The 72,089-nt window shown below is 41.6% G+C and overlaps 2 protein-coding genes across 5 annotated transcripts in view; both read right to left on the reverse strand.

Annotated features, from left to right (window-relative positions):
• Positions 1 to 4,871: 4,871 nt before the first annotated feature.
• On the reverse strand, positions 4,872 to 58,269 carry pdlim5a (PDZ and LIM domain 5a). 4 transcript variants are annotated; one of them, XM_068566671.1, is made up of 15 exons: positions 58,175 to 58,269; positions 57,562 to 57,787; positions 46,168 to 46,319; positions 28,443 to 28,482; positions 25,172 to 25,197; positions 24,061 to 24,081; positions 23,926 to 23,943; positions 22,461 to 22,633; positions 22,210 to 22,246; positions 11,755 to 11,837; positions 9,324 to 9,525; positions 7,790 to 7,970; positions 6,241 to 6,361; positions 5,934 to 6,049; positions 4,872 to 5,734 (listed from the first exon to the last, which is right to left on the reverse strand). In XM_068566671.1, exons 2-15 carry the CDS (start codon positions 57,658 to 57,660, stop codon positions 5,645 to 5,647), a joined length of 1,359 nt encoding a protein of 452 aa, XP_068422772.1. In that variant the 5' UTR covers positions 57,661 to 57,787; positions 58,175 to 58,269; the 3' UTR covers positions 4,872 to 5,644. The 4 variants fall into 4 exon arrangements, with proteins under 4 accessions (XP_068422772.1, XP_068422773.1, XP_068422774.1 ...); XM_068566672.1 differs by lacking the exon at positions 23,926 to 23,943; XM_068566673.1 differs by lacking the exons at positions 23,926 to 23,943; positions 24,061 to 24,081.
• A 9,647-nt stretch (positions 58,270 to 67,916) lies between these two features.
• opn4xb (opsin 4xb) overlaps positions 67,917 to 72,089 on the reverse strand; it is a 5,749-nt gene continuing 1,576 nt past the window's right edge. The window contains exons 2-9 of the mRNA XM_068605026.1: positions 71,737 to 71,870; positions 71,406 to 71,609; positions 70,961 to 71,132; positions 70,672 to 70,833; positions 69,302 to 69,409; positions 68,997 to 69,159; positions 68,444 to 68,578; positions 67,917 to 68,342 (exon numbers count right to left, since the gene is read on the reverse strand). Of these exons, the coding sequence (XP_068461127.1) occupies positions 67,917 to 68,342; positions 68,444 to 68,578; positions 68,997 to 69,159; positions 69,302 to 69,409; positions 70,672 to 70,833; positions 70,961 to 71,132; positions 71,406 to 71,609; positions 71,737 to 71,870 (1,504 nt within the window). The remainder of the gene's footprint in view (positions 68,343 to 68,443; positions 68,579 to 68,996; positions 69,160 to 69,301; positions 69,410 to 70,671; positions 70,834 to 70,960; positions 71,133 to 71,405; positions 71,610 to 71,736; positions 71,871 to 72,089) is intronic.

The raw sequence follows: 72,089 nt of genomic DNA on the forward strand, positions 1-72,089 counted from the left end.
AAACTCAATTACACAGATAATTGAGAATGTGGCTATTTCTTAGATTTGTGTGATGTCTTGCTGACCTAAACAAGATTGTTATTCTTGGTGGAGCCTCAACAACTGCCTATACTTACTAAACCCCCACAAAAAAAGTAGGTACACAAACACACACACACACACACACACACACACACACACACACACACACACATCTGGACCGGGACGTCTGCTCCTCTCGTTCATATTTGCTGAGTGTTTTCCTGCGGGGTTCCCCGGTGTTGCTGCCCCCGGACCCTCGCAGATGAAGTGAGGTAAGATTTGGAGCCACATCGTTATGCCATCTGGATATACATTCACACATGCTTGCTCATGTGCATACGTACACACACACACACACACACACACACACAGATATACTATTGTCATAACCCACACTGACAAACACCTGGACCTGGTTACTGGACGCGAAGGGAGAGTTGAATACTGTGTGTGTGTGTGTGTGTGTGTGCGTGTGTGTGTGTGTGTGTGTGTGTGTGTGTGTGTGTGTGTGTGTGTGTGTGTGTGTGTAAGTGGGGTGTATGGGGAATACTGGGTTGTAGGTTATTCAGCGCTGGAGGCTGAGTTGAGGTTCCTTTTTGTTCTGCTTTCTGAGCCCTTGAAGACGGGGGCTCACTTCACAAAGTCTCCAAAATGACTTAGCTTTGTTACTCGTACAATATGTAGAGCCATTCTCGCAAACACAAAGAACCCCGACAGAGAAGGTTTTGACTTGTTTGTGATGGCACCTGAGTAACGTGATTGTCGGACTGCTGTGATATTGTAAGTATTCTGTTTGCTGCTGTAATCTGGAAATTCCCCCATTACAACACTAAAGAAGGGCTATCTAATCTATTCTCTAATCTAAAGTATTCATATTTTGACATAACTCGTAAAAAAAACATTCAGCCAACCCTTTCCATGTGAACATTTAAAAGAAACACAATCCAGGAACGGTTAATACAAAACAATTCTGCATCTAAATGGATTCAAAGTTGTCTAAACACCAGCTATCCAGGTGTGTGATGTGCTCTCACAGCTGTAATTGAGTCATAACATCCAGCTGTTATTAAGTCCGTCTGTCTAGTGTTCAAATATTTAGTTGTATACCTGCAGTCACTGCTGTCCAAGAATCTTTCTGAATACTGATACATATGGACAAGAGATTGTACTTTTCTGCTACCATCAACACACACAGTCACATTAACACAATAAACCATATTGCCATCACACTACATTGGAAACGATTCTTTCTGGCTGTTCGGTCATGCTACAGCTTACTTGTGAGGCATGTTTCCAAATGCACACAGTGCAGTGCTAAACGAGTGAATCTATCTCATACACCGCTGCTGTCATGTGCTCATCTGCTTTGTAAACACAGGTGACGTAGCCTCAAAGGGTAAACATGATGCGCTGAGAAAAACGTAAACATATATATAGAGAGAGAGAGAGAGAGAGAGAAAGAGAGAGATAGGTATATATAGATATTAAGGCCATTGGCAGACTGTTCAAACCCAATATCCCGTTAACGTGTCTCCTCTCACGTGCTGCCACAACGTCTATAATAAGCACTGACGCTAAACGCGTGAACGGCGCGAGACTGTCAACACCGAGCGAACCACGGCGCGAGGGGGCAACGCCTGTCACTTCCGAAGGTGTTTGCAACGCAGTCGCGATTTTTAAAAAAAAAAGAAAGAAAACAAGCATGGGAGAAGCAATACACCGAAAAGAGTTTGTTCGAGTCAGCCGCCTGCAGTTAAAGTTGAACGCCAAGCTACTCACCGTTCAGGATATACTTTCTTGCTCTTATTTGGATGGAGAGCAGAAGTTTCTCGCGTTCGGCAGACAGGCTCGTGCGGACAGATGCGAGTCGGTCTCCCTGCGCGCCAGAGTTGTGGCGTTGCTCTCTCTCTCTCTCTCTCTCTCTCTCTCTCCCCCCCCCCCCCCCCCCCCCCCTTCGCCCCCTCGTCTTCCCGCCTCCCTCCGCACACACACAAGCACGCGCTCACACTTTGGCCTCACACACGACGAGAGCCCCTCTGCCCCCCGCTCCGCTGTATGAGGGGTGATTAATGCCCCTGTGAAGTGCATTAGCGAAGACAAAGGTGATTGAGTGAAGACGTGCTCCGACTGGCTTCCGCAACCACTCTCCTCTACTATGAATAATGGACATCTGAAAAGAGCCTAATTGTGCTATCTCTTCACCAGTAATGATATATTCACTAATAACCTGGAAGGAAGACAACAATGAGCAGGAAGTGGGCCCAGTCTGCTGGTTAGAATGGAAGGAATGTTTTTATGTTAAACCGCCACAATTATTAGCGATTTAGACAATTTATATTAGTTTTTTTGTTTACGGAAGACAACTTTACATGTTTTCACATGCATTTTATGGGAAAGGATGAACTTCCCAAAAAGTGTTACGTGAAAGACATTTCAAATAAGTGTTGCAAACCATGATGCATCAATTCAGTTTATTTGGTATAGCCCAAAATGACAAGAGCAGGATCGCTCTCCCCGTATGGACAGACGCTGTCATGTGTACAGCATAAACATTGTAACAGAGTTACATTCAATGACTACCATGGCAGGAGGCAGGAAGCAGGACGCAGGAGACAAGAGACAAGAGACAGGAGGCAGGAAACAGGAGACAGGAGGCAGGAGACAAGAGGCAGGAGACAGGACCGGCTCCGGACAGCCATGTTCCATGGAAACTTGAGTAATCACAGAGGCCTTCGGAAAGAAGTAGAGTTAGTAATATGCATTGAAGAGGCAATCCTTCATCCAGAAGGAGAGAGAGAGAGAAGATAGGAAAGAGGAGCTCAGTGTATCATAAGATGTCCGCCAGCAGTCTTAGCCTATAGCAGCACTTCTGAAAATTCGAGGGTGAGTTGCCCTCGTGAAGGGTTAGAATTACCCAGCATTCAGTGAGCGCAGCTCTTTAGTGGTAAAATAAATGGCAATTGATTCTTGATCTTACAGGAATCCTTTACAGACAATTAGCAGCACCAATCCCGAATCAGATATCCCATGTATACCATAACCTGTGACTCCTAGAGGAGGATTCAGCCCAACCCTCTTTGGTCAGTGATGTCAGAAACTGATTCCTTTCAAATGGTAGAAAAACAAAATGTATCGTATCGTACACACTTCAACTTAGGAAGGGAAATGTTACACATCCTAAATGTTTCGCTGCCTTCGTGAGCAAAGGCACTGAAGTACGGCGCAGGAGAAGCTCATCCAAAGTGGATCTGAGAGGACAGCACACCTGGAAATCCAAGAGCACTCTTGGCCAACTTTTGCTTGATCAACTCCAAGAATAGAAGGATAGAAACATGTCTGATGCAGAGAGAGAGAGACATATGTAGCCAACCATGTCCACACACTCATTACCTCAGGGTTTCTCTGTTTAACAAAAACACAGAAAAGTGCGATGCTCGCTCGAAAGCCGTGGAGTTGGAGAGTGTTTGGAAGGGCTCAAGCTCCAAAGCTGCAGAATAAACTAAGCAAGATGGGGGAAAGCCCCCCCCCCCCTCCAAAAAACCCAATAAGACTCAAGATCTCAAGACTTCCATCAAGCCCAACATGAGGAGCACAGAGCTGAGACCAGGAGGACCGCAGCAGCCCTGAAAGGGCAGAAGGTCTGCTGGAAGCGGTGGGATGTTTTCACTTTTTTGTTTTGTGAAGGGCGTGGGTTTATAGCTCCATAGCGACACCTGAAATGTCTCTGACATCGGGCCTCTTGGTGAAGTTTCGCCTGCATGTATTACATTTGGTAGACGGATGTATTTTTTGGCCTAATTTGAGGCCTTCAGAGGCTTCGGACTTTAATGACTTCCTACATGTTCCTACCATGTGGTTTTGTCATGCAGGAAGATGTGATGATATATTACACTGACTGAGAAGAAAGCAAACATTAGGAAACAGAGGTTTCCTCTTGGGGGTTTAAAGAGCATCATTTATTAAACAAAACATTTATTCATTTTTTTACATGAGCGAAAAGCTTCTTTTTTTTAATTTTTTACCACGTTTGATTATCAGTGAACAGTGGACTTGCCTTCTTTTTGTCACAAACTGTAAAAACCCAGCTTTCTTCTGATAACTATGTAAAATAAGTAATAAGTGAGTTTTGTTGCCATTTATTTTGGTGTTTGATAAATAAACAGTGAATACCAAGTGTACCCCTTCGCCCAAATATAAAGTAAATATCTCCAAGTCAACATGTTAATCCTAAAAACGGAGGAGAAACTAGCCCTCATCCATTCCCCGAAAAAGGAGGAGCACAGTTATGCAAACAGTTAAATACATATTGTCAGATTAGACATTTCTCACTTCTATAAACAAAATATAATATACAGTTTACAACACAAGGATTATATTTGACCTTCCTGCAGGCCAGGACAGAATGTTCTACTCACTTTTATGAAGCAGATGGAGGACCCCATAAACCACAAAAGAAAGCAATTTTGTATAAATAGCATGATCTAAAATAAGTACAAATATGAATATGATTCATTAAACTATGGCACTCAGTATGGAAGACATACGTCTGCGACTATGCAATTATCAAGATATGTCAGTCAATAATAGTAAGGACATATACATAGATATACAAAATATGGGCCTTACATTTTGTTACACATCTATTTTGTATGTATGATAATGTATACGTAGGGTCAGTTCGATCCCATGGATATGATTAAGTGTAACCTAATATTTTGAAACCGGTAAAGTTTTATGTAAATATTTTATACAACAAATAGAAAGAAAGTTCATTTGAAAAATTCTAATAATTCTAATAAATTCTAAATTCTAATAATTCAAAGGCAAAAGGTTTCCCCATTAACCCAGACACCCATCTCAACTGTATTAAAACAACCAGCACAAGCACATTTCTCTATGAAGAGTCTCATAAAACAAAGTTTGACACGGGAAATTGGATGGCTAATATTCTCTTGGACTTGTTTTAATAGCTGTGGATCTGAGTATTGCATTTGATTAAAGCTACACAAACATTATCAGTAACAAAAATAAACACCTGCTTAGAAAATAAATGCCCAATATTTGCCTCTCTTTAAAGTCTGATAGTATATGTATGAATACACATGTATATTTTGGTACACGTTTCCAACACGGTCTGGCATTGATTTAGCAGTTTAGCGTCTTTGTACACTGATTTACAATTCTTACTGTGACGACCTCACCACTGTCGTGCTTTTGAGAAACGCAAGATCAATCTCTGGATTAAGAAAGGAAGACTAGGATTAAGTAAAAGACGAGGATCACACACATTACATGTCTGACCTTGGGGATCGTCACCATTTGGCAGTAACATTACTCTTTACGGGAATAAAATCCAGATTAAAATCAATATTTTTGGTGAAATGTGGTAAAAACAGTGCTTGTAGGATAAATCACATGAGAAAAGTATTGGTTTTAAAATGTGTCTAGGTCCCTAGACAAGAACAAGTTTACTTTTGCAAACATGGCAGTGGTTCCTTTATTCTGACTTCTATGCTTCTGCGAGTATTGCTTGAATTGTATTGTTGCAAGCACTATAACGAGGCCTTCCCAAGGGGAAAAGTAAGGTTTAATAAGGTTAAAAGATGTGAAGAAAGTCCAAGATTCATATTTTCAGCGTGTGAGCATGTTTCTTGCAAAGAGGTTTGTCTTTCTTGGAGAAGAAGGTCTGGCCTTGGAGAGTTGTGCAGCACACCTGGTGAAAAATAAACACATACACAGAAAGGTACATAAGTAAAGTTGTCCAGAAAACTTTTAAACTCCTCATTGAAAACTCATCGTCTCCTTAGAAATGATACAAATGTGAGAACATGCATTCATCACATCACTGTAGGAGGGACCTTGAATGCGCTGCTCTGTCCAGTCAGATGAATATATACTATTCCTTCACTTACCGTGCAGACGAAGCAGGTGTCGTGCCAGGTGTAACCGAGGGACTCCAGGAACTTGTCTCCAGCCTCAATGGGGAACTCACAGCCATGGCAGCTGGTCCCAAACATACTGTAGAAGTCTTTTCACACACAAAGCAACATGGCTTGACATACACTGCACTGAACAAATAATCCATACTTTCATTTATAACAGTATTTCATTTTTTCTTTATTGTTGGCACCAAAATACAATTCTTTTCATCCTTCATCGGCCCCATCGACGACATCAATGGGCGCAATCAGCGTGTCGCTCAGAGTCCTCATCACTCACCTTGTTCACAGTACGGCTCTCCGTCCTCCAGATGGAAGATGTTGTTTCGGATTGGCTGCTGACAGCAAGCACACAGAAAGCAAGAGACATGCCACGCCTGTTTGAGGGCATTTATCACCTCCTGGGAACAAAAAAGCAAAGAGTGTGGTTAGTTGGAGGCATCGTGCAGTTCATTAGGAGCACTGGTCATTGTGTGGCTCGGTCACAGGAACTGGAAAATAAAATCCAGGAAACAGAGACTGTTGGTGGGACGCAGCTGTGTTGATTGCTTTTTGTGTCATTATTTCTAACACTGCTGTGTATTTAATGTCGTAACAAAAACGTGTCTTTCTGTTATCAACCCCCGCTCGTTCTCATGTCACATTTAAATAGTTTTTCTTCTTCTTCTTGTGGGCCACATGACGCACCTTAAAATAGACACAGCGCTTTCTTTCCCAGCCTTAAACTGTGAGAACAAGACAGGACAGGGAATCAATGGAAAGTTGGTGGGCCGCAGTAAAATGAAGGATTAGGGTGAGAGGGAGCGAGAGTGAGAAAACAGGTTAATAAGAAGTCATAAGCTGGTTGAAGATGTGTGAGAAATAGAGGGTTGAAAGGGATAGAGGCTAAAGAGGTTAGAACACGTGAGGGATGAATGTCAGATCTGTTATGAGAGCAGAGATCTCAGCTTCCTGACTCTGGGTTCATGCTACACCTGCAGCCTCGAGGCCAATAAGCCTAATTCTCCTAACACCAGAACATATACCACATTCCTGAGTTTCACTGGTGGTCACTATAGAAATTCCCTATAGCTTTCCGACATTGGCCTCTTAAGCATTTATCCTGCATGTCTGGAGTTGGACTGACCTTAAAGGTGACCATTTGAAGTCTAGCATTGATTAAAAAAAATAGAAAAAAAGGTCTTAATCCACAAAGTAAAAAGGCAGAAAAAAATGTATGAAGAGAACTGGATTCCATAGTAATAAAGCCTTACATGTATAAGTTTGATGCGTCCATGTTCCCACTCTGAACCCCTCAACCTGCAGCTGGCTCACAGTGGGAAGACTACAGAGACTGAGAATTCAACTGACACATGCTTCATCTCGTTGCTGTAAACCAGTCTGTTCACAGTCTTACAAACTGTTCAATCATTCTGACATACAAAAACCATAAAACAAATTAGCTCAGGCGTCGGCCTGTGTGACAGGTTTGCGCTGAATGCCAGAGGACTATCGCTTTGGTCTCTAAACAACAGGTGGTTGAGTTTGAAACAGCCACACACACAATGTAAAGGTCAGCTGTAAGTGAATGTTATAGTCAGACAACTTCTCCATGTCGTCTTTCCCTGCTTTGTGACGCTAGAGCTTAGTTGTCACCTTCACTGTCTTTTGCATTATCAATGTTCATGAATCGGAACTGTACAGTGCATTCTGTTAAATGGCCATCGCAAAACAGACAAGACACAAGAGCAACTAGATAAACACACACACACACACACACACACACACACGCACACACACACACACGCACACACGCACACACTGCTCTTTTTAGCTTCACACTAACTCACCCCCAGTATCTTGGCCTGGCAGCGGCTGCATGTCGGAGCCAAGAAATCTTCATAGCAGTGTTCACAGTAGACGGATCCCTGTTCTTCCACAAAGCCCACATCAGCCATGGACATACGGCAGTGGGCACAGTTAAATTCCTCCTTGTGCCATGATTTCCCCATCGCTACTAAAAATGGTCCTCTGGAGAAAAAACAAAAAAAGACAAGAAGGACAACAAGATAAGAGGGAATCAACTTGAAATGTTGAACTGACAACTCAAAACGATGCATCATCATGAATGCACGTGCATTATGCAAAGTAAACTACATTGCAAATATACCCACTGCAGGACTAGTAAAGTAATATTTAATCAAACTGCTCAGCAGTTATGCTGAAAGGTTGACTGCCATGCCTACAAACAGCCACTAGAGGGCAAATAGGAAAACCAGAAATTATAATAAATGAATGAATAACAGTTGAGTAACTTCTACAAACTGTCTCTCGGTAACTCAGCATATTTCCTGCTTCTTCGCTCTCTCTATAACGGAGTCATTACATTGGTCATGATGTGCATTATGATGATTCATTATGATGATTCGTATCAGAATGATTCCATCATCATCGTCTCAGTGTTTCATTCAGGTCTCTCGTAGCTTCAGAAACGAGGAACACAGTTTAGAAATATAACATGTTGACTCCTACTGTTACCATCGGCCTCTGCGTCCGCTCAGACGGCACCTTGGCACTGTTCACTTTGATGATTAGGTAAAGTGGGAAAACAACGGAGACTAATTTACTCCACACAATACCGTCGCTGTGCTTATCGGAGCTTTCTCAGATAGTGGCTCAAGCTTGGCGTCCATTAGCATGTGAGCTACCTTATATCCGGAGTGATATGTCATGTAAGGTGACACAAGTTAGATAACACTTGGGTTAGGGCGGTCATGAGAAGAGAAGGAGGCAGGAAGGAGGATGAGGACATGATGTGCACTTGGTGGATTTACACAAAAAAAGACAAACCCTGTAATTTACCTAACAGGATAACCAAGAATTGTATGATCTTATATTGTGTTTTCTTGTGTATGTGTGGGTTTTTGCATTCTGTATGTGTGCAACATCAACAGTTTGATCCACTGCAGGTGCAACTTAATTCCTCTTCCCCTTATCTACACTACAGTCAGATCTTTGGAGTTCTACAGTTTCATACACAGATTATTTACTCGAGATGGGTTCCATTTAATTATTTTAAGTGCCCAACTGGGACAATAAATAATTGAGAAGTGGACATATTTTCCTTTCCGATCTTAATTTGGTTGAGTACAAATGGATGTCTGTGCAGCCGGGTGGAAGAGATTACCTGTTTTTGTATTATCATATTCTTGTGCGAGCAGCATATGAGCATTATATGATCAAACTAATAACCATGCATGTCAACTGTTTTACTTAAGTTCCATGGTGAAAAAACAAAAAAATCCTTATAGTCCCTTCATGGATCCTCATTCTTAAATGAATAAATGATGTTACAGTATTAGCCACGGTATCTTTCCTCTTTACCTGATCACCGTGTTGCAGTGGGCACACATGGGCGTACGGGTCCCAGCTGGGATGTGTTCTGCCATCTGGACTAGGGTGTCCTCATCTTTAGGGTGGGGCTGAGGTAAAGGTCGGGCTGGGACAGCACCTCTCGGGACACTGGCACTTCCGTTACCCTTCATACCGAAAGATGGGGTGATCAAACCTGTCCGTGGACCGTGACCTGACCAAGATGGAGGAGAGATACAAGATTATGCTGGTTGCCGGAACAGGGACACAAAGATGGTAAAAGGAGGGAGGAACGAATAGGGAAACAAGTGAGCACTTAGAGCATCGCAAAGGAGGTGTGTGCAAGTGTGTGTCTGTGTTTTCTTCCCAGGTGTGTAAGTTATTTGACCTCTACCCTCTTTGTCTATACACGCAGCAGGTGTCATGGCGGTGCATGCAGCTGGCTGACTACTGTTGTCAAAACCATGAATTCTCCACATCAATCTTTCCTGAATCTTTCAGTCCACCTTTGACACATTCCTATGGCATATTATGTGCACACAGGCACACACACACACACACACACACAGACCACCAAGACATTCCCTCAGCTTAAACCCAGACCCACACCTGGCTAAACATGTAGTTGGCCTTTGATCTCCACACTGTGGATTGAGATTTGTTTTTCTATGTGTGTGTATGAGGAGGCGAGGGCTACTTTTAGAGCTTGGCTTTACCATAACATGCCATATTTTAGTGTGTCTGTCTGGGCTCAGAATGGGCCAGGGTTTACATTAAATGTTGGGGCTTGTAAGGAATTCATTTGAGGTTAAACCCATAGGCTGTACGTGATACGAGAGGGTGGCGTTAAGCAGGAAGTTGTTTTTAGGTGACCAACATGTTACAAAGCTTATCTTGGACTGAAAACACACAGTGAAAGGGTTAAAGCTGTAAAATGATTTGCCTCAACTGGCTATTAGAAATAATCACATATTTGTTAGTTGATCCTTGAAGATTTTTTTGGCCACTTAATAGAAACAAGTTGTGAACAGAACATATCCATATCTTTTAAGTTGAACCATTAAAACAGCTAGCAGAGCAACATTAAAATTGATTTGGATTTAGTGGTGTTTGTGGCCACCTGACCAAAACCAAAAGTTGTAAAGATTCAGGTCATAATTCTCTGTAGGTTCGTCACTAAAAGTATGTACGTGTGCTTTTCTCTAATTGTAACATCATGCCAATAGAAAGTATTTTACAATCGCTATTTGCACCAAAGCATTGTCCGACAGTATGGGTTCCTGAACTGTAACTAAGGATTCGAAAGGTGTCAGTGGCTGACTGCTTCTCGGGCACGACACAGTATATTTTCATGACCCTGGGTCCATGGGTAAGTGACTACGTTTATGATTTGTGTTGAGTGGCAGTTACATCAGGGAGAGAACTGAGTCGTGCTGACCGAGTGGATGAGGTAAAAGTTGACGCATATTAGGCTAGATGAATAAATAAATGTTCACAAACAAACGTAATGTATATTTTGTCGATGATAAGCAAAGTGACGTCCAGAAAAGACATTCAGTCTCTGAATCTATGGGCTGAGTGCAGATGGAGTCGGGCCATTATACTACAGCTCTGTGGCTTGTCTTTAAAACTTTATTCAGGACTCCTGACAGGTCCCTTCAGCAAATATTATCTTTCTAACGGAGTAGAACTGCTACATGTGTGACTGAGCAAGGCGCCACAGGCAGAGCGAGACCTTCTCGCCTGCTTAATGGGCTTCCAAAGAGGAAAAAAGACGAATAAAGAAAAAGAAAGTCTGCAATGACCTATTTCACAACATATGTTACGCTTCAAGCACGGAAAATAAGCCTCTTTCCTCTTGCTAACTGGCTGCAACAACATTCAATCCTACAGCAGTAAATCAGTTTTATAGATTTGCCAGGACAAAAAAAAACTGTATTATTTCTAACTGGAGGTGGGATACAAAATAATCCATCAAAATACATACTTGAAATAAAATATTGTTCAATTCCTAAATGAGAGTTTATTTTTAGGAATCTATTTTGGGAGAGTCGACATCCTTTACCGTGACTTATGCTAAGAAAGCAGTTCAGGCACCTTAGTCGGATTATTGTCCACTTGTTAATTTAGTGAAAAAATACCACAACATGCCCACAGGGAAAGCAACTCACACACAGTCGTACAGATATGCTTTTGTTGGATTTTGCAACGAAATTCAGACAATGATGTACTTGCAATTACAAACATGTACTTGAAAACTATGTATTATGAATACATTCTGTCTTCTTTAATGTGCTAGGAAGACGTTATTATGGCCAGTTAATAAGAAACATGCCAATTGTGGCTTGCTCCTCAATCCGTAAATCATATTTTAAACCGAGGGAACACACACACACACACACACACACACACACACACACACACACACACACGTCGTGTTTACCCTGGATTGCAACAGGTCCTTTGATCATGGTCTTGACAACTGCAGACTCGTGGCTGTTGAGTTCCGGCTCATCTCCTTCCTCACTGTGCGGGGAGACAAAATGGAAATGATATGTAAATCAATTGATAGGTTTCGAAATGTAATTACTTTAATGAAAACACACCAGAAACCATTGGCCCTGCCACACGAAACTCAATTTGCACTGCTTGGATTGCAAAAGGCACGGTCGCTATTTACATCCTAGTCAGTCCGTGTCTTACAAAGATGTTGTTTTCATGCCCATGAGGAAAAAAGAAATAAAAAAAAATGCCACGCAAGCAGATTCTGATTTGTCAAGTTGCTGTCAAAATGTGGGAAGACAGACTCCAGACCACCTACCTGCTGACAGAGCGGAGACAAATATGGTACCAAACAAAACACAGCATGCCGCTACAGCCAAAACAGCACAGAGCGGAACTTCATGGTGTACTTCCTACTTGTGAGCACAAATATGTTGCCGATGTGCTGCTTTCCCAGCAGAACAGAGTCCAGGCCACCGGCCTAATGATGGATTGGAGACGAGTAGGTTTGCACAGCCCTGACGGTACAGCACACCCATTCAAAAATGATGCCGGTATATCAATGCAAATGACTTAACAGAGAGTAATGGACCATGGTGGAGTGAAATAAAGGCCCCCTTCCAGATGTGCTGGTAGACAGATGCCAGACTGACAGCACTAATGGTGGAGGGGAGACAGAGTTCTTAGTGCAGTAGAGAGTTTACCTGATTCAGTGGATTACTTTGATATTTTTACAACTACTGCATATTGTATTATTGCCATCTCCCTTTTTCAAATGTCTCTATTTAAAAATATGAGTTTGGACGCTTCATTAAGGTCATGAACAGACACAGTGAATAAATCCTAACCACACTTTCATCTTTCATGGGCCCAAATAAATACAACTGTTCACATTTTCACATTTAGGTCAAAAGCGGAGCAACTGTGAGAGACTGTGAGTTCTCAGCATAAAATAGATAAATGGACCCTTATAGAGTTATATCTTGATGCAAACTTTAGGTTTAGGTTCTTTTATGAGGAAAAATATTCTGTTGGATGTCAAGCAGCTCGTCTTTTATTTTCTCTTTTTTTTTTAAAGATTGTATTGACTGATCCAGTCATTTACTGTTTAACTTCCTGTCCTCGCAGAGGTGCCAGCTCGTCCAGCTATCGTGGTGGAACGGAGCAAAATGTCTCTGCTCTTCAATCAAATGTGGCCTCACAGCCTCAAACTCTTCTTGGCTCTTTAATGTAATGCAAAATGAATCACGTCTCTATGACTAACATTAAGTATGTGCTTGTGTGTGTGTGTGTGTGTGTGTGTGTGTGTGTGTGTGTGTTCATCAGTGCCAGTTAAGGAGCTTGGGTGGGCCAGCAATCTCTACCCGAACATATTTCACACATAATGCATAATTCTGGCCGATGCCAACAGTTGGATCACTGCTGTCTTCCCCTTGTGCTTGGCTGCTCGGGGACTCATGGGAGACAAGTGTTATGGCAACCGCTGTCATAGTTACATTCAGTTTTGCCTGTTTGTTTTGTGTGACTGAGAAAGAGGGAACGGAAAATAAATGAGAGAGAGAGAGAGAGAGTGATAGAAACCGTGAGGTGAATCAACAGGAACCGAGGGAAAGATAAAGAGGAAGAAAGTCTGTGTGCTAACTCCACCTCATTATTGCTCTGTGTATTAGCTTACCTCCCTGCCTCTGCCATGATCCATAACATCAAATTGTCCCTACACAGAGTTCACTTGGTTTATCAACGAGGACTTACTCTAAAATCCTCAATTCAAGCTTTCTGAATCAGTCGTGTGGGATAGCAGTTGTGGGATATGTGTTCAAATGTACAACTCAGGATGAAAGGAGAGGAGACTTTACATTTACCTAAAGACATAGACGGCATTGACGGGAGAAGAGAGGAGAGGGTCTCCCTCTTCTGTGGCAGACTGATGCCAAGACACCCTTTGGCGTGAGAAGAAAAAATATCACAGAAAGAAGGAAAGCAGCAGACACACAGTGACGGGTATAGTTGGTTATAGCTGTCCAAAATGGCAATCCCACCTGTTGTAGTTGTTATTGTGAAATATAGAGACGATAACACAAATGCAACGTGAATTTTAACTCGTTGGACAGATGGTTAGAAAAGGCATCCGATGAATATAAACAATGTTAAGCAATCAGCACACAAGCTACAGCGCAGTGACACGGATTGTGATGAATGCACCCTGCGGACGGTTGTGCTGGCATTGATTCCAGCTAATCAGCCTTTGGCCAATGCAGTCCTGGTTTAAGTACTCTCTGTAGGAGAGACTGCCGAACAGCTCTCTTCATTCTCATTATCTGCTTATCATTTTGTATACCATGCGTCTGACAAGAGGAGCCAACACTCATTTTTTTTTACATCAATAGCCAGAGAGAGAAAGGGAGCGTAAACAGTAAGGCAGACAGCGCCATAGCCTCCAGTTCAGAATCAGAGTTATTGACTCTTTAAAAATATATATATATATATTGTGCATGTCTCTTGATGTACTGACACTGACATAAAATAACAGCTAGTAAAGAGAGTAAACAAAGCTGGACAAATAAAGGTAAAGAGACAGGCGGGTACGTGAAGAAAATAAATGTGAAAGATGCTTTCATAATCATTATATCATTATATTTTAAAAAGTATGACCAAAAGAACAAAACAAAATGCCAAGTGTTCTAGAAGTTGTAAAAAATACCAAGAGTGCAAATAATAAATACTAAAAATTAAATCCTACATTTCCATAACCATCATCAGTAGACTATTTATATTTTTTTCCCTGACCAACAGCACTTCCACACCTGCTTGTAGCTGTACTTAAGTTGTTGTACTTTTAGCTGTGAGCAATTAAACCAATGCGTGACCCCAGGTTGCTGGGGGTCACGCCCACTGCTAAAGGTAAACATAATGCTGGAAATGTAGCACATTAAGCAAACAAGTCAGTCAACTTTCTGGCTAGTTAATCAAACAAAATTTCCCGTTTTCTCGATACGGAAACAGAAGCTAGAGCTTCAGCTGGCGTCACTTTATCCAGCAGAACGACGCTGTGAAGGACACAGAAGACCTCATCCTCATAATGCCATTCATCTATAATGTTCTGTGGGATTAAAGGCCAAAGTAACATCCATTCCAATTATCGTGGCCAACAAGCTAACGACATTCATTTTCATTAGCTTCGGTAATTGGCTAACAACAGGTGACAAGTAGAGCAGGAAATAAGATGCTCCCCAGTCCTTTATTCATTAGAGCCAATTACAGCACAGCTCGTTAATATTCTCCACCAATCAGGCCAATTATATGGGAACTTAATTGTATTCTGCAAGACTGTGATTGGTTGACTAATGGAGGCCCCGCTGTTCTGATTCAATAGGAGCCAGTTAGAGAGCTGACCATCTGGAAACACTGGGCCATATATGAACCTTGTTAACTGAAGGCATAATTTAAGAGGGATGGGCGAAAGGAGGGCGAGTACATTTATTTATGTGTATCTATATCACTTGTTCTGTCTCGCTTTTCTACGCTGTTTTAATTTAATACAGTGCAACATAGACATTTTAAATTCTGTATCACTGCCCTGTTTGATCTAAATTGTGCATCTCTCCCAGGAAGATCGCGCAATCAGTTGTGTGTGTCCTTGAGTGAGTGAGTTAGTGAGTGTGCACCATTGTGTCTTTCCGCAGCTATCTTGCATTCTGATGCAACAAACTGCATTATATTGTGAGTGCCCTGTTATGGCTCCATGGACATACTGCCATTAACTTCCTGCTGACTCCACACAACTGTCAACCGGCCCCTGTTAGGAGCCACTGGTGATTACCCAGCTTAGTGCATCTTTGACTCATCCCCCACCTCCCGATTCTGCAGCCACAGCTGGGGGATAACAGGATGTTGTGTGTTTGGCTAGCAGCTAATGGAAACACCAGCAACACACTGCTGCATACCTGTCTGCCACTGCTCTACAGCTCTCTTGTATTATTTTGGACGGTGTGTTTTGCTAATCATAGATGGAACTACCAGTACACACACTACCTCAGCCGCTGCTCGAGTTTGATTTTGTTTTGAGGAAGATTGTACTACGCGTCTTATGCGACGGCTTTGAACTGATTGCCTGCATTCACTGATGCTTGTTTTTGAGTTGGAATGAAGAGAAGTTTGTTTTCCAACGCCTTACAGGCCACAGGTGGATTATCTAATTGTGGGTTGCATTAATTCAATCACACAATACAGACGTGCAGACACACCAGGCAGAGATCTGCACTCTACTGAATGCACCTGTCTAGTTGTTCCTGTATTTAAGTTATCTATAGTCTATTTTCAGCACGACCGCCTAAAATGAGATTTCTTGTTTGCTGATATTAAGCGATAATGAGGAAAAAGAGTACAGTTCAGTCCTCCAACTGTTTACATTAAGAAGTAACCCCTTGTGTGCTGCAGCTCCAATGAGAACTTGTTTTATGCATCTCATAAATGTGTGGGTTTGGTTTGAACAAATGTTCCATTAACATAGCTGACTGCTGTCCAGCAGCGCTCTCCACCACACAACAGATGGTCTATAATTCAGCACTGTGATATTCTTCGGATGGCATTCAATCCCCACACACTATATCTTCCATGTGCATTCTCACACGCACGCACAATGACAAAGACAACCACCCACTCTCTCTCTCCATCACACACACGCACACACATACTTGTCATACTTTACGGTTTAAATGTGTACAGTTGTGTCGACGAGCCACCGACTGATCTCTGTGAGACGCTGCCAAAATGTTTCACAGAGACCACGTTATGTCATGAGTTGTCTCCGGAGACATATTGACCGTGTCTTTTATTGCTGGCAGGCTCTGACCAAACACGGCCTTTTCACTGCGATGAATGGTATGTGTAGTGGACTCACGGATTATTTCAACTACATGGTAAAATTATATATGTACCGTTAAAAACTAAATAATGATATTAGTCAAATTCTACAACAAATCGAATATATAACAACACATTCTTTTTGGTGCTATTATTGTGAAACCTCATGCACATCACATATCAATGAGTGAATGAGTATCCACACGTTACATCACACTCATTGTGAAGTAGATGATTATATTATTGTCACTCTTTAATGGACTCAGACATGGACAAAACTATATTTAAAAGACTTTGAACCGCAACCAATATTAAAGAATGACGATTAAAAATGATTCTTCTCAATTTGTTTCAAAACCTAAAACAGTGCAGTTTTGTCCAGGTCTGCCCCGTCTACCTCTTGTTCTTGGACAGGTGCAGCTCACTGACGCTACGGCGCTTCTTTTTCTTCTTCCTCAAGCGTAGTGGCGGAGATTGAGAGATTGGAGTGATTAGCAGGGCGTCCAATAAGCGGTGAGACACTGCTTTTTCAGGAGACCAAGGACTGCTCTGATAAGATGTTCTGACGGGGGGGGATGACACAGTGAGGAAGAGAGGAGGCAGAGGAGGAAAGGGAAATAATGATAGAACCAAGATGTCATTTGTGTAAAAAAAGATAGAAAGAGAAAGGGGCTTTAGAAGTCGTCATTTAAAGCCTAAAGAGAGGGAACACACAGACGGATAATTTACGGGTGAAGCACACACACACACACACACACACACACACACACCATGGGCACTCTGTTTACCTCGCCTGCACTGCATTGCTGTGCTCAGGTTGTGTGTTTTTTGGGGGTTGCTTGGGGGCACTCGGTGTGAGCGGAGGGGGGCAGGGCGCTGCCCTGGGAAGGAAGTCCAGAGGGCTTAACAGGAGCTCTCCCCTGTTTAAAAATATGTAACCAACGTGAAATGAAATGTCTCAACAGAAAATACTGAAAAAATTAGAAAAAAACCTTGTTTCAGTAATTGTAGGCAGATTCCTATCGTTTCTCCAAACAGTGACCCAATGTGTAGTTCTTGCAACATCACACTGTACCTGACTGGTTTTGTCGAAAAAACACGATGACGGGTCGATATATGAGATAGATGAGTATTGACTTGAGCTGCAGAACTGAGGGGACAGACATACACACACATAGATTGTACGGATAGGTGAAGCAATTTATTGACCTGCCACTGAAAAGTTTACTTCACGTCTGTCAGGAATTTGAAGTGTTGTGCAGCACCTGCGTTGAGGAGAAAGCTCAAACTGAGTTTGCATGGCCTTCAGAGTCTCGGTAGCTTGTATATATACGTTGTGGTCATCGCCATCATCACCATCATCATCGTCAGTAAAACAACCACTGCACTCGGAGTGTTTTGAGTCTGTGCTGTCCTCTAGTGGTGTTGCACAGGAATTGCTAGACCAAGGCAGCAAAAGTTACAGTCACATCCTTTTTTTTTGTACCTATTATGCATTTTAGTGTAATAAAACATCCCAAGCTCAATGCACCTTGCATCTGTGGGCTTTTGAAAGCCCGGTGGCTCTGAAACGACACCGTCTGGAGCAGCTGGCCCGAGGACAGGACCGGGATCGGGAGACGGCTCAGGTGCTCGGTTTGGAACTAATGAGACGTTGCTGCCATGTGATAAGTTAAGTTCTTGAGCAGGTAATCCAACAGAAACTTGTAAACAGGATGCTGGAGTGTGGGTGCAAACAGGACTCGGCCAAAGAAAACGTGGGATGTGTGCTGGCGTTAGCATTGCATCAAGAGAAGGGTTATTTGGAGATTGGGATTGACATGGTTGTATTTAGGTTGAACTAGTGTGCGTTGAAGCTGCCAATAGTGGAGCAAATGGATCATAGGTCATATTAGACAAATTGGTTGAGTGTATTTGACAAAACATGTTAAAAGGACTTCAATATGTCATTGAGATGGCAACTAAGTGAAAGTGTGTTGTAGTTGAGGCATTGTTCCTATGATGTTGCGTTTTTAAGAAACTGCCCGGTTCGAAAATTAGGAAATTGTGGCGCTCTCCTCTGGCCAATGCTGATTGGCGGATGAGTCTGACATGTGTGGCTGTGGTTGGTCATTGTGATCAGATGTGGGTGTGGCTCCTGCATCATTCAGTACACCGAAGGCTGAGAGTGAAACCTTTACTTGCTCAGAGGACTGATGTGTTGGAGATCTGTCACTGGCAGATACCAGACCGTAATAGTTTTGTTATCCGTTTCAAGTACAGAATTTAGATTGAAGAAGGAGTTTGTTACAGTGGAGGTATTAAAATAATCAGTAAATGCTCTAATGTGAAATCACGTTACAGCTTGCAAAATTACAGTGTATTAAAGTTTGTAACACATCAAATTGTTGGCCACGTGTGAACACCACAGACTATACATGGTTAGTTAGTGTGATTACATTTTTAAAAAAGCCATTTTGTGACTGCTGTTTTATTTTAAAGTGACTGCTGTGCTGCAGGACAATCTAACATGACAGGTGGAGAGGTGTACAAAAGTGTAACAAGTTTAGATGACGATTTATACCATTGATATGTGACCTTGCCACTGTTTGTCTCAGATTCACCGAGACAACTAGAAGAGTAAAGACTGGAGGAACTAAGGAAGAAGGGATGAAAGGAAGAAAAAAGGAAAGGGACACAAAGAAAGGAAGACAAAAAATACACAGAATCATTTTATTAGCTACAGTATTGAATAATAGTATTATTTTTTTTAACTCAAAACACACCGGCTGGTAAACATAGGGTTGAAATAAATGTAGAGGCACTGGAGACATATTTTACATAGCAAGGGCCTCAAAAAATACCTTTGCATTGCGAGCATAAATCCCATTTATACAGCCACTTTGCACAACCTGAACAACCTGCTCACTGAAAGGAGCCGTCCTGACTTGCATATCCCTTACTTATGTCTTTTAGCAGCAATCTGGACGGTCTGTTTACATTCCAGCAGTAAATCAAATAAGCTATTGGTCTATATATAATATACACGCATGAAAAGTTGTTTTTTCTTCCCATTTTTCAGATGCCACCATATTTCACATTAACAGTTATAAACAAGCCATTGAAGCTTCAGGTTTGAAGTGTCTCTCATGACTGTGTCTTTACAACAGTCTAAATACCATGAAGGGACATTCATAATCATAACTGCAATGTCAGACAGACCAAAGACAGATTTGCTATATTCAATGATCTCAGAAATAGACTTCCATATCCACCTTTTGTCACATCTACACCACAGTGGTACAAAAGACCAGCAGTGATGAAAGTGTGACAGATTTCCATCTCTCTCATTAGCTGGATGCAGACTTCCAGAGTAGGCTGCAGCTTTTATCTATTTACACTTTTGAGTTTCTGAGATTTCTGTGTCACATCGTGTGTAACAACATTGAACATAGACTGACAGATCCATTAAAAGATTGTCTGCCTTTTCTTACAATCTTGGGAACCGGTCCTGTATGCTGTCTCCATTACAGCCAGCACTTACAACATCTATAGAGTCAGTGTATGTACTATATATCTCTAGTAAAGACAATACGTTATGTGTGTGACGTCTGAGAGAGGCAGCGATGCAGAGTCACAGCTGCATATTTGAATTTGCTCAGAATATTTCATTAGATCCCATTTAATAAAAAAAAACCTCTGGATTACTTGTCTTCCATATATGTTAGTGGGGAAAAAACACACACAAATAGCTCAATACTTCTACTACGATCCAAATACATGTTTTAGTGTTTCTTAGAATGCAGATACCTCTGGTTTCATGAAATCACTACCACGTACACAGAAAGGAGCATTAAAATGCCGTGACCAAACCCAAATTCATGTATTATGAGGTCAACACGCTAATAAAAGTCAGTATTTACGCAGCAGTATACCTTCATGGCTGGAGTCAGTGGAGTGGCCAAGCACGTAAGCAACACTTCGTTAAAGGTCTGAATGAGGCCGGCACGGTTCAGCCACACAGACACAGTGAAGGACAAGCCCACACACACACACACACACACACACGCACACATACACACACACACACACACACACACACACACACACACACACACACACACACACACACACACACAGAAACACCACTAGTTCCTTTGCAAGCGTTCACTCCAGAGTCCTTTGCTTTATTTCCTTTATTTTCTATTAGGCCATATGCTTTTTTTCCTTTCAGCATTCAAAGTCATGAACCGCCCCCTACAGAGGTCAAACTGATATGTGCACACATACACACAAACACGCACACACACAAACACAGTCTACTGGACATTGAGGGTGCGAGCAGACACTCCGTGGTGCCAGTCTCTCAGCTCGTTGTACTTAGGACCAATCACCTTCTGATTGGTGGCCTTGTCCACTCTGTCATCACCAGAAGAGAGAGGAAAGAAGAGAAAAAGACAACAAACAAGAGAGAAAATAAAGATTTAGGCAAAGTAGATGCCCTGCAGTCTGCAATGAGAGACACTGTAAGCCATGCCACAAGGAGAGCCTGCTGATACAGAAGGGGCTGTTGGCACAAACACAAAGCTGATAATAGACAGAGGAGGTTTTGATGGGGTGGAAATGTGCAGTGTGTACTGTTTAGCTGTTGAAGAACTGTAGAACGTTTCAGAAAGTTTTCAATTCAGTTGAGGCCAAACAAAGTAAGATCTCTCGTTTCACAGCGAAGCTGATCACTAAAATATGTTTCTGAAAACGTTTGAGGCGATTATCTGTCTCATGCACTAATGTCAGGATACCGTGACATCAGCAAATATGATTCAGTTTCCTTTACAAAAGGGCCCAACTGCAGCAATAACTCTTGCGTCATGAGGTCTAAATGCATTCTATTAGCATCAAGGCCGGGATGGACTGAAATGATGAATTTGTTCAACCATGAAGCAACGACACCCACGGACAGCGGCGATCACGTGTATGGCCACAAACCAGCAACAGCAAATAAACAGCCAATGGCACATCACACTGACAACACAACCAACAGTCCAGCCGCGATTGTCAACAACACAATCACAGATTATGACACGCAGCACTGCAAGGCTGTCACATCCACAAGTCAATGCACAGACAACGAGTAGTGGCACACGAGCACACATCACATGAAGCAATCTCAGAGAGGAATTCAATTAAAACTGCATTCTGAACTTATTGGTGCTTTTAAAAATGGACATACTGTACAGTGTGCAGGGATCTGACTTTTGATTTGATGGCTTAAAATGTGATCCCTTCTTTGCCCTCTATGGACAGGAAGAGGCCACACAGCCTCATTATGGGCTGTGCCACGGGGATCTGCAGTCAGATTGTCTGTAGCTCTATGTATGTGAACGTGGTCTTTAAATGTTGGAGGCACCCGAATGAGTGGGTTAATACAAATAACAAAATGAAATGTGTTGTTATTCCACACAATGCACTTATTCATAGAAATAACAATAAAACAAACTGATGCCGGGAAGTCTGGGGCTATTAAAACCCTGCTAAGCAGTTTCATTGCACTTACTTCGTCTTCTTGGCTGCCTCAGCTTCCTCACCTTGAGCTGAAAGGGAAAGAATAGAAAGTCCATAAAAGAAAATGCTTTGCTTTTGATTGAGAAACAAATGACCCGCTACACAGTAAGCATTGTAATGTTGTTTGTAAGGAGGTCGCTCCTTTGCTCAGATGTGTCGCGTCACGAGCTCAGGTGCACCAACCAAGACCGGCTGGTGACGATGCAAACGTCGTCACCGGGTGCACTTCAGTGAGTAACGTACCGCGCTCGGTACCGGTGATCTGAGCCAGAATCCTGAAAGATCTGGACTGGGTTGTCCCGCCGCGTGGGCGCCAGTCCTCCGTGTCCTCCGTTATGCGCTTCCTGCTGGCGTCAGCATGAGTGGGCACATGGTAAAAATGGATGTCTGTGTCCACAATGTGCTTCCTGGGAACTCTGGAAGGACAGGGTGGAACGGGATGGATGACATCAGCAAATGTACTTTTCATTGTACGTCCTCCGTCTCATATAATTGATCAGAGCAATAGAGAGGGAGACCGATGGAATTTCCTTGAAGGCATTATAGCATGCTAAAATGAAAGGATCCAAAAAAACATGTTATACTCCTATGTACTCGTCTGCCCATCAGACAAAGTCATGTTTAGTCTTTTTAGGTGGTTAATTTCAACCAAGAACGTAAACTGATATTCAGTGAATGAATGAGCATTATTTAAAGCAAATTTAGAGGAATTAACATTCTGTAACATTTAAAAGTTCTCAGATGACACAACCCTGGTTGTGAGGCAATGACCTGGCCTATAAAGGTGGGTGGGTGGGGGTTGAAAATTTCTTAAAACTAAATATCAGAAAGACCAAAGAGTTGGTCATTGACTTCAGAAGGAAGAAGGAGGAGGTCTCCCCAGTGATAATGGCAGGCCATCAATTAGAAATTGTCCAGTCGTATCAATATCTGGACAGTAAATTAAACTGCAAAAACAACACTGATGCTGTATTTCAAAAGGCTCAAGCAAGACTTTTCTTCTTGAGGAAGCTTAGATCCTTTGAAACAAGCAGAAAGCTTTTTCATGTCTTTTCTCAGGGGTTCTTAGCTAGTGTCCTCTTCTCTGCTGTGCTCCGCTAGGGGGGTCGGCATTACTGCGGATGATACAAAAAAAACACAGGATCAATAAGATGATCAGAAAGGCTGGCTCATTGATTGGCCTTCCCCCGGACTCACTAGAGGTCACTTTGAAAAAGAGATCAAGGGCCAAGTTAAAAACGATTGTTTCTTCTGAAAGCCTTCCACTACACTGTGTTTTTAAAGGACTCAGAAGTTCATTCAGTGAGCGATTCAGGTGCCAACGCGTTCGACTGAGCGACTCAGACGCCTTTTGTCCCAGCAGCAGTTAGGTTTTTTAATGCACACCTTTATGTGTGGTTTTTAAATTGAATTTAGCATCTTTTTATGTGGGTCATGTGTCTTGTTTCATATGGCATTTACTGGTGTTTGTTCTTTGTAATGTGTTTCTTGTCTGCTGTGCACTTGTCTGTTGTTGTCTGTTTGACAAATGAGTTTCCCCACTGGGGATGATAAAAGTTTTTTTTTAAAATTATATTAAATGTCTGCATTTTACATGAGGTGGCAATGTGGCACACGGTACAATTGATCACCCAAAATGTGTTCTTATTAGAAATCACACCGCACGTTGTTAAATGTGTTTGGTGCCATCTCTGAACACATCTAATACCTTGGTGCCTGTGGCTTTCTGGAAAAGAACATTGACAGAGAAAAGCAGAGCAGAAGAAATCAGTAATAGATTGAATATCGGCATAACACAAGAGCAACATTCATAGTTGTGAAGACACTGTTTAAAAAGACTTACTTCAAAATACTTTGAGGTCCACTAAAGAGGAATAAAGTAGAGGAAGAGGAGAGGTACAAGTATGAAGAATAATTCCAAAAAATGTAAAAGGAAATGTTAAAAGCAGGCAATAGAAGGCTAAATAATATAGCAAGAAAAGTAAAATCAAATCAAAGATATGAGCCACAACTACCAATGCATGCAAAACATAGAGTCAAAACTATCCATAGAGACATTTGATCACATCTACAATTTCTAAATATAAGTGAGTTATATTTCTGACCACACGGTGGTGCTGTAGGTCATCTGTGTTTCTGTAGAAGTTTAGTCATTCATAATGTGGACTGAATTTAATTTTTCAAATGGTAATGAAAAACATGATAAGAAATATTTTAGATTTATTATTACGTATTGATATGTATTCCATTAACATGTGGTTTGTGTTTTTTATAAACATAGGCAGAGTAAATCTATGGTTGTCCTTGCCAACAGGGTGCTGACAGGCCCATTACTAATTGGCTGTCAATAAATCAGTTCTTAGGACACACACACACACACACACACACACACACACACACACACACACACACACACAGAGAGAGAGAGAGAGAACTGCATTGAAGACTTTTCAGACCCTGCTGTCAATAAATCACCTAAAAATACACACACACACACACGCACACACACACACACACACTGATGAATGTCTCTCAACACAGTCTTGTCACAGTAGCTACGTGGGTGTGGAAGTGTTGACAGCTCTATGTGAGTCTGGTCACACACGGACAGTTATACAGGAAGTGTGTGTGTGTGTGTTTGTGTGTGTGTGAGTGCCACTGTCAAAATTTGGTTTTGTTATTGACAGTCAAATATTTTGTAGCTCAGCATGTTTCACACATGTTTCACTAACTTCATAATTATATGAACCCATGTGTATTGGAGTTCTCGCACAATATAAACATGAAAATAAAACGCATGAATGATGAGACAGTGCTATCACAAATTATTCTCCGCAGTAAACAAACGCATGCAGATGCCATAATAAAGTAGACACACAGGGAGAGAGAGAGTAAGAGTAAAACTGGAGGCAGGCTGACAAACACTAATAACCTGGCATGCTTCAAAGACTAACTTTGTGACTTGAGGACGTGCCGCAGTCTGCAAAGCAGAAAACAAGAGTTGAAAGGAAGGAAGAAAGACAGTATTGACACATCCACATTTATGCCAATTTACAGTCTGTTTTCTTTTTTTTTTTTAAATCCCCTCTGAAACGAACCATACAGCTGTTTTACAGTACAGCATGCAAACGGGCAAGCAGGACACATGCTGTCTCACATTGTCACCTCAGTGAAATATTAAAAACAGTGAAGGGATTAACGGATACTGGAATAGACCAAATGCATTAACCTGGAGCGGGATTTTGACCTCTGCTGGACATTTATTTAACTATTTTGGTTGTTGCCTATAGTCCATCAATAGGAATAAAAGAGACAAGGATTTCAAATCAAAATGAAAAGAACATTGAGCTGGAAATGGTTGAGTGATGGAAGCAATTAAAGTCATAAAAATACTAAAGATAGATCCAAATCTTGCCTTATTAAAGTATCCCATGCTATTAAATTACATCTGGGCAAAAGCGATGCACTGTGTGTGTGTGAGTGTGTGTGTGTGTGTGTGTGTGTGTGTGTGTGTGTGTGTGTGTGTGTGTGTGTGTGTGTGTGTTGTCCACTTAAACATTAAATTGAACGTAGAAAGTACGAGTCATGAAAGCAGTATATTCAGTCCATTTTCAATCTCGACTGCGATAAATCAAAAGCATTCATCCCTTGTTTTGTCTGGAGATGTCTCTCTAAAAGAACGAATGAGCTACTGGATGAACGTGTGACGTGATGAAAGTGTGTTAGTCCGTGAAGAGAAACAGTGTATGTGTAAATCTACGGGGATTCAAAGCAGAAACCTTTATTGACTGAATGCCACAGCGTTAGTTACCAACGCAGGACACACAGCGTAGTCAGAGAATCACAGCATGGTCATGCTCGCTATGGCGCTTGAGACAGAACAAGACAGAAATATATGGGGGAGGAGATGATGGTTGGAATTATGTATATTATACAATATATATATTGTATTAATAGTATTATATTGAAAGTGTGAATGAGCATTGTTGTGTTTTAAATACTGTGCTGCCTTACAACAGCTGATGTTGAAACAAAATACAGGAGAAGAGACGTACTTTCACTCAGAAAAGAAAATATAATACAATGTCTTGAGTGCTTTATGAAGAAATGTAAAGTTAAAATGCCATGTCAAACTAAATGGAAGGGAGGGTGAGCACCTTTTGATTTGTTTCTTGGCAAAAGGTTGATGTGTGTAAATATGAGTATAAATGTATACAGCCATCTTGCCAGGGATAATTAAGTCCGTCCACATTCATAGTGAATTCAATACTCTTTCTTTCTACATTTTTAAGTAAACCGAATGTTGGAATCCTAAACTTCAATCCGAGAAAAGCTATGTTGTAATGTGTGCCATTATTTTACTGGACTGCTAAGAGCTCATTCAAAGTCCATCAACTATCCAGTTTCCATTACAAAATCCCAGCTATTAAAAATCTAGAGTAGAATGTCCCTTCTTACGTTAACAAATGGTACATTAGCCCACTTTAGTTTGCTAACATCAGTGTTTCCAGACTGGTACAGAGGCAGTAGACGCTCTCTAACATGACATCGTACACAAATAACTGACAGTATTTCTGTTTGGTGACATGTGGTTGGTAAATAGCAAAGTTGTGACTGTCACTTGTCCACACTACAATAAAAACTCATGGAGGCCTCCTGTTTAGACTCGGCTCGCTCCACTGAATCCGTACATTTCACTAATGTGCAGTTTAGTATTTTATTCGCTCTTTTAATTTCTTTTCTCCCCTGAAAAAAAATACCAAACAGACATGTGAGTCTGATTTAACGATGTGAAGGAACTTTGACAACAGCACAAGATTCCAAGCGGGAGTCTGGCGGGCCTGGTCAGCAAGCTGCGTGGAATAAATAATGTTCAGCTCGGATCATAAACTTTGACATAGACCTGGAAGAACACCAACAATGACATTGTAGACATTTGACTGGCCAAGGAATATCTCATCTCCCCCCATTTGAGAACAAAACCAAGACGCAGAGAGTCGGTGGGAGATGAAATGCAGAGAAGTGATCAATTGGCCTGATTGGCTGGATGGAACGCCACTCACCCATTCGACTGCAAAGGCAAGGCTCCACCCTGACTCTCCAATAGGCCCCTCCTCTGCCCCATGGCCACCTCGCATGCGTTCTCGTTCGAGTAGAGGTTGATGGGCGTGTTATACACTGATGGCTGGGGCGCAACGAGGACAGGCGGGGAGGAGGAGGAGGAGGAAGAGGATGGGTAAGAGACAGGAGGTGGCGGAGGAGGAGGAGGAGGGGGAAGAGGAGGAAGAGGACTGGTGTTGCCGGAGGCGGGAGTGAAGGCGGAGGACGGGGATGGGATGAAGGGAGGGTATTCGCTCTCAGATGCACAGCCCCCGTAAGGTCTGGGGGCCTTGTTGTAGCCGGTGGTGGAGGGGCTGGAGTAGTGAGGGTGGGGATGTTGTGGTGGAGGGGGATGGGTGAGGGCCACTGGTTTTATGATGTCTGTTCTGTTGTCCTAGCGGCATTAGAGAAGAGCATGCAAACAAAAACAAATAACACACGATACCGATGCCTCTCAGGTGATGTTTTTGTGTTCGTCCCTTTATGCAGTATTAAGCCTGTGGTCTGGTTATATAATAAGCTTGATTCAGTTTATGGATCGCTGGTGAACAAGTCAATTAGAATAGACCGTGTAAATGTGCTGTGAGAGGTCTCTGGGGATAAAGAGGCATCAGTAAACTAAACTATCATTTACAATAAAAAATAAATGTAGCAGGATTAGACAAAAAAAACATACCGACTTAGATCAAGACAACAGTTGCATGCATCAAAAATATGTGTATGGCATCGTTTCAGAAGGGTGTAGCAAGTCAAGAAATGTATTCAGAAAGCTTAGTACCCCAGGTGAATTACTATTTTTCTTTGCATACAGTAATACTGAAATGAATGAATCAATAATTGAATAATTGTTCATCGCATGTTTGTTTTTTACTAGTAAACCCCCAAAGTTGGTCGATTACAAAACAATTACATTTTCTGAATGAACAAAAACACATACAACTAGTTTTGGACAAGTAATCCCAACATCTTATGTAACTATAGAAAGTATAGATTCCAAATATGTTATTATTTAATGTCTTTTCCTCTGGGGTACCTCAACAAACATTTCATGACTTTTTTTGTATCTGCAAATAGACATGCTGTGCCTTCTGATGTACTGTGTATCATGTTCTGTTATGTCAGTACCTTTGGAGCCACAAGAGGAGGTTTAGGAGCACTGGAGGCCCTGCAGAGAGGGAGGAATCAGAGAAAGAGAAAGTGCATGAGTTATAATTCCACAACTAATTTTCCTTTTGACATTTTCTTTGGAAAAAATGCCTGCTGTTTTCCTGTTATAGGTTAAAGTGGCATTGATCTAACACCATGTGGTTAAAATAGCACAAGCCTTTTAAAAGCGTACTTGCTGATATTTATAAAGCCATTCAAAGCTGCTAAGTATTACTGTAAAATGTTTTGAAACTGTGGTTGTGGTGAGTTATGACTAAACCTGAGCTCTTGGCACAGAAACCAACAAAAAGAGGTTTCTGTCAGCTATGACAGACGCTAAAAGAATCTCACTGTTTTTTGGGGTCTGACTATTGAACTCAAGTTGCTCGGGCTGAAAAATTGGAGCATCTTTTAACATGTGTGTGCTTTTGAAGGCAGCTGCTTTGAGTCCATAAAGGCCCGTTTCAATCTGATACTCTTGGTCTGTGATACTCTTGACGCCATGAGCGCCTTCAAAGGTCACCTGAGGAACATGCTGGTTACACGCTATTAAATTGACTCACAGTGATATCAGCTCAGCACCTGATCCTAACAAAGATCAAACATCATCTGTTTACAGTGTTTTTAGTCGACCAGTCTTGTTTAGGATGATATTAATGCAATAGGTCATTACATCACAGGGAGCTCAAACAACTATTGACAGCAGTTATGGAATAATATTCATTCTTTTGAACACCTGATGTCATATCAATTGTTCAGAAGAGTGAATTTCCGCACAAACAGCTTTCTGAAATACACACATGGGGGCAAATAAATGTAGCTGTTGCAGTGCATCTCAACTTCATTGAGCAAGAGAGTACACAAGTTATCGTAAATCAAAGGTTAAGTAAGCTGTGCAGTAACCGAAGACCTGTACATCTTAGCAGCCCTGCATTCCTTTCCGAGCGGCCCTTCTAGAAACCTCCAGAGGGACATTCATGTCCTTCGCCTTTGTAAATTTAGGACACACACACACACACACACGCCTTTGTAAATTTGAACCGACAGTAGCTGGAAACACATCCGTCGACACAGCTACTCATAAGCATGTCTCCCGCCCCGATTGACTTTGAAAGGTATAGTTGCTTCCAAGAAATGTTACGACCACCTCACGAACGGTTTAAAGTACAAACCAATACTCTCTTCTATTGGTATATCACCCCCAAAAAAGTAAAGTAGGAAGGGGAACACATGGGTATCAGGCAGGTATTTCTATTGGTTCCACGTCATCCGAGCGTACAGCCTCGATAGTTCTGCAGCTCTGACTGGAACCACCAACATGGAAATGTGATGGCGTCATATGGTGAGAGGGATGAAAAGGAAGCTTTTTCAAGCTTTTTCTCTGGATGTGCATCGTCAAAAGGTCATTTAAGGCTTTCAAACAAGCAACCTACTGTTTAAAATTGCGTGTGCATGTTCTTGAGATTTAGCGTGACCTCAGGAGAACTTAGTTGAGAAATAGTTGTCTGTTACAACTGAGCTTTAGAAAAGTGCTCTTGCGGCATTGGTTGTGCACTGTTCGCATTAAAACAGCAGTGTTGGATTTGTTTTTTAGCTTCAAAATGGCCTAAAATAAAAAGCATGTCACCAGTATATGGAGCTTCTGCTGGGTGCTATTCTCCCTTCCAGAGGAGGAACAACAGGACCATGCACTGTTTCACACCTTGCCACAGGAATGTTTCTCCATAGCTCCAATGTGTGAGGGTCAGGGAGTAAGTGGATGCAATAAAGACTCTGAAAGTGTGACGGTGACAAACATGACTTTTCATAAGGAAACATCTACTGGGCAGCGTGTGTGTTCTTCCCACCAACAGTTTAATTTGATTCAGAGTTAAAGTCGGTGTAAAAGCTGTTTCTGTTCTGCGTTTGCTGAACTGTCAGGCTCTGCGTACTTGTCTGCGTTTCTTTCATATGTTTCATGGTCTTGGTTTAATATCATATAACAGGATGATTGGTCTGTTAAAGTTTGTGTTCCCCCAGCAATTCTTTCAGTCGACAGACATTCAGATTTTGCTTTGACAACTTACCACATTTGTGTGCATGTTGTGGCTCCAGTGGTTGAGTTTAAACACGTCTTTAGATTATGTTAAGTAATAAGCAGCAGCATATCTGGACTGAAATTCAGCCCGAGCATAGAGAGGCCTTTTATGTGAGTGCCTCCAGGCGCAAACAAAACTATTTTTTTTGTCAATAATTTCAACACTAATATGTTTTTTTGTGGTATAAAGAGAATCTGCTGATGCCGAAGATGTTGAAGACTCTTCGGGGTGACATCTGCAAACCTCAGTTTGTATCAGCACATTTAACTGAATCAAACCAAGACCAGTAAAATGAGTCGAGGTGAGCTGTAACATCAGTCACATATCAACAACTGCCCCATGAGAATGACTGAGTTGATAAGATAAGATAAACAACTGTGTTTAATGAGATAACTTTGCGTGGTCTTGAAATGCACTTCATTGTGTTGAGCGTTCCATCAATCTCAGGAAACATTACATACTCATCGGATATTATTCTATACTACGCTGCATCATTACAGACAGCTAGAGCTGAAGGCTTATGCAATGTATCATTTTCTTGTCATATCTTTCTAATAGCAGTCTCTTTTAATGTGCCATCATGCATTGCCTCGACTCTGTTTGGAGTCTCTTTCCAGTTATTTCCTTCTGTCTTCAAGTAAATGAATCTGTCAGAAAGAGGATGCGGCCTCTTCTTCATCTCCTCTTAAATCCCCCGTGCCCTCGCGGCTGTTCTCTGTTCTTAGTTGTGCATTTGTCTTTAATCTCTCGGGTCTATTCATACTGGAGTGAGATCATTGACCAATGTTTCCAGGGCTGTGCCCTGACATGCCATCAGCTTCTCCAGTGAGCAACCAACCAGACTGAATCAATAAGAGATTGTTTCACATTTGTGTGTGTGTGTGTGTCATTTTATGGCGTTTACGGGAAGGTGACTATGGGTGAATCCAAAGTCTCTTAATTGCATCCCCGTTTTCCTTGCGTCTTCGTGGCATAATTCTCAGTTTGCTGGTAGAAATGATTGATTATGAATATCTCTCTATCACCTGGATTGGTCTACTTACAACTGAGATGGCGCCTGCAGGTGTCCATCTCTGGACCAGTGACGAGCTCGCGAGCTAGCCATAACTAGCATAATCAATAATATGTAGCTATGTGCCAACAAACTATGTAACACTCGTGCCACTGATGAGGTCACAGAACATGCTTAACTAATGCTTAACTAACTAGTAACGAGTGAATTAATGAGTAGTAACTACATGAATTAATCATGAAATGCAGCATTTCTTTAATCATTTACTAACACTTTACAAATGATCTTATTAATCATGTATAAGTCCTGAATACTTCATTTACAAATGGGGAATCCATCATTTATAAAGTATGAAAGCCTAGCTTATAAATCAAGAATTAATCATTTAAAACTCTGAAAGAGTTACTAATGAGTACTCATGTTGGATTAATGCTTCATAAATGATTAGTTTGTGGTTTATTCATGCTTTACTGATGCTTAATAGTGTGCACTTTTCACAATTTCTTTTATAAATGAAAAATGTTGTTTGTGGTCCTTTTGTTGTTCAGACCTACAACGAGCATATTTGAACCAGATGGTGACTCAGAAAACCAATCTAAAAAATAATTTGCCTTGAATCTGTGATCGTTTTCACTCTGGTATGGAATACCAAATTCCTCAAAGATCCCCCCTCGCTCCTCAGAGCAGAGTAAGAGCATCAGGACGGCCGTCAATATGGCGACGCTGAACAACTTCTTGTTCGATCGAGGAGACGACAATTAAGAGACTTGGGATGCACCCACTGACTGGGATCAGTTAGTAACAGTCCAAGCCGAACACATACCATACGACACAAACACAGATGCACGCACATTAAAGCTGTACGCCTGGAGGAATTGTTGTGGAGGTGATATGCCTTCATGCCTGTTTTTTTTTTTTTAAATGAGTGTGTTTTACATTTTCTCCCAAACTGTTTTTGTTTACTCGTACACCAAAACTCCCCACATGTGTGTACCATTGAACACACACACGCACACACACACACACACACACACACACACACACACACACACACACACACACACACACACACACACACACACACACACACACACAGTATTCCAGCATAAAGCAGACCTTTAATGAAGTGTGCTGCCAATTCTATGACAGAATCGTTAAAAGTAGTTAACGGACAAAGGCTCCGTTGACATACACACAAATGCACACACAAATGCACACACACACACACACACGCACACACACATGCAGGGTGTGGTGACAGTGATTTGGGGCATGTGGGCTTGGCCTGGGAAATGTTACCGTGGTTGTGCAATAACACAGAGTACAAGGACCAGTTCATGCTTTCTGCAGCATCTGCACCTGCACACAGGCTCCACATTAATTAAACGTATGTCCAGATCTATTTTTAGATTTACTGCACCTTGGCCAATTCCAAATATTTATGTGTGTGAAAAGCTTGAACTCGATATGTTTTAAACGGCTGGGTCCCGTTCCCCTCGATTCCTGTCTAGTTCTTTATAAACGGTGATCTTATCTTCGTCGTGCACCTAATTTGTCTCGCTGAGACAGTTTTTGGCAGCTCGTGCATGTCTTTGTGGTAACCTTTGCATTCCTGTCGAGGACAAAAAGGAATGATTTGATCCAGCTGAAATCCATCGACACTTGAATGCAATATTGAATAAATGAATCCAGTATTTAAAAAAGAAATCACATGGTTAGTGTGTGTGCATCCATGCGAGCAATAAGATCAAACTTGTTTTGTCTCTCCCAAGGGATACGGCAACAGATGAAATGCATGATTCAGAGAGGAGACAGGAGAGAGACGTCCTCCCTCACTGTGTAAATTAGAGGATGTTGGTTATGTACAGTATGTGCAGGCACAACTGTGGTCATGCATGTAAAACATGGTTTCAACGCTGTTTTTTTCTGTCTTAATTAAATAAAAGCGATGACTGTTGTTCCTGTTTCTTTCTCTCGTCTTACCTCTTGTTACCTTTTTAGTCCATCTCTCCACTTTTCCATCCTTCTCTGTTGAGTTTTAATTACTTCCTCTTCTTACATACTTCTTCTTGCCTTTTCATGCCTTTTTTTCTCTTCCCTGAGAATGAGGTCACTGTTCTTTAAACACAAAGTGACGATGCTTATTGAAACAAAGCCCTCTGAAATATATGCAGTCGTCATTCCAGAAGGTGGGACACACTCTCTGAGAGCCCTTGTCTATTTTTCTTTTACTGTGCCTTATTAGGAAGAAAGGGAACAAAAGGGCTGCTTTGGTTTATTTTTTTATTTTTTTTTCGTAGTTTCACCTTAAACTGAAGCAGACAGACCAACGTGACCGGGAGAGAATGCCAGGACACCAATAAGAGCAGAGTGACTTGCTGAATTATTGCCACGTGTGGTTCAGCATCTAAGTGTCAACAGTGTGTGTGTGTGTGTGTGTGTGTGTGTGTGTGTGTGTGTGTGTGTGTGTGTGTGTGTGTGTGTGTGTGTGTGTGTGTGTGTGTGTGTGTGTGTGGTAGTGGTTGTGTGGGGGTTTTTCGGCCGAGGGAGTCCGTGTGCAGTAGGTATAATGTAGCTATTAGTATAAAAGAGAGAGAGAAATATGATGACTGAACAGAAAATATAACTCCGGATTTCACCAGCTGGTGTAACATTCCCTTCCTGGTGAGATTAAATCCCAAAACAACTGTGTTATTTCTCTGCTATTTCAAGACCAGTGTGTGAGTTTATCTAGAGCTGGGCTTTAAATAGATCTGCACGGCGAGTCTGTCTGTCTTTATCAGTCCTCACACCGGGTAAGACCATAGGAGACAGGGGTCACCCACAGATCACAAGTACTGTATCTGTTTAGTGTGTGCGTGTGTGTGTGTGTGTGTGTGTGAGCTCCAGGTCCCTGTATCTGTGTGTGTGTGTGTGTGTGTGTGTGTGTGATCCTCCCCATTCCTTATCCACTACCTCCCACCAGTATCTCCGGAGGCCTCGACAGGCCTTTCAGCTGAGCGTGACGTCACACAAGATGCTAAAAGAAGCTTTGACGCTAACCAGACTAAAGGAACAAACTATGTTAAAAGTAGTGCGTTTTTTCCGACTTCAAGCATGTTAGATATATGGGGTTTCGTATTCACACATCATGAAGGCCGCGTTAGACTTGAGGTGTTTTATATAGCTGCTGTGATGTGTTTGCTTCTTTATCTCCTTCTATCGATCAATACAGCTACAGACAAAAAGCCTGAGGGTACGGGTCAACTCTTGTTTTCATGAAAGAAGCTCTACCACCAGCTGCTTCTTGTCTGTACTCAATGCAGACATGACCAGACCCTCGTATTCAGGTCAATTCCTCTAAGACTGTAACAAGGTTATTCTGGGACAACATGTGTACATAGAGACATGTTTTAAATCCCTTTCCACTGACTAAATCTGTGAAAATCTAGCAGGAGATTTGATAACAATTACACAGAATTTCCTCCTTTTTTTTAATGTAGATTACCGGAGAAGAAATATCCTTGACATGCAACACAGCCTCTGTTTCCTGTGGCAACATAGCAACAAACAAGCATTTTATAGGAGCTCACTCTCTAACCAAAACATACAGCAGTGCACCGGTACCCTAAGGAGTCTTAAAAGCAGACCATGAGAGGAAACAGGCACATTAAGTTAAACCCCAGCAGGACAGGAGAAAAAGAGCCAATGTCTCCAGCTGCCTAAAGGTCAACAGCACTGCATCCACACCCCAACGGAGCACAGGACCAGGGGGAGCGGCGCACCTCTCACTAATGCTCGCCGCTCCACAGTATGAGGAGGAACACATCATCCATGACTAAATAGAGGTTGGAAAACAAAAACAATTGGATGAAAGTGGATTAAGTGTGAGAATAGAAGTGTAAAAATAAATATGATGAGGCACGGAAACTGGAAAACACAGCTGCGGTACATATTTTACTGGGTTTGGGCATGACGAACATTACACAACGTAGCAGGAGCAGACGTATATTTAAGGCGAAAAGCTGTAAAATCGTATACGACGTACGGACGTTTTTACGACAACAGAGAAGAAGAGTTACTGCTCCAACGCATGAATCTAGTCGCACAGCAAAGTTCAAATCATTTAAACAGATGAACGGTCGACATGCTTTTTACCGCGTATCATTCTTCTGAATTGCTTTCCAAAGGTCATAAAAGTGATTTTATGTCACATTACATTCATTGTTTTAAAGGCAGAGAACATGTTTTTTTATTTTTATGAGAAACAGTAAGATTTGGTTTAAGTGGCATTAAGAGTAAGTTAGTCGGACTCGCTGGATGCCCTGTCTCTGCAGTCACCGAGCAGTAAAAGAAGTGGATGGGAAGACTGGAATCTTGCCTTGTAGTTTGATATCTAATTTAAAGTTTTACAGCTTGATTTCATAGCAGACCCAGAAGTGAAAACGTTGTGTTTAAACAGAGGAGCTCATACGGAGGTGCTATGAAAGGCTCAGGCGTAGGGAAAGGTACACACACATGCTGCCATGCAGTCACACACCCAAATAGCAAAATGCAATATTACATAATGCAGCATTTTTCATTTAGTGTTAAAGACTGTTGACCTGATAATGTCCAGCGATACCTCTGTGAATGCTTCACGGCAACGCCCACACTTAGCATTGCCAACATCGTTTAAAAGATTGTGTGATTGAAAAAACTAATGAGTCCGTGGGCCTCGAGATCTCGACATTTTCACACTGCGACCAAAATACAAATCTCAAAAACGGAGCTTTGTCTCTCACTGCAGCTGATTAACGAACACAGAACTTGGACAATCTCGACCAGAACCTTACAACCAGCAGAGAAACAGAGCACACACACACACACACACAGATCTCCAGAGGAAACCGGGGTTCATTAAAGGCGCATCGGTGCTGTCAAACCCATTTAAAGTCAAACCCAACACGACCAAAGCCCTAGTGTGATTTCACGAGACGCGGATGAATTTCAACTGTGGGTCCTGGACAGAGAGAGTTTCTGAATCTCTGCCTTGGAGGCAAACTCAGTACTTACTGAAGCTCCTGTAAGGGAAACAAGTGGTAAAGCAGGGCCCAAACTGGATGAGGACATCCATGTGATAGGAGGCCCCGTAATGGGATGATTCAAAGCAGAAATTCAAGATGAATGTGTATGGAGTGCTGCAGTTTTGTAAGATCGGGGCCCTGATGCGCTCATGTCGTGCTACATCAACAATGTGTGCATCCGGCAGAGGAATAAACAGTCAAAATAATGACGGGTACACCTGACATGAAGATTCGATGTGGGTGAAAGAGACAGACAGTGAGTTGTATTTCCTGCTGTCTACTTTACAGTTCATAGTTGTATCTCTGGCAGCTCACAGTTATTTTTCAGGGCAGCAGAAACAGTAGATCAGTGAGAAATACAGCCAAAAAGAGACAGCACTCCAGCTGGGTCCGGTGCTCAGACTGCCTGCCCATCGCAGCTGGATCAGGTAGAGTTTTCCATCTTCAACATCTGGCCTTTTCTTAAATTCTCAGTTCAATGTCCAACTTTCTCTTACTTGGTTTATGTCTTCACTTTCTCTCTCTCTCTATCTCTCTCTCTCTCTGTCTCTCTCCTTCTGGTTCTTTTACACACACACACACACACACACACACACACACACACACACACACACACACACACACACACACACACACACACACACACACACACGTGCTAAGAGTTTAGTCAACTTCGACAACACTGCTGTGACATAGATCATAAAATGATCCTGGCTCTGTCACTGAACAATACCCGAAGTTATGGAAGTCCGTTGCCTTTTTTCTCTCTATAAAATCATATTATTTTCAACAGATGAGCCTGAAGAGGATGACGGTGGGAAGTAGTCAGGGCTGGATGAGGGTGCACAAGGTACACAGCTCGTGCATCAGTACGTGCATCTTTAATTTATGAATATAGCAGAAATATTAATCACGCAATGACCAAACAGTAGATTGCGTTGAAAAGTAACACAGATGCCATAAAAGACACAGAGAACTCCACATGCTCCTAGGATCACACACTCTGCCCGAGTCGAACATGCATGGCATCTGATTATGGAAGTCAATCAGGTCAAAAACAAATACACATTGAGTCATTTTGGCAAAATTGGAATACATCCCAGCCGATCTGAACGGCTAACACAGGAGACTCCACGCCCGACGTGAGAACTCCACGAGAAGCCGGTAAATTGCGCACAGGTCAAGAGTGTATTTGGTTTCAAAACATGTTGATTACAATTTATTATGGAGTCATTTGTAACTCTGCTGAGTGTGCAGCTTATGTTTCGATTGGGTCTTACACCCAGACAGTCATTTATAGTGATTACTCAGCGCTTATGACATTTAGCTTCTTATTTTTCTCTTCTAATTAGTCCAGAAGATTCTTTGCGCTATTCCCACGACCCGTTTCAGGTATCATCCAACATTGCTGGCTGGTCTAAAGATGAGCGCTCTTGGCTTGCACCGCAATATATTTGGCAAATAGCAGAGAAAAACACAGAGACAGATGAGTTTAACACAGTGTTCTTGGCCTCAGAATGTGTGTGTGCTACCTTCAGAGACCCCTAATGTTCTTGGGATTTGTATTTCCTTTGGCAAAAACAACAGACTCGGAAGAGACCGGCAGAGACAGGTGCGCCAGCTGTAGCTGCATTGTCTTGGTATTAGGATATTAGTGGCAAATACTAAAAGCCTAGCCCAAAATGACTGTCATCAGTTTTAAATGGTCGTTGGCAAATACTACCGACCCGTGAAAGACAGAGACGGGTCAGCCCAGTTTAGCGCTCTTGGCTTTGGAAAATCTTTGGCAAGTATCAGAGCCGGGTAAGTGACAATGGCAGCTGTGTCGGGCGTCCATGAGTACACAGGATTTGCAGCTATAGTACAAGTTTTAACTGATCAAGCCAATACTATGCTTGTGTAACTATGTACATTACGTTGACTAGTTTTATTTATTTTGTTATTGAATGCACCCCAATCCAATTAGTGACTAAGTTTCAAAATATACACAAGAGTATTGGGAAAGCCAGGACCAACAGAGTGAGAGGGTGAGGGTAGATACAAATAATGAGCCGACGGTTCTTAATGTTTTAATATCACACTCTTTTTCACTGTAGTGAGATGTTCTTTCTGTTTCACACCTCTACGAGCCCCTTCACAGCACGCCGGCTGTTTTGCTCTGCTCTGATACCCGTCAGCCGGCCAAATGTTTTCCAGTGTAGTTGCATTAACCGAGGTATTTCTGCAAAAGCATGGTCTCTCTCTCTCTCTCTCTCTCTCTCTCTCTCTCTCTCTCTCGCTCGCTCGCTCTCTCTCTCTCTCTCTCTCTCTCTCTCTCTCTCTCTCTCTCTCTCGTTTGTAAATAGGGAATCCAATTATCTCTCTCCGTCAAAGCCGAGCTTGTTCAAACACGCTGTTCTTGTTACTCATGGGCCAGTTCCAAGTAGACATGCCGTCCATTCTGGGTTTCATTTCAGAGTAAAGCTAAAAAAAGGCAATAGATCATTTGATTAAAGTATCAGTATAGTCTGCGAGCATGTGACTGACACATAAACCAAATGACTTATGTTGTATCTGATTCAGATGCAATGAGAAACCATCCGTCATGTATTTCAGATTTTATTGTGAGGATAATTACAACCCGGGCATCTCGTTGCTTTTTATTCAGAAAAAACACATGTAAACAAAATGAAAATGTATACCCCAACCCAGTTTGTTAATCTGTCACTCAACCCTTTGCCCAATCATCCAGAGCCAACTCCCAGACTCAAAATAACTCCAGCAGCTGTCATGGCATCATGGCATCACTTTGTGTGCGTGTGTGTGTGTGTGTGTGTGTGTGTGTGTGTGTGTGTGTTTGTCTTCTTTGTGCACTTTAAAGTGTATCATGCCACTTTGCATTCAGGTTCTCAGTTTCATTTTGGATGTATGCAACATGTCAATGAAACATAGTGCGAAAGTATTTGTGGATTATTTTTTTTACTGTTTTAGTCTCTGTTTTACTGTTTACTTAGATTTATTATTACTATCTCTTGCTGCTGTAATCCTGCAATTTCCCCACGACGGGACTAATAAAGGATTATATTATCTTAAGCTAAACTGCCTTGCTGACTGACGTCAGCGCGTGTCTGGGTCTGTAAATCAGTGCCACCACAGCGAAAAAAATCACGACACAAGTGTTGCAATTCCACTTTACCTCACATGCCCAGTAGATCTAACACCTGATCGTGTTTATCTATGACTTATGGCCTGTCGCCGTGGCTTTTCTGCATGGGTACACAAGACGTCACTATTAGAAATGTGACGCCTCCACCACTGAGACTCTCAGTCACAGAGAACGGGCCTGTCAAACCCTGTAAATATCCTCTTTGAGACGCTTCAACAGAGTGAGATCTCCGTTCAGATTCAAAAAAGAGAACTGGAACCAATTAAATGAGCGCAACAAAGGTTGCGTTAAAAACCTTTCGTCTTTGCCCTTTGTTTATTGAAACTGAGCATTTATTTGCAACGCTCCGTGATCTGCTTTCAGTACGTAATGCACATGTGGGGGAGTGCATCAGGTCAACTGCATTTCAATTTGGACCCTTTCGCTGTCTCGAACACATCGGCTTCCTGAGACTGTGCCATCACCGGCTGAAAAGCACTCAAACACACACACACACACACACATGCGCACAGGCCCATTAAAATAGCTTAACTGTTTTGGAATAAAGCCTAAAACCAGACACTGGCAGCTCAAGCGCATAGCAGTGAAATACAAAGGTAGTTTTGTTGAGGCGCGGGTTGATTGTTTGTAATGAACAGCTTAATACTTTGGTGTACCTCTAAAGAGAATAATAACATTGCTAAAGAGGCTCATTTAAGCGTTGGAACTGTGCGATTGCACTGTAGTGAGACTGCTTGATTTTATCCCCAGCCATTTTGTGGCAAAAATTGCGAATGGTTTGCATTCCATACTAAATACTGATTATCTCCTAAACCACAAGGTCTATTTGAGTCATTTCAAAAGGTATAATATACAGAAAACCTTTATGAGACTTGTTATCAATACATGTGTTACTGGTATATTGGTTTATGATAGTACACAGGAAAGGAAAAAGAAATAGATATAAAAAAAATTATCTTCCAGGATGTATTTTCTCATTTTATTTATGTTTCCCAATGCTAATTGTATTTAATAGCATAACGTAGCACTCTGTGTTAACGGTATCTCTCGCTTTGATTAAGTTAAGTATTTTTAATAATTAATTCAGTGCAAATATTTTGAGGCAAGTGTCAGATCGGCTGACACTGAAAATGCCATAACTTTCCAAACCAGGCCGTGTGAAATATTGTTTCAGACATGAGTAAGTCCTATTTCGCTTTTTTGGCTTGAAATGGGTTGCACTTTGGTTGGTTAATTGGCGAGGCTTTTCTTGACGGCGAATTTGGCGGCATCAGTAGATTCAGTAGGTTCTAAGCTTTCCAAAACGGTGAGCTAATCGTGTTTAGCTTCACGCTATCGATGTGGAAATCCATATATAATATCAAAGATAATGTCAAATATCAAAACTCGGGGTGCACTCTCAAGTCCCTCTCAAGTCCATGGAGCATGGAGAAATCTTCCTCTGACTTTGTAATTCTTCAGCAACTTACTTAAACTTGACTTAAATTCCTTTCCTGCCTTGTTCACACCAGAAGTGTTGCAAATATTCAGTTAGTCAGTTTACTCGCTCAACACTATTGCTGTGTACTCACGCCTTTTATTCAATCTGTTTTATTATAACGCATCAAATTCTGGACTTCTCTTCACACGATCGCCAAAATGTTAGTCATTTTGTGTGTCTATGGAGTGTGTTTGTGTTAAGAACACATGCTCCACATGTGTCTTCACCTCTTTCATAGTAAAACAGTCCATCTAGCTAACAAGATATTTATATCCTGTTTAGACGAATCCAGTTTCAGCTGGAGAACAAAATGATTCACGGAGCGAAGAAATTCCCAGAAATTCAACAGCTTTAGTCCCACAGTCGAGCATGAGTAATCCCAGTCATATATTCTGGATATGATGAATCTAAACATGGCGCAGGGATAACTCACCTGGTGCAATCGAGCAGGATAATCCAGTTTACAGACACTGCAGATAGCATAGAGCTGAACAGAAACTGTCGCCCTTGGAGAAACCACCTCCGTCATTGTGTGTGTGCCACATGTGTGACGTAGGTGGAGAAACCACCGCCGTCATTGTTTGTGTGTCTCTCTTGCATCTCTTACTTCCACTGGCCTCCCTTGACTTCTTTTAGCACTTTCCATCTTTCTTTCTATACTGTTTCTTTCAATATTTAAACCTCATCTCAGCAGGAGAGGTGGAAACATACACTCATTCAGTTTGACAGACGGCTCTGAAGGCTCCAAAGGTCAGGAACTGAACATTTGTGTTTTGAGAGCATAACAATTCGGAGTGCAAGCCTCGACATAAAAACAACTCATGAAATGATTAAAAAGGTCAAGTAAAATAGATCAATAACTATTGATTTCATGTTTTGCCATTCCAATTCAGTCATATTATGTTCTTACTGTTTTTATTACTGTTTATTTTTACATCACTTGTTTTTTTTTTACTTTTACTATGTCTCTACAAGTAGTTTACTCTGTTTGCTGCTGTAATCCTGTACAATTCCCCACTAAGAAAGGAATATATTATCTCATCTTATTCCAGTTATGTAGAAAATGTATCAAATTGAATGTGAGAGAAGCTGTCGTTCATATGATGTATGCATATAGTGTGGACAGTGGGAAGCAGGTAGACAGTATTAAACGTCTAACTGAATTATCGTATATAATACAGATAATAATAATCTAGGAACGCCAACAGAATCTCTCGCCCATCCAGCTGTGATAAAGCGACACACCTACAACCCTGTGATTCAGTTCACACTCTGCATCGCTGTCGGCAAATGCTGACACGGAGGATTGAAACTCTCGCGAATCTAGGAAAAGTTGCCAGTGCACTCTGCACGTAAACTGATCATCTTGAAACAAACAGTGAAGCAAGTGAGATGGAATCTTTGGAAGTAAAAAAAAAAAAAAAAAAAACAATAAAAGAGGGATCATTCCTGGATGAAAGAAGCTGATAAAACAGCGTTTCATTGAGGTGAGATCTGGTTTTCAAGAACAAAACTTGTGTGATGTTTGAAGCCTGTGGTTTTAACGGGGAGACCGGTTGATAGAGTGACTGCCAAAGCCTTGTGCGTCAAGAATTTGCTTAATCAAAATCAGGCATCATTAATCTACTGCTTATTAAAGTGTTGTTGTTTTTTTATTAATAGGCCGATCCCTTGTTGTTGAAACGGGCCTCTACACTGGTTAACCCAGTTAAAACGGGCTGATCTGAGCTGGAATGAGTGGGACACAACAAACATACCCTAATGTAGTTTTGGCACCTGTTGCCAGCTATTTCAGGGCTGTTTGCTTTCCTGCGATAGATTTTCCACTGTAGAAATAAGTCTCACAGACATCTAAATTAATGTTGATGAGTGTTAATTTCACTGGTGACCATGGTCTTCGCATTCATGCATCTACATGGCTTTACCTTTCAGGCAATGAATCCCAGGATAATTTGGCCCTCTTTACATCTTCCAAAATAAATACAACCTGGACAAATTTAGCTCTGTCTGAGTGTCTGCCTGAAGAAACACTTTATCCTCCAGATTGTCTTTGTCTTGTCCATGTCCACACATCTGCTGCCCATCTCTTCTTCCCATCACTCGTTTATTTGGAAAAGGAATAACAACCTGTCTCCTTTTAAAATACACACACGCAGACACTGCATGAATTGTTAACATCTCTCTGTATCTTCTTGCCATTGTCATTCCTGCTGCTATCTGACCCAGTGACAAACCCAATCAAAATGTGCGCAGAGGAAAAACGAGAAGAGAAGCGAGCAACGCCTGAAAAAACTAACAAAAACGAGAGACGAGATTGGTTCTTTCCATTACGCGTGTAAACCTATTAAAGTCCAGATGTTGACCGAGGCATGACACGTTCTGAATATACAGGACCGTATGTATAACTCACAGTGCCAATAAGTGCGACAATCAAAATGAAACCCTAAAACTTTGATTGTATTTCTTATTGTTAATGGTGTCTGGAGAAAGCGCAGGGATTATCCCGTCATTCTTCTGGACCCTAAAGTATCCTCGTATAGCAGAAGCTGGAGCCGGCGATTTCCCGAAGCAGCTGCCTGGTCACAACGCCTCAACAATATAATACTGCCACTTCATGAAAAAAGCTGTTCCATGTGTTTCCAATAGGGCATGAATCAACCCTGGAAGGGCTGATGTCTGACACAGAGCGATGCTGAACAGATAATCCTTTAACTGGTCCCACAAACAAGCGCACCCTTACATGAGATTTGTTCAGTTCCATTGGGACTTGGCAACTCTTGAGGCCCCTAATTGGAAACAAAGGTCTTCGGAGAAAGACGCTTAATCGCTTTCTTGTCGAGTTGGATGATGGGATAAGATTTCTTTTTAAATCCAACAACCATCTCTAAAGCTGTCTAAATATTATATTCAATCCCATTTGTTTAATTTGTAAAAACAGTGAAGTGTTAAAACAACAGGTTGTGGCTTTACAGAAGGTTATGTGCTGGACTATTTCTTGGCTAGCTTCTTGGAGTGCGGCTTTTTTTTTTTTTAAACCTTTGGACTACTGTAGCTTCACATTAAACAGACAAGCGAGTGGTTTCAATCCTCTGATCTAATTCTCACAGAGAACGAAAATAGGCATATTTCCCAAACTATTCCATTAAGAGAAGATATATGGTTTGCCAGTCACAATAATAAATCAAACGTTTGGCAAGGTGGAGTTTTGAATCCTGCAAAGCTCCATGCGCATATCAACCTCTTTCACTATAAGCCAAACGTTAGATGAAGCACAGAAATGTTGAATCCATTAGTCATCTCATCCACATCTTTAATGCAGCTTTAGGGAGACAAACTATGAAATCAGATGCATGTGCGGAAGTATTGTTCCACTATGTAAACCATGAGCGAAACTACACTTTGCTTCAAAGTAATGACTGTAATATTCAATCAGTAATCTTTTATTTCTGTCAATATTGTGAGAAAGGCTGTACGGTGTAATTGAGACAGCATCAAAGGTGCACATTGAACGACTGACTGCCGATGGAAGTATGTCTTCCACTTTGTTTTCAGCCAAACCTGGTTGACTTTCTTCACAAAAATCTTTGAAAATCGTTGTAATCCATCAGAATATGAACTACCACTTTGACAGGTAAATCATCCATAGACGATCTTTAGCCGAGTGTTATTCTGAGCCCTGCTTCACTCATCATAAAAATGAGAGTTAGATCATGGGCTCTCTTTCACAGAAACCCACACACTGACCCGAAATTACTATAAGCTCTGTGGTATCACAGGATGTGTTCTCGGGCCACGCGACCAAAAGCAAACATCTTTGGTCTGTCATCATTTGGACACAAATTAGAGGACATGCTCAGTTAGCCCTGAAGAAGGGGAGGGGTAAAAGAAAGATGAAAGCCATCCTGGAAAGACAGAATGGGAAATCCAGACACGACGAAGAGAAACATCAGGAAACATAAGGAAAAGAAACCTGAGCATTTTAATACTTCAATTAAGTCCATTTAGAGTTTATACACTGGAGGAAAATCGATTCATTTGACCTCTGTATGTACCGTTCACTGTAAATCTGCTTCCTCTTTCATGATCTTGAATTCAAAAAGGACAAGTGTAGGAGCCTTGAACATTTGTAATTAAATGAAAACACACGCTTGCCTACAGGTGCTGCCAGAGAACCGGACAATTCAAACCAGATGAGAGCCAATATAAAGCCACACACAAACACACACACACACAAAACACACACACACACTGCAACAAGAGTGCTGGTGATAAATCAGCTGCACTGTACAACAGGATTACACAAACAGAGAGGAGTGGGCCTTGGGGAGGAGAGGGTGGTCCACATTTGTGATGCTCTAGCTGCGATTTCAGTTCTTCCTCTTTTCCTTCAGGAAATGGGACATCAGGCAGAACTAATGGTGTTGCGGTGTAGAAGATGAACTCCTACAACAACAGCGAACATCTGCATGTATGTTGGGTGTCAGGGCTCAAAGGGGAAGCATGGACTTTACATTTGCAGATATGGGTTGTTTGGGAGTGTTTGAAAGGCAATCCATGGCTTCCACTTACCTTCATATATTAAGTCCTTCCAAAGTGAAGTGATTTTTTTATATACTTAATATTGTATTTCGGTATTTTTACAGTTTAATGAGAAACCTCTCATTAAACCGAGGCCTGCTTCCGTTTAACCATGCATCTGGCCAAGAAGGGCCATAAAGAAAAACATAGTTTAAGCAAGTAAATAAGTAAAAATAAGAAGAAGAAGAAGAAAATTAGCAAAACAACCATGTGACACTTCAACAAGGTTGAACAACAAACAGATATAAACAATATATACATATATTCAAAGGATTCTAGACACAGTGAATAAGTAAAGTGAAGTGAATTTACACGCACGCACACACACACCCACGCACACACACACACATTTTGCTCATGGCTTACTTCTGTAGGTTGAGGCTGAGGTTACCAGAGCAGCTCTTGATCTTGTTCTGGGCCTCCAGGTGGTTCATGCCCTCGGTGGCGATGCCGCCAATAGACAGAACCATGTCTCCAATGCCAATGCCACCTTTAGCCGCCTTTCCACCATCTGTCAGCTACAGAGACACAAAAACCACACACAGCTTGAATGATGTGCAAAACCAACAGCATCACAGTCAGTGCTATTAAGCAGGAGGGTGGAAAGAACACATACACTCTGTATTTATCGAGAGATTTATGGATCCGTTGCATTACAGAAGTATTTGGGTGAAGCTAATGAAAGACCTGGTCCTCTACCGCATGATGACGGCTCTACTGTACATTCACTGATGCGTGTCTAATAGCAGGAGCCTTCATCTTGGAGTTACCTTTGTTTCTTCTTTATGACCCGCTGTCTCACTGGGCTTACAGCTTGTTAAGAGAAAAGAGAAATGTTTCAAAATGACTCTTAACCGCAGCATGTGTGGGAAGAACGATCGCAGCCATAATGCACTCCTTCTGTCAAACTCTCCTCGATGTAGCCTTTTTTTTTTATTGAAGGGTTATTTAATCAAATCCATACTATGGAAGAGATTTATCGGTATACAAGCACTGAACATGTATCAGAAAGCTACCAAAAAATGTTGACATTGAAAAAGACGTATCACAAAGAGCAAAGAGCCATCTTTCAACATCAGCGGTGTAACCAAGAGGTTGGTGTTTTGGATTTGTCAACAAAAACAAACTAAGCGTATCTTGACTCACACTTGGGATCAACTACAGTGAATCGAGTGCCAGTAAAAAGCAATTATGTCATTATACACCGTACAAAATGCAGTTAAAAAGGTGACAAATATCTAATGTACGACGCTGCACGGTGCAAACACATACCAGTGTGATTGGCTTTAAAGGAACAGCAATTACAGGCCAGACATCTCTTAGTTTGCACGCATCATATAATATGTATGCTCTCCACTTGCCTCTGGTTTTCAGAGCACGCCATGCATCTTGAGTTATGCTTCAAATATCTACCTCCAAAGAAAGTTTAATGGCTGCACTTCCACTCTGATGGAAGCGGGTTGAATTGGCCCTGATTCAAGATTCACACAGAGGAACTCATGTTGAACAACAAGGCTTGTATTAACACACAACATGTGCACAAATGTTGTACTCTATCAATTCTCGCTCTTGACAGAAATGTTTAATAATCATGCTGGGAGAACAACTTTAACATTTTCCACAACCATCACTGTTGATGTAGTTCATCTATTTGTGAGCAACGCTGAACAGATTCAGTAAACAAGTGTTGGAAAAACAGTTGCGGGGCAACTCACCACTTAACAGGCACACAAGTGGAGCCCACACCGAAATAAAATCCAATTAGATTAAATGTGTAATTGTGTTATATGTATGTGTTGAAACTCATCTTGTTTCCTTTGAGGAGAAGTTAAAGTATGTACAAAAGTAAGTACATTTATTCAAGTGAAGCAGAATATTTTTGAATGATGTAATGGATGGTGACACACATATAATGTTGTCATTGATAGAAAAACAAACAGGAGAAACGGTTTAATAGTATTTCATCCTCGTAAAAAACAATAAAGGAGACTTTTTCTTTTTTTTTTTTTTTTACGATATTTGATTTTCTGACCTAAAATACTGTTTTTGCTTTTGCTTTTTAAAAAAAATTATTACCGTCTTGAACTCTTAAGTCCGCGTCACCAACAAGCAGGGCAATACATTGGTGGCAGCATGTGTCATATAAACCAGAGACATTCTTATCGGGAGGCTGAGGGAGGACGGGGCCGCATTTGGAAATGTGCGTAGGATGTTACAATCAGTATCTCTCGCCTCTTTCCCATGACGCCAAAGATCAAAGTCCAATGTGATGGTGTCATTGCAAAATGATATCTTGATATCGTTGTGATTTTTCGAACAATTTGGTTTAAGTGTGTTTGTTATAATGTTGAAAAATGGGCTTGGATATTGTTGAAATCTTTGGAGAAGAAAAAACGCAGCTGCAGCTGTGATTCTGACCATTCTTGGTCAGACAGAAGGTCCATGTGTGACCAAAGGGGAGTGAGGTCATTTGTTTCTTTTGACACAGAGGGAAAAAAAAAAGACCCCACACATGCCGCTTCACTGAACACACACATGCACACACAGACCACTTTGTGGTGGTTCCAGCTTTGAAGTGGCTCTTACTTTTGCCCCCTCATACATCACTTCAAGTGCATCTATTGTATTTGGAGCTTTGACAAGAAAATCTGCTTCTGCTGAATGAGAAACGACAGTCCAGGATGAGGAGGTGCGATGCGGGTTTCGTCGTCTTTGGTGCGTCGCGTCCCCCCTCTGGGTCCGTTTCCTCCGCCTCTATCTTTGTCTCTCGCTCACACACAAAGACAGACAGGCAGACACAGGCCGGGCTAATAAAAGAGGCTCTGAACCCGGATTAGCGTTAAGGCTCAGTGGCCCCAAACCTTTTATAGTCATATTAGGCCGACACACGCAACATCACTCACCACCACTCACGACCACAGAGGGCAGGAAGAAGAGCGTAATGAGGGATCGTCTTGACACTGATGAGAAGTGTGTGGATGGAAAGGAAGGAAGAAACAGAGGGGAAGGAGAGAAAAAAAAAATCCATGGGCTCTTTCTTTCCTGTGCATTTTGGCTCATTTCAAGGGGTGTGTTCATGCTAACCACTCTGGCACTGTCAGGGACCAAATGCTCACCGCAAAATGTTTAATTATATGTTTTCCCCCAATTAGTGCTCTGTTCCTGCCCCATGCACACACAACCGCTACCTCGCTCTCTCTCTCTCTCCTCACAGTACAACTCAAAGTAACCTGCATCCATAACAGAGAGGTCAACTGATTCAGAACAACGAGCCGTACAACAAACAGAGAATACAAATGTTTCATTTGTGTTGAAAGTATTTAATCTGTGTCCTCGATCCAAAGAAGTCAAAGGAAAGGATGCGTGCTAGCAGGATCTCCGTTTCAAAACAAAGACATTTGTTTCCAATCACTATGAGTACAAAAAAAAGGAGTTTTAATTGTCATATGAAAGACAGTGAAATAAATCATTGGGAAAATCAGAAACACAAATGTAACTAATCTGTCTGTGAAAAAGGCAGAGCACTTCCAAGTTTCCCAGGGTGTTTCATTTATAGCTCTGTTGCTTTGGCCATGTCAGAAAACAGCAGCTTTAACACTGCGCACAAATCCACTGGAGACGTAATACAGTACAAGCATGTTTATTCATACTCTCCGACAGCAGCTGAGCTGGACTCCAAATGTGCAGGGACATCCGTCAACTCTTGACCGCAACTTTAACGAATGACCCTCTGAGTACAAACGTCCCAGCAATGAGAAGACTAAACCACATGAGAAAAGTGAATTAACGGCAGAGGAATTTTCTCATTTTCTTGTGAGGATGAGACTTGTTGATCTCACGATGGCAAAGAGGACTAAAGTTGCTATAGAAGACTCCATTAAAAGCCTTTTCAGATAATGAGCAGACATAAAAAGCCCACTGTCATGCACTGATACAGATTTTCTCCATCAACCATAACATTTCTATGTGTAATGTTAGAGGAAATTTTGCAAAAAAGATAGTTAAAGACTGCAGATATATTTTTCCCAGAAGACCAAAGCAGAGCTAAAAATGAGAGTGTACAACAAGTACGACAACAAATCACAATTCATTTACTCGCCTGAAGGTCTGATGGATGAAATTAACCATTCATCTTCATGAGGGTATAACTATTAAAGTGTGTTTTTCAATTGGCTAAAATAATATTTTAAAAAAAACAACTAAGAAATTTCGCAATTTATAAAAGCTGGTATCTGCTTGTACTAGCTTCCTCTATAATATATATGGTATTCTGCTTTTTACACATAGAGTACCTTTGGGTCAAAAGCCCCTGCCTCATTCGTTCAAAAGCGAAAGGGTCAATATTCTTGTCACAAAAGAACGAGAAAAACACATGCAGTGTGTTAAAGTCTTCACAGATGAACTTGCCATTATGCTTCCAGCGACGTCAGTTTTCAACACATACGCTGTTGAATTTAAGTGCTCTGAAAAAGTAAACCGGTTCCACACATAGCAATAAGGGCGAGCTGGGGTGCTGAAACTCTGTCTGGTTTGAACATACAGTGACCAGTTTGAGTGCTTTGAACAATGGCTGCTTTCAGCACGAGGAGTGACAGATTGAAACACTCACAGCAGGAGACACGAATACCCACGTTGTTCCTCGTAACTCAGAAATCTACAAATATGCCAGCCAGGCCCGACATGACCTTTTACTGTGATCCGACATGACAGGACATGTTTTTTTTTATTGTTTATTTGTAATTTATGTAATGAGAAAAAATAGTCTCATTATCGTAATTCTGGGCCAGGTTGTCATTTATAACCAGAAATCAAAATGATAGGGGATGAGAAATATAGAAGTGAGTGAGATTTATGAAGAAGACGTAGAGATAGAAATGGAAAAAAGTTTAAAAAAAAAAAAAAAAAGGGGAAGCTTTTGAAAGAGAAGGAACAAAAGCTGAGGGCAGACATCACCTCTAGTGAGCTCAATCCATCAGTAACATATTAAACTATCAGGCAGATTTTCATTCATGAATGAGGTTAATTATGCTGTAATGTCGAGTGCATCATAGAAATACCTCAAACAGGTTGTACAATGTCGATCCGACCAAATCCACAGCTCTTTTTTTAACTATTGTAACGAGTTTGACGCTGGCTGATTGTTTGCTTCAGGGTTAAAATGATCGGTTGAAAGAATCCAAAAGAGACCATTGCATTGCTAATGAATAGAAGCAAAGCGTACACAATACTGCTGGCAATGAGAGACCGAACGCTCTGGAATCAATATGATGTTATACAGCAATTGTGTGAAGGGCCTCAGCCCACTAGTGGATCTCGTTAAATGATGTAACAGTATATGCATGGTGTGTGTTTGCACTTTTAAAACTCTGCGTGTGCACACCAGTGTCTAACAATCACTTTCTGACTCGTATGTGAATGTGAGACCTTAATAAAGAAAAGATTTTTGGCATTGAGTTTCCATAGATAGCTCACTGCAGCAACAGCTGCCAAACCCACAACAACACATTGTATAAATTAAACGTACAACTTTGCACAAGAGAGAAAGAGATCTGCCATACTCACAAGAATAAGGCATAATCCTCCTCGGATGCAAGTTGATAAGCCTTTTTTTAATGCTGTTTTCTCTTAATGTTGTAGATACAATGATTCTTCAGATATTATTCAAATAACTGTTTTACTAAAAGGGTTAAAGATAATGTCCATCAAAGTGCTGCAAATCCAGCATAGTGAGTCTATTCTTAATCCCAAAACAACAAAGTATGCACTAAACCTGAGAGTACATGCTCCAAGGTGCCCTGGGGAGTTTTCTTGTTGACAACGTTTCTGTTTACATGCAGTGTTACTCACCTAAACACATTGCGTATCTGTGAGGTCCAACACACATCTTTAATGCATTTACTTCCTCATAAAAGATTTGCAGAAATAATTTGAACGATGCATTAGTTACGTGCACGTTTATTTAGTCTTCTTCTGGAGGCTTTTCTTGGACGATACTGCTTTTCCCGGCACTTTACTGCCACCTGTAGATAAGTGGAACTTTGTGACACCGCTGGCAGGAATGCGTATGTCCATGTAACACAGCAGGAGCCCACTCTTAACAACATTGCTAAATAGCACTAAGCATCAAAAACTCCACAGGCTACCAATAAATGAATACATTTTGGAAAAAAACAAGATATAATTTACTCTTTGAGATGTTGTGGACTAAGCAAATCAAGAACAAGTAGACACCGACAAAATAAACTGACACTCCTTAAGTACTGACAGCTGGATGTTTCCTTCACATTAACATTAACGGTGTAACGTAACAGAGGGCTATATTATTACACTACACACAGGACCAGAATCAACAAATCCACATGACATTATTTCAAGTTGTAAAAAGTAACTGCACTTTGTAAACTAGAAGCGAAACAAGCCAGCATTCATGGCCAGACTCAATGATGTGATTGTCATGGCGCAGCGGGACTTAGCATTGGCGAGGCTGGCGAACACACACAGGAATACAGCCATAGTAACACAGGACTGGATTGTTCTTATTCCATATGAACACAGAGTGTGCGTCATCGCCGGCACACTTACTTACCGAGTGTGTAATTAATCCAAAATAGTGTTTTTTAAGCTATAAGTCAAATCATGTTTAAATTGTTTGTAATATGTTCTAATTAGTGTGCTATTAGTCAACATTTGAAAAGTGAAACCTTGCCAAAAAACATAAACATGAGTTAGGGTCACAGTTATTTTCCTATATTTTGAGTGTTATTACGCGGTATGTTGTAAATCAAGTTGTAGCTCTGCTGGTTGAAAAATCCATCCAGAGACTGTGGGAATGAAACCTGCTTGAATCTTTATTAATGTGTGAATATCAAGGGGTTCCTGGTCAAGGACGCAGTTGACTAATATCTTCAAATTGTGTACTTAGAGAAGCCTCATTGCAAACACAGCAGTGCATTCAAGATGCCTTAAATACGCCAATTAGTAGTGAAGCAAATAGCCAGCTGTGTCTTCTATTCTAGTGCTACTTCTGTTCTTCTCCATGCTGCCAGTAGGAATGAGACTTCAGGGTTTAGAGTCGACTGAACGACGTCCAAACAAAGCATCAAGATCAAATACCTACAAGCCGAAGAGGAAAGAGGATAGCTCCAGCTGGTTTCCTTCCATTGAACTCTTAACCTACAGACATCGCAGTTGTATATCTATCAGTTCTTGAAGTCCAGCGATATTAGTTTGAATACACATGATACCAGACGTGAGGCTGGTATCCTGAGAGGAAGGCAGGGACAGATTAGCAGCTCCTGTGTTAAATGCATTGTAATCACATTAAACAAAAGGGCATTTAATGCTCTTCATTGTGACTTGGCTGTGCTTGTCCGTCACCGCTATGAACGTTTTCTGGCCTCATACAATTCTGCTCAAAAACGGTTTCAACTGCTCAGGATTTATGTGATTTTCTTTGAAGCACGGTTTCTGTATTGGCTTGTGTGACACTGAAAGGGCTTTTTAAAATGGATTAGTCGGCCCATTACCGGTGAAGACAGAAATGTCCGAGTGCGGTCACCAACAGGACGAGATAACTGTCAACATACAGTCTGAAGCTATGAGCTTGTTTTCATAAAGTAATCCTCCTCTTTCCTCCCAACTCATCACTGCTATAATGATACCAACCAAACGCACAAACGCTTATAGACAACTACAGCAAAAATAAAAGATTAGTGACATCACAAAACAAGCCACAAAACCTGAACACCAAAACTTGGACTGCAACGTCAGGTCTCACAAACGGGGTGTAAGATGAATTATCGCGCCGCTTTGAGGGCAAAAAAAGTCCAGGTTGTTACGTCATCCAAATGCAACAAGCGTGTGCCAACAAGTACATGCGTACATCAGCTCTGACAGGTTGATTTGAGAGGAAATGATAAGTTGTTGATTCTGGCTCTGGTTCTATTTCACTAAGATAGAGAGCTACTCAGATGGAAGCTCGGGGTTTGTTTGATTAAGATAGATGTAGGTATTATAAGTCACATGGAGGAGCTGTCAACTGGCTCTGGTGGTCTGCCGTGAACGGTGAGGCACATTGGGAGTGTATGAGCAAGTACTGAGGAGGAGGAGGATATAGAGGCAAGCCAGATACTATGTATAGAACTAAACAGTGAAATAGACCCATCACTGTGGTCAACTGTTGTCATCGCCTGTTGAAGCCGAAGAGGCGGGAGGTCGCCAAGATTTGCATTCTTCCATGAAAAGTTATTCATGTAGATTACCGTTGCAGTCGACTGGCATCTTACTGTCTCGTCTGGGATTATTCGTTCTCCAAAACCAGTTCTTAATCATGACAGACAGTACAGCGGAAGGAATATATAGAGAAAGGACTCGTGCGGTGACGACAGATGGATGCATTAATATCGACCCTTCCTGGCGTAATGTTGCAGACGTGGGAGTCTCTAAAATACCCAGGATGCACTCTGGTCAATATTCAGCCTGGACCCGGGAGCTCTTAAAACGAGGGTACAGATCCAAGATCAATGTGTCTCATGAGTGGGTGTGGTCACCGGGAGCTGACCCGAGAAGCAACGCATCTATTTCAGAATCTTAATGCACTTGCTCCCCTGGGTGGCCTTTCCCTTAATAAATTATTTCAGCCGTGCATCCTGTAAGTGGGCTGCCCGAAGAAAGGTTTAAATATTGATTCACCGTGTTGTGCACTGAGCTGGGAATAGAGAGCAGCTATTTTTGGTTTCCAAACATGAGGGGCCTTGTTCTTGAGAATCCTTTGATCTGTTAAACAGGTAAATGGGTTTCAAGATAAATGGTTTTAATGAGGCCGCGAGCTTTTTTCGACAAAAAAAAAAGTGCAGCATATATCTGTTAAATGGTTTTTAGCATCACTAAAAGGCAAGGTATTAAGGTAGTCTGTTGCCCATTGAGGCAATTGTATCTAAACTATTTAACAGCTTCCACTTCCGTTGTTCTCTTTATTCCCACCATCAGCTGCTTCGACTCTGTAGAAGAGCCCCAGTATGTCCAGCTGTTTAGCTGAACCGTACCTGTGCATTACAATGTGCAGTATTGTATATTGATTAATGTGCAAACCCATGTTTAACTAATGCAGGTCATGGTCAAGGTGCTGCAGGCTATCAATACATATATTTAAGGAGAACTTAGCGACCCCACTCCATCAGGCTGCATGCTTTTGCTCAAATATTTTCCTTTCTCCTCCAAATATCTCCTTTTATGGACAATGTCAAACTGGGTTGGTAAAACGTTTCATTGGCACTTTGAGAAGCAGAATTGAGAATCCTGGGCTGTTATTAAACTGTTTCTCTACCCTGTAAAAAGAAGGGGAAAAAAGCAGTTACCGGACACAGATAGCTCAAGACTTACAGATGTGGTTACACCTTCACTATGTAGGATGTGATAATGCCATGGCAATGACATATGCAGTAGACAACACACACACACAGTACATCCACATTCAGATAGAGCTCAGCAATAGCAGCTGTGAGGCTGTGGGGTTTGGCAGGAGTGCTGCGTTCCCTTATTACCCCTTTCGCAGAAGCAACTTCATGGTTAGACTGGCACAGAGCAAAGTGTGTGGAACACACAGCAGACACACACAGAGTATACGAGTGATCAGCGGTCAGAAGCACTACCCTTCATCACCATAAAATGGATTTAATAGAGAGGGTAGGATTAGATTTGGTTTGATTATTGTATGTGGACTAAAAACTATATTGGTTGTGGAAGTGAGTCACATCTTACATTAGAACTAATGAAAAAGAGAGGGACCGACGCGGAGAGACAAATTAAAGGGTATGATGGGATGAAGGAGCGATAAGAATGAGGGGGGTAAATTAAGATTGATGACCTGTTGAGCGTCACATAGACTGCCTGTCACCAGCCCTCAAGCTACCCTTCGACTCTGTATACAATGTGAATATGTATTTCCATACACTGCCTCTTAATATAACCTCATATTTAGTCACATGCTCTCCTTGTGCTCTGCTAATCTAAATTGCTCTCCTTAAAGACTTAAAGTTAAATAATGGCCAATTATTCATGTGGTCTCCCCAAAAACAGATGCACTGCTGCTCTGTTTTCCACTATTCTTTTAATTTTGACTTAAAAACAACTTCAGGAGACGTTGCGGTTGATACATTTGGTCTTTATTTCATAAAATCCCAATCAAAATATTGAGACTTTTACATTGAAAACAAGCTGGTGAGTTGGGATGTAAAGAAGATATTCATCATTTATTTCAGCTAGCTAAAGATGAGGAGGGCAAAACAGTCTGTTTGATTCATTAACTGAAGCTTTTGTTTACACCTTTTGACGCACAATGAAGTAACCAGTAAATGAGATTATTCTTTAATTTTCCTTTCACTTTTGGCTGCAAACTGGAGCTGGAAATTTTAGACATGACTTGGTTCTAAAGGGGAATTAAATTGAAGTATTACGGCATACTCATAAGTCATACAATCCACTTACGGTACACTTTACAGTCTTAAGCAGACCGAACAAACATTTATTTTAACTGCACCAGCACTTGCTTACACTGCCAATGTCTTGAAACCTCAAACCATATAACTGTCATTGTGATACTGCAGTAAAGGTCAGAGTCGGCTGCTGAGACAATTATAGTTTAGTAACTGCTAACTTCTCTGGGGATAAGAAAACCTTCACTGACCAACGACAACATCAGTACATCTTTTGCGATTTGCATCAGAATGAGTCATTTCAGACGCAACGGCATGCGCGTGGCAACATCTATGAATCCATAAAAAAAAAAAGTTGGTTTTGTTTAATTTCTTTTTTCTTTTACTATTTCTGCTTTCATTTTATTTTTTCCTCCGTTACTCAGATAGCGTCTTCCATCATTGTGAGTCCAGGCACACACTCCCAGACGCAAACACACAACTGTGGTAAGAATCCACATGGCTTCAGTTAGTGGGAAAAGTATCACATCCAAAGTAATAACACAAACATGGCAACCCAAAGAGGCCCCAAGGGAGATTGGCACAGGACCTGGCAAGCCATTCATCATCAGTCTCATGTTGCCATTAGTCTGTCCACAACCAGTTGTAGTGATTTGTGTGCGTGTGAATGCACTGGAATCGTGTATGTGGGTGCAGCGCATGCATACTCCACTGGACTGTGTGTGTGTGCCAGTGAAGCAGAACGGAACAGAAGCTTGAACGGGATTATCCGTTGCAGGATCGTTATTTAGTCAAAGTCCTGGGGGGGGGAAACATATTTGTGTGAACTTGAATGTGTGAATGAACCGCAGACTGGGAGGGCAACGAGAGGTAACGTTAGGAGCACTGAAAGGCACGGAAACCAAAGGACCATCAAGTTACGTGCTTGAGCGAGGGGCTGGAGCCAAGAATCGTGCGCCAGAACTTTGATTGCGGCACTTTTGCTGCAGACACTTCAAAAATGAAGTTGGGAGCGTAGAGAGCGAGAAAAGCTTTCCTGTGTGGTCGATGCGTGACGGATGTCATATGATTCGACTGACAAGTGTGGTGGGAGTGGGGGGCGAGGTGGGGAAAAAGAAGGAAATGAGGGATGGGCGGGGCATGCTGATCAGTGTTCATCTTTTGAATCACTTATAGGCCATGTGGCATTGCTGGGATGTCGTTCTGCAGCTGCACTGTGATGACAGCGTTGAGCGATAAAACAGGACATGTGCTTTTATCATAGTAGATTGCGCGTGTTGGAGTAGACGTAGGATCACGGGTGTGTGTCGAAGTGTTTTGGTCTTACCTTGGAAATGGTGAGGGGCATGTTGAAGTCCTTCCCTCCCTGCAGCCTGAAGCCCCAGGGGGCCGGGCCTAAGAGTGTGGCGCTGTAGTTGCGGCTCATGGTCTCCTCGGGTGATGTCAAATGCGTTTGGCGTAAATGATGATGGGCACGACAGGAAAATGTCAGAGGGTGTTGATGATTGGTAGGAATTTTGGCTTTGGCTGCCTTTAGAGTGTTGTTTTAAGATCTGAGGGAAGATAGGAAGGAAAAGCATCATTGTATGGTGTATGCGAGACAAGTGAGAAGAGAAGAATAATTTAGTGGACAAGTGGAAAGGGATTTTTAAACAGCTACTTTCAGTAAACTCCAAAAAAATGCACATATTCAACAGGAATATTCATGGGTTCAAATTTTCAAAAATAGTTCAAATCTCCTTTTGGAACTGGCTGCACACAAAGCATGAACACATATGCATGCAATACTTGAGTATGCAGCAGCAGTTCAGTAGCATTAAATACTTAAAACACCCCCCAGGTAAACCTCACAAGTGTACAATTACACAGTTAACATTTATTTAATTGCATAACAGTTCCTACTATTTGGTGCTAATATATTCTTAATGGAAAAGCTGTACCTCTTCAATGGAAATTCCAGAAAGCAAAATAATTCCTTCACAGGCAGGTTGACAATGTAATGTCTAGCTTCCCCTTGACTGTCCCCTTCCCGGCAAACACACTGTATGTGTGTGAAAGAGGCAGAGGAGGATGCAATGCTCTTATATACCAGCTAATGACAGAGGGGAGGGGAAAGGTGGAGGAGGGGATAGAAGAAGAGGGAGGCGAGAGGAAGAACGGTTAGAGGTTAGGTTGGAAGGAGAGAGGGAGGAGAAAGAGGAGGGGAATCAAGCATGGGTGGAGTGAGTTGAACACAAGAGGAGGAGAATTGAGGGAGATGATATGAAGTGGGGAGATTAAGGGATGGGAGGAGACAACCCTTTGAAAAAATAAGGGGGGGGGGGGACAAAAAGGGGGCATTAAGGAAAAGAGTGTGGGAGCACTTGACACAGAGAAAATCACGAGGGGAGGGAGAGAGGGGACAGTTTGTCTTTCATGCAGATATTTTGGGAACATTGACTCAATGCTGCAGGCTGCTTCATTTAAGGTGGAACCAGATCATGACCTGAGGACACATCCCAAAGGCTTTGATCAAAATGTCTCTCAAAGGTTATCCTCAAATGATACATTGGGGTGATGGTGATTTGATACAAGCTTAGGATCGCCTTGTTCAACTCCTGTAACATGGTCGTTTCTCTACAGCTGCGCTGAAGCCCAGTATGAATATGATGAAGAGTTGGACGCTGTTCAGGCAATGTCACACTGACTTTTTAAACATTTGTACTTATAACATCGCTCCTGAGCTAATCAGCCGATCAGCTCGAGTTGCCCGATACTAGATCTTGATACTACATGTGTGTTACGTGTCATGACTCTACTGCTCCTTCCTTACAAATCTAAGTGACGAGGAAAACCAATCTTAACTAATTCAATATCCAGAGAGGTGTAAGCAATCAAAGTGCAGTACCAACATGTTCATCTTATTCATCGGTTTCCACATTATTTATGTCCAGACAAATCTTCTCCTTCTACACTTTTGTCCATTTCCCCTTTAATAGCCCAGACGGATCAATATTGGCTTTAGACTGATGCTGTAGTGGCTCAATCAAACGCTCATCCTATTCCTTTCTTGGCCCTGACTAAACACACACACACACACACGCACACACACACACAGCCAAGTTACAGGTGTACTGTTCACTGTCTGCTAGATCCGAACACTTTTTTTTTAACACATATCAAAGAGGAGATTGAAAAACATGTTGCCCATGAGTTTAGAGGTGGTGGCTGGACAGAGACTGGATGGTCTTCAAGACAGAACTACAAGGGAAAGAGCAGAAGGGGGAAGCACGAAGGTGAAATATTACATTTAACCTGCCTGTAACACTTTGTATAAGCTAACATCATGACGGATGCACAGTGTGAGAAGATTAAATACACAAAGTCACACACATAAACACAGGACGCTCTTCATTAACCTGCTGACGGGCGTTCCCACAGTGAGTCGAACACAGACAGTGCACACTTCTCCAGCACGGCCAGGTTTAACAACAGCAGAGCGAAGCCTGGGAGGAGCGGAGACGGTGGAGTCATTAACCCCGCTTCCTCTGCAGCGCTCAGGGGGTTAAGTTACATTTTACAGCGAAAACAATTACAAAAGGCACGGTGTTTATTCAAAGCTGTAGCACGGATAGTTGCCCTTGCCCGTCGTAAAAGGGACCGACCACATCTTTATACATGGAGATGACATGGATAAGCGAGCCCTGGTTAGCCTTGGTTGATGCTATGGTGAACACCATGGGAGATAACCTTTAACTGGAGTAACCAGGTTAATGCCAGCAGTCGATCTTGTTAAAGTAATCAAAAACACACTGCTGATTAGCCACAACAGCAGTTACTATAACATCCTTTCCTTTCCTGTCGAGATGAGGTGCCACATTTATCACTGTATGCCTAAGGTCAGGGGTATCCAAGGTAAACAGAGAACAACAGGAAATCAGAGGGGAAGCAAGGTAAGTTGAAGCCAGAGTTGTTGGTTTATGAACGTGGCTCTCTTTTAACCTGGCTGGATCAGCTTGTGCGGCATATGGCTCTGACAAACGTATGTGGCGTGGTTGACCACACTACATAGTCGGAGCAGGCTCAAGTCCAAAGCTGGTTCTTGCCTTTTTTTTATAGACAAATTCAAAATCACGTATATGAGTGAATCACAAATGTCCAAACATTACCTGGGAAGTATTCTTACGGTGTCATCAGGCATCATATTCCATTGTATCTGTAATTATCAAACAACACTTGAATGTTATGTATTTCCAAAATATCTAAATAAATTTCAGCCAAACACTGTTGCCAATTCCTTCATACCATACCACTTTGGATAACCGTTTAATGATCCATTCTAGCTTGCGGAAGTCTGCTGGTATTGCAGCTAATGTGCCAAAAGCCTTTTTATGAGAATGCACTCAGAGCTTGAAGAAGAAATGCCCTTTTAACCAAGGCAGTTGATAACCACCACCATGGTACCTGCCATCTCTGTCTGAATGGGGTTTTAGCCTCTGTCGAGGAAAGACTTTCTTTGTAGTACACCCGTCAGGTGAGGACAAAGACACAAAAGTTGGTTTGCAGCTCAAATACTGGGTTAACTTTAAGAAAACCAAACTTTGACTTCTCTCAAGTCATCCAACTTCTACCTTGTCCTTTTATTTTAGGCTGTGCTTTAGGACTATTACTCCATTTCCTACTTTGGTAGTGAACGCTGAAATCTGTGATATTAAGGTAGAAAAGCAACAGTGCACCACGTGCATAGATTATCTCCTCAGACAAACCCCTGTAGCAAGGCCCTTTGTCATTCTTTTTGGGGCTTAATCTTGCAAAATGCTCCCCTAAGGACTAATGTTGTGAATTCAGCGCAAATTCTACTTGTTTAGATTCACTTGTATACTAATACTATACTACTTACTACTTCCAAGGGACAAAGACAATTTAATGAATAACCATAAACTGCAGTCATGTCCATTCCCATGTGACGACAGTACTGGTTTTGAGTCCCATGAAGATAAAATTACTAAAATAGGGGGCCGACCATTTTACTGTTTTAAAACATTTGATCAATTGCTTGTATTGTCAAAAATGGCCAATGGCCAAAAACTGCAACCGAGCAAACAAAGGAGATTTGTGGGCCGCAGGATAATGATATCAAACACTAACAATAGAGAGTGCACTATAGCTCGAAACCTCAGACACCCTGCCAGTCCTTTGTTCTGTCAAATGGTCTATTCCAGTCCCCATATGCTCACCTCTCCACATGGTTAATGATCACAGCTTAGCCTCCAGGCAAAGACGCACACACACGCACACACCCACACACACACACACACACACACACATACAAACACACACACTCGTGCACACATTGAGACAAGCCCCACCCCTTAATGGGATGACAATCTGCCCTTCGAAGTGACATTTAATGCATCAACTGTGGGAATAAAAGAGGGGAACCCGACAAACGCATATACTGCCAGCTGCCCACACACACACACACACACACACACACACACACACACACACACACACACGTGACCAGCCTCTCTTGTGTATAAATCATATGATTCAGGTCAAAGCTGAAGACAACAGCTGTGGTCTGAATAGTCTAAATTAGTGAAATCCTTTCAGTCAAATTTATACAAGTTTGAAATATAAATTATCTACTAAGATGTCACTCTGGGGTGTGAAGTTGCCAAACTCTATGCTGAAAAATATGATGATTATTCTTCCAATATAGCTTTTCTAATGTATATATATAATGTACTAATACTATTTGTATTGTTTTTTTTTAAATTTATTCTGTGGGATGCACTGGAAAATATTATTTTAAAAAGAAGTAAAAGATGAAAACAAGGTATTTTTGAATGTAATGAGTGAAATGTAATCTTTCTTAAAATATCATGCAATATTTAGGCCTTCACCAGGAATCATTAGTATGTGTCATAATAAGCCTGTAATGTTTAAAAGTAGAATCACTTAAGATATTACAGATGCATTGTCTAAAAACAAAGTCCTTGTATCTCAGTGAAAGGCTAGTCAGATGGTGAGTGATTATGTCTCATATTAGGTGAGATATTTTGACTAATAATTAGACAAATGTAAGTTGTAAAATTTTGCATTTTTGCAGTGTGATTGAGTCTTGCATGATAACAAAGTAAATGTACTCTGATATAAAGAATTTGTCGGTATTTTGAAAGTCTCCTTCAGACAGACTGATGAACTTGAAGGAAATGGGCAGCATGCCAGACCTAATAAGCTACAGTAAGTGGACACACAAACACACACACACACACACACTCACGGAAAAACTAAAAACTCATAAATGTGCACATTATTCTGTACACAAATAGTAGACAAACATGTGTGAGGTTGTTTATATTGAGGTATTTGTCTGCCAGCCATCTAATCAGTCTGACCCCCTCCAGACTGATATAAGCCCAACTAATCCCACAACCCATCTCTGTAAATACTGCACAATTAGGGGTATAGAGTTAGGGCAGCCTTGTCTTTCTCGAGGTTTCAGCTCGTGCTGTCGGGATTTAGTCTAATTCACCGCCAAACCAGTAGTGGTAGTACTCTAGCCAGATAAGTATAGCAATACTTATTTGTGATTTTGTCAAATTTATTCTAGAGGCAATCATACAGAGACCACAGCCAGAACACTTAGATGGTTTTCACTATTTACTGTTCCTCCACATTGTTAGATATGGATCAATATTACTTTTCCAAGGAAACCAGGTATTTTATGGCGTTGGCATTTTATGAAATGGTGGAAGCAAATACATGAACAATCCCCAAATGTAATTTGCTCTTGAGTTGATGATCATCCAAGATACAACCACCTCTCCATAATTGAGTGCACTATATAATAATACTACTGAAGGCCAGTTTGGAATCCAGAGATGGGCTTACTATCCTCTATCTTCTATCTGACCTCATTCACCGTTTATAACCGCTTGCTTTCACTGTGGAAAATATTCCTCCCTGCCCGCCAACCCACCAGACAGACAGACAGACAGCGCACAACAAACGACTACGAGGGATACACTGAAAGAGACCCGACTCCAGCTGCTCAGAGACATGACCACACTCACAATGGCAGAGTCAAGTCTGGGTCGATCAAAGGCCAAATACAAAGTTTCCTCTAAGACAACTTTCACAGAGACCGTCCACCACTTCAGATCAGTTCTTCTTAGTCTTTCCTTCCACATACTATTTGGAAGCAGAGCCATAAACACTCAAGTCCCCGAGCTCTCCTTTTTCTGTAGAAACCACCCTTAGGCATACATTTCCTCGCCGTCATTAACTTTACTGACCCCAGTCGTAGAGGATGAACTTTGAGATTTCATGTCACACACAAACTTTACATTGTTCACAGTCCACAACAGGTAAGGCAGTGAGGCGACGCTAAAGGGTTGTTTGATCAAATACTATGAAACTGTGAGTGATGGCAAACAATAATAAACACTTGGCGGTCCCAGTCCCACATCTATCACCCTCTGTCTATTAGTGTTTTGTGCTGTTGGGTGTTGACAGTATGGCTGCAAAAGTTAATGATTCCAGTGAAGACCTGGAGTACACATTGTTTCACTCAATTGATCGCTGTTCTCTGCTCCGGTGAGACTGTTAGCGATCTTGGCTAAACTACTTTTGACCCAGATGCTCCAGCCTCCTCTGCTGTCGTCCAAGCTGCCAGCAGTCCAACAGGAGGGAGGCTTCAGCCATATTTAAAATACAAAAAAAATGACAAACATGCTTTAAGTTACAGAAAGATGGCTCCGTGGGGTGTTGCTTTGCTTTTCAGTGCAGTGTTGATGGACACTTTCCCCCCTCAGTGCAATGCATTGAAAAAAGCTTCTTGCAGCTGGACAAATTAAAACGAACTGAGCGGTGAGCAAGTTCCAGAAAGATCTTGGAAAACAGAATAAATCAATCTTTCTTAATTTGTTCTGGTTCTGAATTACATTTTTGCTAGTTGCATTAGATTACCACAATTGTGGTATGATTGTTCCATATCTAGTATCATTTCCTGCATAAAAAAATGACAAGATAAATATTTTTGTGTGTGTGTGATATTGCCGATATTCAACCTTTATCAGTGTCGAGTGTGTGTTGTGTGTGTGTGTGTGTGTGTGTGTGTGTGTGTGTGTGTGTGTGTGTGTGTGTGTGTGTGTGTGTGCATGTGTGTGTGCATGTGTATTGACGTTGGGTCAAGCTTTAGTAGTCTGTGCTGAATGGAGCAGATGCTTTGATCTGCCCTTGAGACCCTGCAAATACTGAAGCTCTGCCTCGAGTCAGCTGTTAGATGGGTATGGCAAATGTACACACACACACAAACACACACACACACACACACACACACACACACACACACACACACACACCTCTAAACCTCTGGCCCTCTTTCTCTCTATGTCAATACACTTTATTTCAGTTGATTTGCTGTATTTGTCTCAATTTGAGGTTACCCCAAGATTGACGTCGATGTCATTACAGCATTACAAATAACAGATGTGTAACGACAGTTTAAAATATTAATACACTGATACATAACAAATCACAAACACCAGCAGGACTGCATGACAGTGATTATTACCACGTGCAATCTAAAAATCAGGTTTTATGGCCGATAGAAGAATCCTACCTTCATCTATATTCATTGAAATTGACCAATTACAACACCATCTGAGGCGTGATAGCCCTGCGTCAAACGTTACAATTTAATTGTGTGATAAAAGTGGGAAAAAAAGAAGAAAAAAGGCAGCTCATGAGTCCAGAAGGCAGAAAGAGGCTTCCTCTTGAGTTAGGCAGGTGTTTACTCACTGTGTCTCTCCTGCTCCTGTCTTGTGTACTTTCCTCCCCGGTGTCCTGGGACAATATCCAGTTTATTAGGCACCCGCCGCCACTTATTGAGCTCTTTGTGCGATAGGTCCGTCAGTAATGACGCAACGTCATCACGCACTCAGCCCGCAGAGTTGGTTCAACGTGTCATGCGGATGGTCATCATGAGGGAGGGAAACAACCTTAGACACCTTACACACAATAACTTCATCTCCTTGTATTATTATGTGTATTTCCTATGGTTTCCTCACCGGATCGCGCACATCGCACGCATAAGTGGGCGGGGTCGGTCACACACAGCATCACCCTGCACTGGCATGGTGGGCTTGTAATAAAAGTGTCCGCATCCGTCCTCATAGAGGAGAGCAGCGTCCTGCCAGGTGGCGAGAGGACAGCGCTGCCTGTTCATTGACTGGTTATTATGTGTATCAAGTTTCAGATGGCCGCAGCCGTGGTTTCCCTGCAGGGTGATGAAGTACTCTCGCTCTCCCTCATGCAGACTCAGACATCCATCCATGCATGCACGCGCACGTGTCTGTCACAGTTGTTCGTGAACGCGCAGCCAGGTGCATCTTTCATGAGGAAGGCGCCGTATTTTCTTACTATACAAGTGTGGGCTATTGTGACATTTTGGTATGTTCTTTTACTTTCCTCTACATACAAATTATACGATACACCAACTCCCTCTAGTGCCCATTGGCTGCCATTACAGACGCAATAACGACTCTTAAAATAAAATAAGATAATCCTTTATTATTCCCTCAGTGGGGAAATTACAGGATTACAGTAGCACTGCTCACAAGTAATAAGTAACAAGATAAAAGAAACAAGTAATATAAATAAACAATAGAACGGTAATAAAGATTAAAGATGAAAAGAATAGCCCTTCCTGTCTAGTGAAATCCATGCATCTTTTAATTTGTTGAGGTTGTGTTACTTGTTTGAAATCTTAAGATACAATAAAAATGAAAATGCCTCCTCACGAAGCTGAAAACCAGGTAGTTTTTTTTTCTGTGCTTATTAAAAGTTGAGTTTTAGAGATACAAGATTCTCACGGGACAGCAACTAAAATATTAAACTTCTATTCAACAATAAAGAAAGCAGATTTAATTTAAAATCAAACTCTTCATCATAATAAAGCAGATTATTCCTCTAAATGTGTGACTCATGTGGTGCAGACCTATAACTATATATAGCTCACGTATTACTAAAGTCATTAATCACTCGGAAAACATTTCAGCCCAGTGGATTTAGATGAGCTGTGTTTTCCACATGAAGAGAGAAATACTGTGAGAAGAATATATTCAAAGATAGTCATGTTCTGAATTGTTGGATGTGGACTGACTGAACCACCCTCCTTCTTAAACCACTCTTTATCTTCCATGCATGTGCAGATATTGGAGAAATAAAGAAGATGTGCGGCAAATGTTCTCAATGACCGTAATCCATGGATTTGCAATCAGTAAAATACAAGTTTAATCATGTGTGCTCCTTTCAGATTGATGAAAATGGTGGATTCAGAGTGTTTAATCATCATGAAAATGAAAAAGTGCTTCCCCAGCATTTCCTTCCCTTCGTTGCCCCATAATGTTTGTAGATATAAAACCAACAGATGCGTGTCAAATGTTAAAACGCAGATGTTTCAGATACAACACCAACTGCTGATAACAGATGTGAATCAAGAGCAAGAGTGTAAATCATGTGAGCCGTGACCAAGATCTTCTTCCTTTTTTTTTCAAAGTGTCATAATTGCTGCTGTGTGCTGCTAATTAGTCTTGCCGGAAAGATTACACTAATGACAGGTATAGTTAACCAGTTAAGAGCAAAAGTTGTTTCCATTGATTTCCTGGAGTGATTCTATTATCTGTCTAAAAATAAAGGATTTTTTTTTTTTTTTTAAAGTGGGATACATTTACCATCCAATAAGCAAAACATTCAGCAAACATTTTTGGTCATATGTATACTGGACATATTACTGGTGCTTCCTCCCTGTACACACTCACTCATATCTCTAGTAACAACACTGTGGCATTCATAAGTAAAACACATAGTTCAGGTAAATTTGTTTATAGGAATGGTGTCAGGAAACAGCCAAGCATTTGCTACAAAGCACTGTGTCCACACAGAGAAAGACACATTAAAGTCACCACAAGGAAAATGTTAACAGTGTGTGGTTCTATGAGACACATTTGACCCTGTCTGAGTCTTTTCACAAGTATTCACATCAATACCTCAACTATTCATTGTCCCACCATCTTCCGTTGCCTGAAGGAACTACTACCACATACAATAAGTTAATACATATACTTTAAATACTGTAAAAACATCCTCACAGTCTTAAGTTATTGCTGTGCTTTCTTTTCTTCAAGTAATCTTTGCAATGTTTTGTGTGATATGAGTCAGACACTTTTTGAAGTAAAATTGTCTCCTTTTCCCATTAAGGTGGCAATAGATGTCCTCTCCTCAGTCTGCAGCGGATTCGACATGAAGTGTGTCTCGCGTTTTCCGAAACATTTCAGCTCAGAATTCGCTGTAGTGTTTCATGTAGCTAAACTAAGAATCAGGACCCCAGAACACATGACCATATTACACTTGTCATTTTCGAGAAATCAAACAAAAATGTGCCCCGCCCCATGCTGCCTCTCAGGGTGCAACTATTCCTTCGAAAGACCAACACACAAGCGCACACTGCCTACTACCGTCACATTGTTTCATTTTGCATGAAAACCTTTCTCCGGTTATCCAAGCAAACAGGGCTTGTTGGTACACATGATTCATTTTGGCGGAGAAATACTTTGTCCACACGCAAAAACAAATCTGGGCCTGTGAGTTGTGTTCTCTGATGACGACTTAAAACAAAAACTTCTCAGGTCATTATTGTCCAACCAAGTTCAGCTGGTCATGGGAGTATAGCTCCACCGCCTCAAAGACTTCTGCTGAGAAGTTTAGGCTGACAAAGACATTGTTCTCCATCGCCTCCACGCTGTCCTCTAAGCAGACACTGTCGTGCTTGATGAGGCTGCTTTCAGATGTGGGACTGATGACGATAATGCGCGGGACACCCTGATGCGATCTGGGATCAGTGGATGGGATTTTACTAAGATTCAGGGAATCAAAAGAATCGCTCCTGGAGGGATCGCTAATGCCGTCTTTCTTCTCCCAAGCATCTGACGTCTCATTGGTCAAACTCTGGCTGCGCCTCCTTGTAAGAACCAGTAAGGGGAGAGAGGCGACGGTGAGGGAGCTGGAAACCAGTTCTTTGTCACAAGTGCTGGATGGTTCACTCAAGGTGGATGGGTGCTGGCAATATGAAGAAAAAAACACACACAAAAAAGAGTTTTCTCATTCACCCAAAACACATTTAAACTGCGGTCACAGTTTTTATATGTTGTGTTTCTCACCTTCTCTGCAGCAAGGGTCTTCCGCTCGAATTGTTTCCGATAGGACCTGCCTCTGGAAGACTGTCTGTATGACGGTATGCTTCTGAAGGAATCCCCTGACTTCCTCCCCAAAGGCATCTCTATATCCTTTAACACCTTCGGGACAACGCAGAGTTAATGTGAGCCCAACTCTACTCAACTGAAACAACATCATTCAAGAGGAATTCAGCTCAGATGCGTACAGCATGTCATTTAATTAACTTCAGGATCATGAACATGAATTAGAGTAAAAATATGTCGAGAAACTAAAGCTGCTGTATCTAGGATCGTATTTATACAACATAACCTGTAGTGAAACTCTTTTTTTTAATATAAAAATATGAAATAGCAGAAATGAATGCAGGCAGTATGCTTGTTTGTTCACATACTGTTGTTAAGACACCATACAAGTAAAAGTGTAAAGCATTATAATATATGAGATTTATGATTTCATAATTCTCATGATTCATTTAGATACATTCAAAACATCTTATATAGTACATTAAAATACAGGTAAAAAAAAAAAAAAGTGTACCATGTCAGGGCACGCTGTAATAAAGTGAGTCCTTGATGCTGTAGACTGTCGGCTAATGACGGAGTCCCGGAAAGAGGACTCACTGATGGAGGAGGACATGCATTCCTTTCGAGGAGTGGGAGACAAAAACCTCAGGCAGGGAACCTTATCTGCCAGAGTCCTCCTAATAAAATACGGGAATAAAATACGGGAATGTTTTGCTTTTAAAGATGGATCTGATGAACCACGACTTACAAAACAAGATCCAGGCAATAAGATGTAGAGTGAAGGTAACAAAGAAAACATGACACGGATTCATCAGTTACCTGTATTTGTTGTGTATGATAGCGTAGATAAAAGGATTGTAGATGGCAGAGGCCTTTGCTATGATAGCAGGGACCGCCTTGGAGTACGGCGACAGGATGTCGGCATGACTGAATGAGACAGGACAACAGAGTTTGAAATAAACTGACGCGACAACCCCACAACTCAAAGTTCCTCTTTTCTTATGATGTTTTGTGTCGTAATGGATCAGGGATTAGCCCAAATGATGGTTCAGTCCATCTGATCCGTGTGTGTGTGTGTGTGTGTGTGTGTGTGTGTGTGTGTGTGTGTGTGTGTGTGTGTGCGTGTGTGTGTCTACCTTTCCCCTGTAAATGAGCAGGGGAAAGATTTTTTAGGTTACATAACTGCACCTCACCCTCCTGTGTTTTTCCACAGGAGAGACATGGTTTGGCGAATCTTTTGATGGTTTTTAGGATTTATGAGCAGCTTCACCGTCTGTTGTATGTCACTCATCAACGGTGCTTGGCCTCCGGCTGACACAGCATTACATAATGACACATTCAATACCATTTTGGGAAAAATCTTTACCCAGATTGGCAGCACACCACCCGGACTCTGAGTCGGAGTGACATGGAACTTTAAGCATTACTGCTGTGCAGCTGTAAAGCTGCTGAAAGTGGGTTTACTCAATGTTTCCAGCTTAGCCTCTTTTGATTTTTAAATCTCAATGAATTATTTGATGAATCTGAATCCGGCTGCGCTTACGCAACTTTTTCAAATTGTTTGCTGCTTGATACGCGTAGACTGTGTTCAACATTGCTTTGTGGACTTCCATTTTAAAGCCTTTTGTTTTGGCAATTTCACAACCGAATGTAGAATGAAAACATTTTACGTTACAAATGTTGCCATTAACCTTTGAGCTAAAACACACACTTTGAAAGTATTAAAGTTGTGAGACAAAAATACAGACAACACAGACCTGTCAATCACAAGGTAGCCCCGTCCTAAAGCATACCCTGCTTTATGATCTAGTTCACTCTAAATAGCACCATAATTTACTAAAGTAACATAAGCTGTATTGAAGAAGACTAGAGACTAGCAAATTAGATCAGAAACTCACGTCTGTTTCAGCTGTAAAACCTACGTGTGCTGAAAATGTCTCTCCACAACAGCTTTCTCATGTAAAATGTATACAGCAACATGTTTTGCATGTTAAAGCCACACTGGTGGACTCAGGCACTCAGCCCCTCCATGCATTAAGGAGTAAATGATTGGAAACCTCAGAGAACACTGACCTAGACATTGTAGGGATCCTTTTATAGAGGTAGCATGTATACAATAAAGAATAATATCTAGAATTGTACAAGCACACTGCAACCAGGAAAAAAATCATACATGAAAGAAGTCTTACCCGGCCCAGGAGATCAGAGTGACACAGGCGTACGGCGACCAAGAGAGGACATAGACTACGATGACGACAAAGGCGATCTTTGCCAACTTCCACTCACTCTTCATGGTTTTCTGCTTGATCAGAGTGGATTTCCTCACTTGGGTCCCCAGACGCTCCACCTCCCTGTAGGGAGGATTATTATTGTGGATTATTTAGCAGTGGTATTCATTTTGTGTTGCATGTCCACCTGTAGTCCACAAGAAAAAAAACACATAATAGTCACATACTCTGATAATAAGTATTACAATACCTGCTGGTCTTCCGTATAGCCAGAAACATAAAGAGATAGCAGTAAAAGATGATTCCCAGTGGAATGAAGAAAACAAAACAGCACAGCATCATCGTGTAGCTCCTATTGGCCAGTGTGTACGTGACATAATCCCATGTACAAGATGTCATCAGGCCCTCGGGGATATAAGAGCCTACAGGGGTTGAATTGAAATCACAGGACATACGATATCAGGTGAAACATCAACGGCTTTGCATTTTGTTTGACTTTAGACTTCGGCGTCGTCCGTGGCACAGCAGATTAAGATCAAAGTGACATGAGGACATGCAGGTGGATCAGTTACATCAATCGCATACAGTAGTTTTTCTACAGCACAGGTGGCCTTGCCTGTTCCTGTTAGACTCTCACACGGCATACTACATTAATGAGCTTCAGCTCTGTGGCAAGCAAAGAAGGTGGAACTCACTCCAGCCAACAAGAGGAGCCAGACTCCAAGCCAAGGAGTAAAGCCAGACCAAGAGGATGGCCAGGGTGGTTCTTCGTTTCGAGCCCCAGTGAATAGTCTGCAGAGGCTTGGTGATCACCAGGTAACGGTCGATGGAGATGGCCAGTAGGTTTATCATAGAAGTGATGCCAAACAAGGCGCCGCAGAACGCATACATCTTACAGCCTGCAGAGAAGGAGCGCATACAAAGTCATACACGCGTCAACAAAAGCAGAATGCCGTTTCATTTTGTGTCCTCTTTATAAAAGTAGGATCTCACATCTATTGTAAAACAAAAAAAAAAGAGTGTTACCCATCTCTCCAAACACCCATTCCTTGTAGAGACAGTTGATGAAGAAAATGGGGGACTGCGTGAAAGCCATGAGGAAGTCGCTGATCGCCAGGTTCATGATGAAGTAGTTAGGCAGGTTACGGAGTTTCTTGTTACTACACACACACACACACACACACACACACACACACACACACGCACACACACACGTACACACACAGAGGGCATAAATGAAGGGAAGTTTTATTGACAGTTGTAACAATACACACACGTTTTGCCCTTCATTCTCTTGGATTAGTTGTAGAGAAAGTTACTTATTTAGTTGTGCGGAGCCGCTAGGTATACGTAAGTACGATCTACTGCTCCATTACGAG

Source organism: Clinocottus analis, unplaced genomic scaffold (assembly GCF_023055335.1).
Source record: "Clinocottus analis isolate CAN_PGR_092001 unplaced genomic scaffold, fCliAna1.0.p SCAF_7, whole genome shotgun sequence".
Taxonomy (NCBI): Eukaryota; Metazoa; Chordata; class Actinopteri; order Perciformes; family Cottidae; genus Clinocottus; species Clinocottus analis.

What these genes read in the sequence shown, in the direction of transcription:
- pdlim5a (XM_068566670.1), bottom strand. Translation starts at nt 57,660, where the DNA reads ATGAGCCGCAACTACAGCGCCACACTCTTAGGCCCGGCCCCCTGGGGC. An exon ending in TGCCCCTCACCATTTCCAAG is followed by an intron (nt 46,320 to 57,561) that starts GTAAGACCAAAA and finishes GTGTCTCTGTAG; the next exon opens with CTGACAGATGGTGGAAAGGC. An exon ending in GCCAGGCCAAGATACTGGGG is followed by an intron (nt 6,362 to 7,789) that starts GTGAGTTAGTGT and finishes TTTTGTTCCCAG; the next exon opens with GAGGTGATAAATGCCCTCAA.